Source organism: Zea mays, chromosome 3, assembly GCF_902167145.1.
Source record: "Zea mays cultivar B73 chromosome 3, Zm-B73-REFERENCE-NAM-5.0, whole genome shotgun sequence".
NCBI classification, from domain to species: Eukaryota; Viridiplantae; Streptophyta; class Magnoliopsida; order Poales; family Poaceae; genus Zea; species Zea mays.
Genome location: NC_050098.1, coordinates 26,312,485 through 26,384,573, shown reverse-complemented (window position 1 = coordinate 26,384,573; position 72,089 = coordinate 26,312,485). Strand labels below are relative to the sequence as shown.

General features: G+C 43.6%; 3 protein-coding genes, 1 long non-coding RNA gene and 1 pseudogene across 5 annotated transcripts in view; 3 read left to right on the top strand and 2 right to left on the bottom strand.

The window, feature by feature from the left end:
* Positions 1–20,800: 20,800 nt before the first annotated feature.
* LOC103649872 (Glycosyltransferase family 61 protein) lies at positions 20,801–24,382 on the top strand. Its single transcript, XM_020550139.3, has 4 exons — positions 20,801–21,639; positions 21,706–21,916; positions 22,128–22,415; positions 22,865–24,382. The coding sequence occupies exons 2-4, from the start codon at positions 21,739–21,741 to the stop codon at positions 24,109–24,111; spliced, it is 1,713 nt and encodes a 570-aa protein (XP_020405728.1). The 5' UTR covers positions 20,801–21,639; positions 21,706–21,738; the 3' UTR covers positions 24,112–24,382.
* LOC118476642 (uncharacterized) lies at positions 21,525–22,523 on the bottom strand. The gene is made up of 2 exons (XR_004857097.1): positions 22,096–22,523; positions 21,525–21,993 (listed from the first exon to the last, which is right to left on the bottom strand). It is a non-coding gene; the product is annotated as an uncharacterized lncRNA (long non-coding RNA).
* Positions 24,383–45,890: 21,508 nt separating the features above from the next.
* LOC118476788 (transmembrane protein 256 homolog) lies at positions 45,891–47,319 on the top strand. The gene is made up of 6 exons (XM_035966561.1): positions 45,891–46,045; positions 46,152–46,222; positions 46,555–46,670; positions 46,725–46,766; positions 46,911–47,021; positions 47,226–47,319. Exons 1-6 carry the CDS (start codon positions 45,994–45,996, stop codon positions 47,317–47,319), a joined length of 486 nt encoding a protein of 161 aa, XP_035822454.1. The 5' UTR covers positions 45,891–45,993.
* Positions 47,320–49,061: 1,742 nt separating this feature from the next.
* On the top strand, positions 49,062–50,191 carry LOC103648980 (probable glucuronosyltransferase Os03g0107900; annotated as a pseudogene). Its single transcript, XR_002268324.1, has one exon. The product of XR_002268324.1 is annotated as a probable glucuronosyltransferase Os03g0107900 (transcript).
* Positions 50,192–71,425: 21,234 nt separating this feature from the next.
* LOC100272910 (Glycosyltransferase family 61 protein) overlaps positions 71,426–72,089 on the bottom strand; it is a 2,433-nt gene continuing 1,769 nt past the window's right edge. Inside the window, exon 4 of the mRNA NM_001147362.1 lies at positions 71,426–72,089. This exon is cut by the window's right edge and continues 742 nt beyond it. Coding sequence (NP_001140834.1) covers positions 71,600–72,089 — 490 coding nt within the window. The 3' untranslated portion in view covers positions 71,426–71,599.

The window sequence follows — 72,089 nt, the reverse complement described above, 5'->3', positions numbered from 1 at the left end:
GAAGCCTGGGATCTAGAGGAAGCCATGCCCCAATGGTGGCCACGCGAGGCGTGGGTGGCTCTGGCGTCCTTCGATGACCAACTCATTCGATCTGGTGGCTTCGACGGTGTCTGATAGTCGCCTAGAGGGGGGGTGAATAGGGCGAAACTGAAATTTACAAATATAAACACAACTACAAGCCGGGTTAGCGTTAGTAATAAAGAAACGAGTCCGCGAGAGAGGGCGCAAAACAAATCCCAAGCAAGTAAGCAAGTGAGACACGGAGATTTGTTTTACCGAGGTTCGGTTCTTGCAAACCTACTCCCCGTTGAGGAGGCCACAAAGGCCGGGTCTCTTTCAACCCTTCCCTCTCTCAAACGGTCCCTCGGACCGAGTGAGCTTCTCTTCTCAAATCACTTGGGAATCAAACTTCCCGCAAGGGCCACCACACGATTGGTGCCTCTTGCCTCAATTACAAGTGAGTGTTTGATCACAAGAAAGAATGAAAGAGAGAAAGCAATCCAAGCGCAAGAGCTCAAATGAACACGGCAAATCACTCTCACTAGTCACTTAGGCTTTGTATGGAATTGGAGAGGATTTGATCTCTTTGGGTGTGTCTAGAATTGAATGCTAGAGCTCTTGTAGTAGTTGGGAAGTGGAAAACTTGGATCAATGAATGGTGGGGTGGTTGGGGTATTTATAGCCCCAACCACCAAAAGTGGCCGTTGGAAGGCTGTCTGTTCGATGGCGCACCGGACAGTCCGGTGCACACCGGACAGTCCGGTGCCCCCTGCCACGTCATCACTGCCGTTGGATTCTGACCGTTGGAGCTTCTGACTTGTGGGCCCGCCGTGGTGTCCGGTGCACACCGGACATGTACTGTTTGCTGTCCGGTGTGCCAGCATGGGCGATTCTGACTCCTGCGCGCGCTGCGCGCGCATTTATTGCACCGCAGAGAGCCGTTGGTGTGGAGATAGCCGTTGCTCTGGAGTCGCACCGGACAGTCCGGTGCACAGCGGACAGTCCGGTGAATTATAGTGGACGAGCCGTTGGCTTTTCCCGAAGCTGGCGAGTTCCTGAGGCCGACCTCCCTTGGCGCACCGGACACTGTCCGGTGTACACCGGACAGTCCGGTGAATTATAGCCGAGTCGACCCTGGGAATTCCCGAAGGTGGCGAGTTTGAGTCTGAGTCCCCCTGGTGCACCGGACATGTCCGGTGGCACACCGGACAGTCCGGTGCGCCAGACCAGGGGTGCCTTCGGTTGCCCCTTTGCTCCTTTATTGAATCCAAAACTTGGTCTTTTTATTGGCTGAGTGTGAACCTTTTACACCTGTATCATCTATACACTTGGGCAAACAAGTTAGTCCAAAGATTTGTGTTGGGCAATTCAACCACCAAAATTATATAGGAACTAGGTGTAAGCCTAATTCCCTTTCAATCTCCCCCTTTTTGGTGATTGATGCCAACACAAACCAAAGCAAATATAGAAGTGCATAATTGAACTAATTTGCATAATGTAAGTGTAAAGGTTGCTTGGAATTGAGCCAATATAAATACTTACAAGATATGCATGGATTGTTTCTTTCTAATATAACATTTTGGACCACGCTTGCACCACATGTTTTGTTTTTGCAAACTCTTTTGTAAATCTTTTTAAAAGTTCTTTTGCAAATGGTCAAAGGTAAATGAATAAGAGATTGCAAGGCATTTTCAAGATTTGAAATTTTCTCCCCCTGTTTCAAATACTTTTCCTTTGACTTAACAAAACTCCCCCTAAAGGAGATCCACCTCTTAGTGTTCAAGAGGGTTTTGATATATCATTTTGAAATACTACTTTCTCCCCTTTTTGAACACAATAGGAAAATCAATTGATAAATATTCAACACTAAGTTTTTGAAATCGGTGGTGGTGGTGCGGTCCTTTTGCTTTGGGCTCATTTCTCCCCCTTTTTGGCATGAATCGCCAAAAAAACGGAATCATTAGAGCCCTCTTAATGCTATCTTCCCCTTTGGTCATAAATAAATGAATTAAGATTATACCAAAGGCGAAGTCCGGTCCTTGATGCTCATTTCTCCCCAAGGAATAGAGAGTTGCTTGGAGTGATGGCGAAGTATGAGTTATGGAGTGGAAGCCTTTGTCTTCGCCGAATACTCTAATTCCCTTTCAATATACCTATGACTTGGTTTGAAATAGACTTGAAAACACATTAGTCATAGCATATAAAAGAGACATGATCAAAGGTATATAAAAGAGCAATGTGTGCAATTTTAACAAAAGAAGTTCCTAGAATCAATAATATTGAGCTCATGCCTAAGTTTGTTAAAAGATTGTTCATCAAGAGGCTTGGTAAAGATATCGGCTAATTGATCTTTAGTATTAATGTAAGAAATCTCGATATCCCCCTTTTGTTGGTGATCCCTCAAAAAGCACTAGTAGAGATCTTATCATCGATGATGTTTGTATTGCGTCACGGAATATGCAGGTATCGTCACAGATAAAGATTTGTGACGAATTTGTGACGATTCCGATTTGGTCATAGGGGTCGCGTCACATTTGTTGTGTTGTGACGGACTACCCATTTTCGTCATCGATGTGTATCCATTCTGTGACGAAATACGCGTTGTCATGGAAGTGATTTCATTCTATGACGATCAGGTTTGGTCATGGAGGAAGGAACTTTTCCGTCATAATCTGTCGTCTGCCCGGGCAAACTGACGGCGCCGTTAACGTTGTTTGCTTTCTGTGACGGTACGATATCGTCATAGATAGAGCCGTGTTTTTGTCATTAACAGCCGTTTGGAAGGGTCCCGATGGCGTATGACGTCAGCGCTGACGTGGCTAGTGACGTGGCAGCTGACGTTAGCGCTGACGTGGCTAGTGACGTGGCACCAGTTTGGTCACAGATGTGCAGAGAATAATTTTATTGGAAATTGCAAAAGATACTAATGAGCACACAATTCCATATACCGTAGATGAATAAAACTAGTATTCCAGTGAGCATACAAACTAAGTGGACAACACTGAACTCAGTTCACAGCATCACCACTTGACTTCACATTTCTTCCTGAGCTGGTCGAGTTCACCTTGAACAGCAGCTGTCGCTTCAGCTGCAAGTTGTTCCCGAAGCTCACTTTGATTTGATGATGATGACTTGGAGGATGCCGATGTTTTGATGCCAACACTCTTTAGGAATTGGTGTGAGCTGCTCTGGGACAACACCTTGGACACAAGGCGCACACTGGATGTTGGCATCTCACCTTCAGCAACAGGTTCAGCCCTCAAAGCCTCCATATGAGACTGAAATATCATGGACAGAAAACAGCTACATGTTAATGCTAATGAGCAACATCAAGATGCCAATTGTTAGTTATTGCAATAATTTGAGAAAGACTATAACACAAGGTGTTTATAATGAAATAATAACCAATGCTACACTAACAGAAACTGATTGCAGTTGGCATTTGCTTTGGAGAGGTAAAAATGCAGAGATTTAGGCACAAATGCTCTCTGATATCATGTTCCTTTCTAGAAGACTGTCAGTTGGTACTAGTATAATGCAATAGAATTTGCTCAGATCAAATTCGCTGTGAAAATTTAAAACGTTCAGAATAACTAGATCGACAATTAATATAAATTGTTTCCCCACAGGTAGATAATTCGAAATACATCCTACAAACAATAATTCAAGCTAATTTAATAGACTGTAATATAAAATTAGCAAAAAACACTACATGCATCAGACAGGAAATAGAGTGAATACAAATGACAGCAACCATTTAGAAGATACTACAAGGAGACATTAACCACATAATCAGATCTTCAAAGCTCAGATCACAGACACACAGGTTCATTATGTTCCAAAACTCTCATCCAGGCACAAAGCAGTTTTCAAATAACATAAAACCTCTATCACATAATCATTGGTAGCAAAAACTAAAGAGATGAGGAAAAGGCGGTACGACAACCATCAGATGACCGTGAAGAGCCTAGTCGATCTCTTGGATGACCGCTCATCCAGGCACAGAGCCGTTCACCTTCTCCTCAGCGGCGGCGGCGGTACACCTGCACCAGAGAGTACACCTGCACCAGCGGACATGGATGACCCAGCGGCGGCGGTACACCTGCACCACCTTCCCCTCACGGCCCTTGTAGGTGCCGCGCACGACCTGCACCTCGTCGTCCTTGCGAATCGGGATGGAGCTCCGTCGACAGCCCGCGCGGACATGAGAACGCAGCGGACGGAGGACGAGGCCGTGAAGTGCGCCTTGCGGCACTTCCGGCGGGAGCTCGTGACGCGAGGATTGTGCTTCATGGCGGCGGCGGGATGGACGCTCCTGCTTACCTGGGAGGCCACTTCGGTGGCGGCGGCTAGGGTTTTCTGTGTGGGAGAACGAGTGGAGGCGGCTGGTGGTAGAATGTAGCGCTCGGTAGAATGAGAGGCCGCACACGATCTGTTGGATGGAGGCGGCTGGTAGAATGGAGCGCACGATTTGGTGGTAGAATGGAGCGCTCGGTAGAATGAGCGCACGATCTGTTGGATGGAGGCCGCGCACGATCTGGTGATAGAATGGAGCGCTCGGTAGAATGAGTGGAGGCGGCTGGTGGTTGGGTTGGACTTTTTTTTTGTTTGCTATGGGACATGGGCTATATCGATTTAGGTGACGTTTGGGGACAGAGAAATAAAAATAGAATGAGAGAGTAGAAAGGTTCTGGTTATAGATTAGGAAACCAGACCTAATTCATTGTTTGTCAATAGTTAGTTAGAGTAACTCCAATAGTTTTTCTAAAAAAAACTTCATAAATTCAGGCTCAACCGTTGTTCTGTCCACGTCCGCCGTAGCTCTGCGCACGACGCCACTGCTTTGCCGCGGACCTAGGATTTTGGAGGGTATGCATCATAAAACTTAATAATTAACCGGAAATTTTGAACTAGATTACAATAGAGCCCAAACATATGAAATATGAAATTTGCAAGAAACAATGATTGAAAGATAATTACCATACTATTTGCATCTTGAAAGATAATTATTTAATTTGCATCTTGATGAATGGATGAATTATTAATCTATCAAAACTTATGGACTTACTCAATGCATCAATGGATCAGGCGACAAGATCGCTCGTTCGCTGCGACGCTACCCAGTTGCCGATCAAGCGGACGACCGACACCGGCGTCGTTGTGTGCCGTAACCTGAGGGCCGAGACTGAGATCGTCAATCGTAGAACGTAGAAGCGCAGATCGCAGAAGGCAGAAGCAGAACAGCCATGCAGATCGCAAAATGGCGGCTAGGAACATCTTAACAGAACGACAGATGGGAACAAGTACTACGCTAACGATTATGTTCTGATTAGGCCCAATTGACCAACTTATGCACTCTAACTTTCTTTATTTATAAGAACAAGCGAGTAGTCTAGTGGTAACACTGATTCGAAGCAAGGCGCAAGTCTCTGGTTCGAAGCTCCGCGGGAGCAAATTTTTTTGCCAAATAAATCTTAGCACATGCGTCGTCGGGCCGCGCGTCGCCACTTCCAGTTGGTGGCCCGAGGCCGCATCGCCAGGCGGGGGCTGTGTCCCACTTTACCAAAAAAATGCGACCCATGTAGGCCAAGGATCCCACGCCGTCAAGTACGGTACACGTAGGGTGTTTTTTTACTAAAACTCATTTGTGACCAATTTATTTCATCATTACGTCAGCCAAACATGGCAAATTAGCGATGACGATATCAAATCTAATCTGTGACGCAATTGTTGCGTCCAAAATTTGTGTCTATGACGTTCCTTTCATTTTCATCATTAATATTCAAGTGTAATCTTCGTCACTTGTAATTGTTGACGAAGATATAAATTTGGTCATAGAAATGTATCAATCTGTGACTGAAGTCACCAGCGTCACGAGAAAATCGTCACTGATGATCACATTCTTACTAGTGAAGTGATACCGAATGGCTATGTGTTTAGTGCGGCTATGCTCGACGGGATTGTCGGCCATTTTGATTGCACTCTCATTATCACATAGCAAAGGGACTTTGGTTAATTTGTAACCGTAGTCCCGCAGGGTTTGCCTCATCCAAAGCAATTGCGCGCAACAATGGCCTGCGGCAATATACTCAGCTTCGGCGGTGGAAAGAGCGACCGAATTTTGCTTCTTTGAAGCCCAAGACACCAAGGATCTTCCCAAGAACTGGCAGGTCCCCGATGTGCTCTTTCTATTGATTTTACACCCTGCCCAATCGGCATCCGAATAACCAATCAAATCAAAAGTGGATCCCCTAGGATACCAAAGCCCAAACTTAGGAGTATAAGCCAAATATCTCAAGATTCGTTTTACGGCCGTAAGGTGAGCTTCCTTAGGGTCGGCTTGGAATCTTGCACACATGCATACAGGAAGCATAATATCCGGTCGAGATGCACATAAATAGAGTAAAGAACCTATCATCGACCGATATACCTTTTGATCCACGGACTTACCTCCCGTGTCGAGGTCGAGATGCCCATTAGTTCCCATGGGTGTCTTGATGGGCTTGGCATCCTTCATCCCAAACTTGGTTAGAATGTCTTGAGTGTACTTCGTTTGGCTGATGAAGGTGCCCTCTTGGAGTTGTTTTACTTGGAATCCTAGAAAATACTTCAACTCCCCCATCATTGACATCTCGAACTTCTGTGTCATGATCCTACTAAACTCTTCACATGTAGACTCGTTAGTAGACCCAAATATAATATCATCAACATAAATTTGGCATACAAACAAATCATTCTCAAGTGTTTTAGTAAAGAGTGTAGGATCGGCTTTTCCGACTTTGAATCCATTTGCAATAAGGAAATCTCTAAGGCATTCATACCATGCTCTTGGGGCTTGCTTGAGCCCATAAAGCGCCTTAGAGAGCTTATAGACATGGTTAGGATACTCACTGTCTTCAAAGCTGGGAGGTTGCTCAACATAGACTTCTTCCTTGATTGGTCCATTGAGGAAGGCACTTTTCACGTCCATTTGATAAAGCTTAAAGCCATGGTAAGTAGCATAGGCTAATAATATACGAATTGACTCGAGCCTAGCTACGGGTGCATAGGTTTCACCGAAATCCAAACCTTCGACTTGGGAGTATCCTTTGGCCACAAGTCGAGCTTTGTTCCTTGTCACCACACCATGCTCATCTTGCTTGTTGCGGAAGACCCATTTGGTTCCTACAACATTTTGGTTAGGACGTGGAACTAAATGCCATACCTCATTCCTAGTGAAGTTGTTGAGCTCCTCTTGCATCGCCACAACCCAATCTGAATCTTGGAGTGCTTCCTCTACCCTGTGTGGCTCAATAGAGGAGACAAACGAGTAATGTTCACAAAAATGGGCAACACGAGATCGAGTAGTTACCCCCTTATGAATGTCGCCGAGGATGGTGTCGACGGGGTGATCTCGTTGTATTGCTTGGTGGACTCTTGGGTGTGGCGGTCTTTGTTCCTCTTCCTCCTTGTCTTCCTCATTTACATCCCCCCCTTGATCAATGCCATCATCTTGAGGTGGCTCATTTGCTTGATCTTCTACTTCATCAACTCGAGCTTCATCCTCATTTTGAGTCGGTGGAGATGCTTGCATTGAGGAGGAAGGTTGATCTTGTGTAGTTGGAGGCTCTTCGGATTCCTTAGGACACACATCCCCAATGGACATGTTCCTTAGCGCTATGTATGGAGCCTCTTCATCACCTATCTCATCAAGATCAACTTGCTCTACTTGAGAGCCGTTAGTTTCATCAAACACAACGTCACATGAGACTTCAACTAGTCCAGTGGACTTGTTAAAGACCCTATATGCCCTTGTGTTTGAGTCATAACCAAGTAAAAAACCTTCTACAGTTTTGGGAGCAAATTTAGATTTTCTACCTCTTTTAACAAGAATAAAGCATTTGCTACCAAAAACTCTAAAGTATGAAATGTTGGGCTTTTTACCGGTTAGGAGTTCATATGATGTCTTCTTAAGGATTCGGTGAAGATATAACCGGTTGATGGCGTAGCAGGCGGTGTTGACCGCTTCGGCCCAAAACCGGTCCGGTGTCTTGTACTCATCAAGCATGGTTCTTGCCATGTCCAATAGAGTTCGATTCTTCCTCTCCACTACACCATTTTGTTGTGGCGTGTAGGGAGAGGAGAACTCATGCTTGATGCCCTCCTCCTCAAGGAAGCCTTCAATTTTAGAGTTCTTGAACTCCGTTCCGTTGTCGCTTCTTATTTTCTTGATCCTTAAGGCGAACTCATTTTGAGCCCGTCTCAAGAATCCCTTTAAGGTTTCTTGGGTTTGAGATTTTTCCTGTAAAAAGAATACCCAAGTGAAGCGAGAATAATCATCCACAATAACTAGAAAATACTTACTCCCGCCGATGCTTATGTAAGCGATCGGGCCGAATAGATCCATATGGAGTAGCTCAAGCGGCCTGTCGGTCGTCATGATGTTCTTGTGTGGATGTTGGGTTCCAACTTGCTTTCCCGCCTGGCATGCGCTACAAATCCTGTCTTTCTCAAAATGAACATTTGTTAATCCTAAAATGTGTTCTCCCTTTAGAAGCTTGTGAAGATTCTTCATCCCAACATGGGCTAGTCGGCGGTGCCAGAGCCAACCCATGTTAGTCTTAGCAATTAAACAAGTGTCGAGTTCAGCTCTATCAAAATCTACCAAGTATAGCTGACCCTCTAACACTCCCTTAAATGCTATTGAATCATCACTTCTTCTAAAGACAGTGACACCTACATCAGTGAATAGACAGTTGTAGCCCATTTGACATAACTGGGACACGGAAAGCAAATTGTAATCTAAAGAATCTACTAGAAAAACATTGGAAATGGTATGATCAGGTGATATAGCAATTTTACCCAATCCTTTGACCAAACCTTGATTTCCATCCCCGAATGTGATAGCTCGTTGGGGATCTTGGTTTTTCTCATATGAGGAGAACATCTTCTTCTCCCCTGTCATGTGGTTTGTGCACCCGCTGTCGAGTATCCAACTTGAGCCCCCGGATGCATAAACCTATAAAACAAATTTAGTTCTTGACTTTAGGTACCCAAACTGTTTTGGGTCCTTTGGCATTAGAAACAAGAACTTTGGGTACCCAAACACAAGTCTTTGACCCCTTGTGTTTGCCCCCAACAAACTTGGCAACGACCTTGCCGGATTTATTAGTAAGCACATAAGAAGCATCAAAAGTTGTAAAAGAAATGGCATGATCATTTGATGCATTAGGAGTTTTCTTTCTAGGCAACTTGGCACGGGTTGGTTGCCTAGAGCTAGATGTCTCACCCTTATACATAAAAGCATGATTAGGGCCAGAGTGAGACTTCCTGGAATGAATTCTCCTAATTTTGTTCTTGGGATAACCGGCAGGGTACAAAATGTAACCCTCGTTATCCTGAGGCATGGGAGCCTTGCCCTTAACAAAGTTAGACAAATTTTTAGGAGGGGCATTAAGTTTGACATTGTCTTCCCTTTGGAAGCCAATGCCATCCTTGATGCCCGGGCGTCTCCCATTATAAAGCATGCTACGAGCAAATTTAAATTTCTCATTTTCTAAGTTGTGCTCGGTAATTTTAGCATCTAGTTTTGCTATATGATCATTTTGTTGTTTAATTAAAGTCATATGATCATGAATAGCATTAACATCAATATCTCTACATCTAGTACAAATAGTAACATGCTCAATGGTGGATGTAGAGGTTTTGCAAGAATTAAGTTCAACGATCTTAGCACGAAGTATATCATTCTTATCTCTAAGATCGGCAATTGTGACTTTGCAAACATCAAAATCTTTAGCCTTAGCAATCAAATTTTTATTCTCTAATCTAAGGCTGGCAAGAGAAATGTTTAATTCTTCAATCCTAGCAAGCAAATCATCATTATTATCTCTAGGATTGGGAATTGAAACATTACAACCATGAGAGTCAACCTTAGCATTTAAACTAGCATTTTCATTTCTAAGGTTGTCAATCATCTCACGGCAAGTGCTTAGCTCACTAGATAATTTTTCACATTTTTCTACTTCTAGAGCATAAGCCTTTTTAACCTTAACATGTTTCTTGTTTTCTTTAATTAGACAATCCTCTTGGGAGTCCAAAAGGTCATCCTTTTCATGAATAGCACTAATCAATTCATTTAATTTTTCTTTTTGCTCCATGTTAAGATTGGCAAAGAGAACACGCAAATTATCCTCTTCATCACTAGCATTATCGTCACTAGAAGATTCATATTTAGTGGAGGAGTTAGATTTAACCTTCTTCCGTTTGCCGTCCTTTGCCATGAGGCACTTGTGGCCGACGTTGGGGAAGAGGAGTCCCTTGGTGACGGCGATGTTGGCGGCGTCCTCGTCGTCGGAGGAGTCGCTTGAGCTTTCGTCGGAGTCCCACTCCCGACAAACATGGGCATCACCGCCCTTCTTCTTGTAGTACCTCTTCTTCTCCTTTCGCCTCCCCTTCTTGTCGTCGCCTCGGTCACTGTCACTAGATATAGGACATTTAGCAATAAAATGACCGGGCTTACCACACTTGTAGCAAACCTTCTTGGAGCGGGACTTGTAATCCTTCCCCCTCCTTTGTTTGAGGATTTGGCGGAAGCTCTTGATGACGAGCGCCATCTCCTCATTGTCAAGCTTGGAGGCGTCGATTGGTTGTCTACTTGGTGTAGACTCCTTCTTGTCCTCCGTCGCCTTGAATGCGACGGGTTGTGCCTCGGATGTAGATGGATCATCAAGCTCGTTGATCTTCCTCGAGCCTTCGATCATGCACTCAAAACTTACAAAATTCCCGATAACTTCCTCGGGGGTCATTTTAGTATATCTAGGATTACCACGAATTAATTGAACTTGAGTGGGGTTAAGGAATATGAGAGATCTTAGAATAACCTTAACCATTTCGTGGTCGTCCCACTTGACGCTCCCGAGGTTGCGCACCTGGTTCACCAAAGTCTTGAGCCGGTTGTACATGTGTTGTGGCTCTTCCCCTTTGCGAAGCCGGAACCGACCGAGCTCCCCCTCGATCGTTTCCCGCTTGGTGATCTTGGTGAGCTCATCTCCTTCGTGCGCGGTTTTGAGCACATCCCAAACTTCCTTGGCGTTCTTCAACCCTTGAACTTTGTTATACTCCTCTCTACTTAAAGAGGCGAGGAGTATTGTTGTCGCTTGAGAGTTGAAGTGCTCGATTTGGGCCACCTCATCCTCATCATAGTCTTCATCCCCCACGGATGGTACCTGTGCACCAAACTCAACAACATCCCATATACTTTTGTGGAGTGAGGTTAGATGAAATCGCATTAAATCACTCCACCTAGCATAATCTTCACCATCGAAAGTTGGTGGTTTGCCTAATGGGACGGAAAGTAAAGGTGCATTTTTAGAAATGCGAGGGTAATGTAGGGGAATCTTACTAAACTTCTTACGCTCTTGGCGTTTAGAAGTTACGGAGGGCGCATCGGAGTCGGAGGTCGATGTTGATGAAGTGTCGGTCTCGTAGTAGACCACTTTCCTCATCCTCTTGTGCTTGTCGCCTTTCTGATGCGGCTTGTGAGAAGAAGATTTTTCCTTCTTATCTTTGTGGTGAGAAGAGGAAGACTTTTTCTCCTTTCGTTTGGAGGAGTCCTTCTTCTTCTCCTTCCTCTTGGTGCGGGACTCTTCCGATGAAGTGCTCCCGTGGCTTGTAGTGGGCTTTTCGCCGGTCTCCATCTCCTTCTTGGCGTGATCTCCCGACATCACTTCGAGCGGTTAGGCTCTAATGAAGCACCGAGCTTTGATACCAATTGATAGTCGCCTAGAGGGGGGGTGAATAGGGCGAAACAGAAATTTACAAATATAAACACAACTACAAGCCGGGTTAGCGTTAGTAATAAAGAAACGAGTCCGCGAGAGAGGGCGCAAAACAAATCCCAAGCAAGTAAGCAAGTGAGACACGGAGATTTGTTTTACCGAGGTTCGGTTCTTGCAAACCTACTCCCCGTTGAGGAGGCCACAAAGGTCGGGTCTCTTTCAACCCTTCCCTCTCTCAAACGGTCCCTCGGACCGAGTGAGCTTCTCTTCTCAAATCACTTGGGAATCAAACTTCCCGCAAGGGCCACCACACGATTGGTGCCTCTTGCCTCAATTACAAGTGAGTGTTTGATCACAAGAAAGAATGAAAGAGAGAAAGCAATCCAAGCGCAAGAGCTCAAATGAACACGGCAAATCACTCTCACTAGTCACTTAGGCTTTGTATGGAATTGGAGAGGATTTGATCTCTTTGGGTGTGTCTAGAATTGAATGCTAGAGCTCTTGTAGTAGTTGGGAAGTGGAAAACTTGGATCAATGAATGGTGGGGTGGTTGGGGTATTTATAGCCCCAACCACCAAAAGTGGCCGTTGGAAGGCTGTCTGTTCGATGGCGCACCGGACAGTCCGGTGCACACCGGACAGTCCGGTGCCCCCTGCCACGTCATCACTGTCGTTGGATTCTGACCGTTGGAGCTTCTGACTTGTGGGCCCGCCGTGGTGTCCGGTGCACACCGGACATGTACTGTTTGCTGTCCGGTGTGCCGGCATGGGCGATTCTGACTCCTGCGCGCGCTGCGCGCGCATTTATTGCACCGTAGAGAGCCGTTGGTGTGGAGATAGCCGTTGCTCTGGAGTCGCACCGGACAGTCCGGTGCACAGCGGACAGTCCGGTGAATTATAGTGGACGAGCCGTTGGCTTTTCCCGAAGCTGGCGAGTTCCTGAGGCCGACCTCCCTTGGCACACCGGACACTGTCCGGTGTACACCGGACAGTCCGGTGAATTATAGCCGAGTCGACCCTGGGAATTCCCGAAGGTGGCGAGTTTGAGTCTGAGTCCCCCTGGTGCACCGGACATGTCCGGTGGCACACCGGACAGTCCGGTGCGCCAGACCAGGGGTGCCTTCGGTTGCCCCTTTGCTCCTTTATTGAATCCAAAACTTGGTCTTTTTATTGGCTGAGTGTGAACCTTTTACACCTGTATCATCTATACACTTGGGCAAACAAGTTAGTCCAAAGATTTGTGTTGGGCAATTCAACCACCAAAATTATATAGGAACTAGGTGTAAGCCTAATTCCCTTTCAGTGTCCTTTGATCTAGCGGCCTCAGGATCGTCCTCCGACGATGAACTATCTGATCCATGTTTATGTCATCGATGATTATGTTTTATGCCAGCTATTTACACTATTTATGCATTACAGTGATGATTTTTACAACGATGAATACGATTTTTATGTCTGCCATAAAACCATCTCTAATTTTTGCGGGGGCTGTTAATTGAACCGATATTAGGTATTTTTTATCAATTATGTTATACGGTGTATGTAATTATGCGACTTTGTATAGGAATTTATGCTTGGGTGAATCATGTCATCCTATTTTTTGCATGCGTACAGTGGAAACGAAAATACCATCTAAAATTTGCGTGCATGCAATGGAAACTACCTCGACCTGCCATATTTTTATATCTGCATAAAAATAGAAACAACATGCAATGGAAACTCTCACGATTTGTCATAATTTTTGGATCTCCATAGTTTTTGGATCTACCATAAAAATAGAATCGTGAATACAACGCACCAGAGTTATCAACCTCTCTCACATGACTCGGTATTTACGCACATAACTGAGGGGTTTTACGCTCAAAACTTAAGGTTTTTACATTCGAATTTGGAGATGCATCTACCGGTGTACGTGTACCACGTGCCATATTTCATATTGCAAAAATACCAAGACCGTGTAACATAACTAGTATCAGTATATATCATAAACTTATTGTAACATGCCTAGCTGCATGACTGTTAGAGCGATTCTATATTTGTGTAGGAAATATATCATTTAAAATAATATTTTATTGTTTCCCTGCATGTCAATCAATTTTCATTCATCCCACATTCATGTCATCCTAAATTTATGTGCATGTAGTAGAAAATAGATTTGTATCCAGTGTAACGAATTGCATAAATATCTATATCGTGTAGCATAATTAGTATCAGCAAATATCGTAAACTGGTTCTAACGATCCTAGTTACATGGTTGTTGGAGCCATCCAATTTTTGCGTGTATGGACAGGGTTTTTATGCTATCTCTATGAACTATTTATGATATTTATGTTGACTATTTACGCTATTCGCGCAAAAAAATAGAACCACAATTTATAGCTTACGTCCCGCGGGAGGTTGGTTGTTGGACCGGGGGAGTTGGACTAACGCATGTGGGAGAGGTTGGCCTGGTGCATAAGCGGGGGGGACGTACTCGACAGTCTAGCATGGGCTATAAGGGTGCGCTGGTGCGGTCCAGCCAGATCGAGGGTGATCGGGTCAGAACTTTCTCTGACATTTGGAAGCACAGAGCTCCCAATATATATATATATATATATATATATATATATATATATATATATATATATATATATATATATATATATATATATAACTAACATCCGGACGCATGCAGATTTTAGATTGGGAACGTCTGATACCTCATCGAACATAGTGCAGTATGCGATGCAACTAATGCTTCAGCAACTAGGCGCGCTTGCGATATTCGTTGGTCTCCAATTTTGCCATATATCCTAGCTAGCTGGAAGAAGACAAGCACACAGCATGCGGATTTCCCTGTTCTATTGGACCAACCAGGGGGGACAAATTCCGTGCCTCAGGATGCCTGGACACACACGCATCGCACATCAAGCGTGAATGCGGTCCTTTGCCTGTGGTCTGTCGACAGCGATGTTCTCTTCCTTTGTACAGGCATTGCATGATCGTCGTCAGATAGCGATGCGCCACTAACCTCCACTACTGTGTATTGTGTCGTTATACCCTTTGTATCGGAACTACCACTAGGGTCTAGGGTTGTATATATATGCTAGTGCGACTAAAATCTTCACATGCGATATCCAAACCAATCATTCTTTAGGCCTCGGAACAGACACTCTCAACTCACTCATTTCGGATTATCTTGCTGTCAGGGCCGTACCAGAGGGGGTGCAGAGGGTGCGGCCGCATCAGGCCCCCAAAAACATAGAGCCCCTTAGTCACTAGACGCTAGTACTTTTTACTGTTAAACATATCTATTCTAAACATAAATACGCAAAGAGCGATACACTATCGACCAGATTCGTTTATATTGTTAAACTAATGTCTCAATTGCTTATCGAATACTTCATCCGTTTCAAAATAGTATTTGTTTTAGCTCTTGATTTTTTATGTTTATATTCAACTATATAATGATGAATCCACTAAATAAACAAAACAAATTCTATTTTGATATAGAGAGAGTAATTATTTACTATACATATGATGATTGCATCGACTGAGAGAAGCTTTTTAAAATTGAAATATTTTTGTGAACTATTTATGGTCAACAATAACTCAATAGAGGTTAAATGGCTTGCCGATTATATATATCAAAAAAAAGTTGTTGGATGAGATTGATCTCAATAATATAAGTGATGACTTTGTATCACAAAATGTTAGAAGATATTTTTAATGATATCAGATAACAAGTAAGTGTTTTCGACTATATTTTACATTTGTTATTATCTTATAAACTTCAAAACAGTGTATAATAATTTTTATACGTCAAATATTCGATACTACATGTATAATTATATATATTTGTGTGTGGATGGGACCTCCATATCGAATTTCGCACTGGACCCTCGAAAAATCAAGAACGGCTCTGCTTGCTGTTTAGACTTCTATGTAGGCACAGTGGTGGGTGGACCCAGACAAAAAATTGAGTGGAGCCTAAAACCTGGATGGAGACCTAAATAAAAACCTACTTACAAATGGACTTTTATAGTTACAGTCAATAAGATAAAAACCTCACTAGAACAAGAAAATTGAGTGGGGCCGTGCCCCCACTCAGCCTAACATGGGTCCGCCCCTGCGTATACGCAGCATGCGTGTCCGTTGTTTGATCACAAATTTATGTAGCCGAAAGGTACATGTAGTTGGGCAGATGAGTATGTACAAACGGTACTACGACCTCTTATTTGTTTCTCATCTGTTCGCCAGCGTCTATCAAGGCCATTTATTCACGTAGCCAATTACTACTCTCCTTGTTCAAGGACTGTTCACCCGGTTCATCGTCGTTCTATTTATTCTTCCAGCACATGCAGGATAAAGGCTCTTCTTGTATCCAGCTGTGCGCTTATACTTCATAGCGTACGTGTAGTGTAGAGCACAGCCATGCCACACGCCCATACTCCCTCCCCAACCGAAGCTGCATGCAGCAGTGTTTCGATGGAACTCGAGCGTACGTCCGTTTCATTGTCATCGATCGTTTGGTGGCATAGCGGGATCAGCTGGTAGGGCTTAACGACTTTGCTGAACAATTAATAACTAGCAACGTGTACTTGATCGATCACGGACCGGAGGCAAACTGCAGTCCACCGGCAGGAATTTGGAGTGTTCTTGGCACGGGAACTTGTTCGATCGTTTGCTAGTGCTGGTATATTATATGCATATGGTATGTTCCATCGCGATTATATTGTTCTTTGAAATTTGTTTGCATCTATAATAACGTGCGTTGCGTGTGCATGACGCAATAATTCGTGTATTATTTCTACCTGCTGTATATTGTTACAATTTACAAACAAAGCCGTCGTTGACCTGATCTAGAGACACACACACAGCCTATATATGTACGGACTAAGGCCCTGTTTGTTTCGGATTATAATCTGGCCAGATTATATAATCCAGCGCAAATAATCTGGTGGGTAAACAAACACCTAGATTATAGGTCCAGATTATATAATCTAAAGCCCAGATTATGATAATCTCATAATCTACTCAAGAGTAACTTATTTCAGATTATTTTTGGTAAAATACCCACTACCCATGGTTATGTTAATAAAAATTACAATATTTGTCATCCTTCTTTCCTCTTTTACGCCTCTATCCGCAGCCCTCACGATCCGGCCGCCTCCTCCCCAATCCTACCCGCCGCCACTTCCCTCCACCAGCCGCGTCTCCCAGTAGTCCAGCGCCAGCGCCGAGATGTGGGACGCGTTGGGGCCGTCAACGAGCTCGTCCGTTCTCCTGCACCACACTGAACACGAGCGCGTACAGAGATGGAACACCCACGCCAGCGATCCATCATCAGTCTCATCCGTTCCCTCGTCAACCATCAAGCCATACAAATAGTATTTTTGTTCCCCTTTATCCTTATTAAACAAGGAAGAAAACCATCGTACCGGTGCAAAAACTATTCTAGTAGCTAGCTCACAAGTCGTTTAATAAACGCGGACTACGATTTCATACCATTCAGAAAAACGAAAGTCGTCTAATAGCTCACTAGTCTAGTAGCTAGCTCACAAGTTGTCTAATAGCCAGCACCATTGTTACCTTTATGTCTTAGAGAATAATAATCTGCATGTGTATAATCTAGACTACCAAACAGCTATATATTGGATTATATAATCTAGATTATAATCTGGATTATATAATCTATAAGCTGAAACAAACAGGCCCTTAGATATGCAATGTGTCAACAGTGATATATTTGTAGGTATCTCACTGTTGACACATCACCTACCACTAAAATGGTATATCATTAAATCCCGAAAAATATGAGCAATCTATGTCAAATCGAGAAGTTAAACTTGAATTGTTAAATTCCACTATAAGTAAACCAACTAGGTAAGTTGTGCTCAATTTTCTACAAGTTTTTTAATATAACTAACGAGAACCGCTTTGGTACTCCTTTAAAACAATACACACATCTTAAGGCAATTCATTTTATTAAATAAGTTTTTATTATATATTATTCGTTTGGTCCTGCATGGGCCTCAATCTTCCAAGCCTAGCTAGACTGGCTCAGCTCAAATCCATTCCACGATAATCTGTAGTATTTTAACCTTGGAGTCATCAAACCCACCAATTACCTCAAAAGCAACAAAGTCATAATGGAACTGATTTCTATAAGGAAACAAAAGTTCTTCATGTGCATAGATGTGATTATTCTCATCCTACTTACAAACCCTCGGAGACACTATTTATAGATGCCAGAGGTATAATAAGAGAATAGACTGCCCTCCCATCTACTCTATGATGGAGGTATTTTATCCTACGCAGAGGAAAAATCAGGAAGGGGAGTTACTCTCACTAAAGACAACTTAGTTAAACGTCGGTGGAAAGGTAGTATAAAATGCGGTTTTTGTAATCAAAATGAGACTAATCAACATATTTTATTTGATCGTTACCTTGCCAGAAATATTTGGAGAATTGCATACTTCGCTTTACATATAGAGAGATCCAACAATATTAATCATATAATTGTGAATTGGGCTGCTAACAAGGGAATAACGCGGAGGGAAAAACTCTTGATTGTAGTGGCGGCAATGTTTTGGTCTATTTGGTTTTGTCTCAATGATGTGACCTTTACTTTTCAGCCAATACCATCAATTTTGCAAGTTCTCTTCAGGGGAACATACCGGTTCAGAGTCTGGAGGTTGTTGCAGAAAAAAGAAGGTCACTAAGAGGTTCTTGTGGTATGTCAATCTCTTGTGATGGTAGCAATGGAGATCTTCGCAGGACATGGATGGAGGTCTAATGCCAGATTAGAGGACGCTTGATTCGAGGACATGTTCTTTCTAAAGATGTTATTTTTTATGTGTGTGTTTTTGCTAATTTTCGACATGTAAGACCGTATGTAGGAGACTACGAAAGGATGGAACATTTTTATGTTTTGCATTATCTAAAAAATGTGTGATAAGGTTTTTAGGCTGTGCGCAACGCAGCCCCCTCGGCATCCCCCTCCCCTTGCATGGCGGCTGTAGGGGGCACCTTACGGCTGCAGCGGTGCCCCCTACAGCGCCCCCTACGTGCCGGTCCCCTTCTCTCTCCCCCCAGATCTAGCGTGTCACTGTTCATCACCCTAAACACTGTGCTGTGGGTCCACGAGTAATTGTTAGTAGATAAAAAATTGATAGTTGATATAGAAAATGATATTTTATAGTTGTAGTGGGGTATAGGGGAGTATTTAGGGAGAACCGCTGCAGGAGATGAAAAAATAGGGGGGAAATTGGGGGGAAAAGATGATATAGGGGGAAAAATTTAGGGGTAACGGTTGCGGATAGCCTTATACGCCTCCAACAAATATCTTTAAACATGTAAACGATTGTAGAAAAATCGTAGAGATAAACTAGAACAAAATAAAGTATGTAAATATCGTGAAAAATATATATCTAGAAGCTTCTGTAAATTAGATGTAGCTCTAGAACATAGTTAAGAGCGTGTTTGTTTACCTACTAGATTATATAAGTTGGATTATGGTGAAATGGTAGGAAGGTAAAATATCAATTTGCAACCATAAATAAGTTGAAATAAGTTAGCATTGGATGGTTTATTTCAACTTATTAGTGATCCTAAAATGATATTTTACTATATTACTCTTTCAACGTAATCCAACTTATATAATATAGTAGGTGACCTAAATAAGCAGAGAGAGGGAAGAAATATTTTGGGTCTGCATCCAGCAAGAGCCTAGGTAGTCATAGGCCATGTGCTGCCTGCAAAGATAAAAAAACGGCCCACTCCATGCATCTGCGGTTCTTCTGGGCCAAGCCATTGAAACACTCATCATGTTTTAGTGGACCAAAAGCTAGAAGCATAGTTAGAGATGGCAACGGGTACAAACCCGCTGGGTTTTGCCATCCCAAACCCGTACCCGTGAAAAATGTCTATGCCCATTAAAAAACCCGTACCCATGACGGGTTTGAGATTTTGCCCAAACCCGTACTCATCGGGTTAGCGGGTACCCATGGGTTACCCGCGGGTTTCATCTCCAATATACTTGTTCTTCTCATAATCAATAAGTATCGTAATGATTAATGATATCATGATCCAAAATCTATGTAATGAACAACGATTTCATGATTTGGTATAAAAAATATTAGTAGAGAGAATGGAATACATATAATAAGTTGTATAATTAAGTGACCTTGCACTAAGTTATCCATCCACCACATATATAACACTAGTAAAAACTATAATAGCAAGCAAACAACACTCTCACCGACTACTAACACATTCACCAATTGATAAAAATTATGAAGTAAATAAGGAATAACAAGTTTGTTGTTAGTTTATAAAATAAAATGACAATATGCATTAGGTTTGGTCGGGTTTAAAAAACCCACGGGTTCACGGGTTTGGGTACTATAGGAACAAACCCGTACCCATAAACCCGCTGGGTATAGATTTATGCCCATTAACAAATCAATGAGTATGAAAATTGACCCAAACCTGTACCCTAATGGGGTAAAAACCCATCGGGTTTCGGGTTTCGGGTACCCATTGCCATCTCTTCTGCATAGTGCTAGACCAAGCTGTTGCACAGAGCTACCATCGGTTCTGTTGGACCAAGCAAAGTGGCGAGTAGCTGCTGCTGCTCAAACTGGTTCTGACGCTGCAGAAGCAAAACATAGAATCCACGGCACGAACCTACGCTTGGAAGCAAAGCAACGGAAGAGGGACCACAACACAGACGAGCACGTCGTCCACTGTGCTACTTTGCACCTTCTACGTTCCGCTCCCTGTTCCATTTTCTTTCTCTCTCTCTCTCTCTCTCTCTATATACAATTGGATTGATCAAACTCCATAAATTAATCTCTACGTACCTGAGCAGCCGTGTGGTCCGTCCAACTATGGTACATTCTGCTGCTTCAAATTACACGAGTGTATGGCAGACTACGTACACAGATCTCGAGTTCTCGATCGACCAATTTATTAATTTGTATGCCGGCCTCGCCTCCGATCGAGTACAGTACACACTGGTCGAGTTCGCCGCCGGCTGCGTGTTTATTTGCTTGTAATCCGCTCATGGCGGCCACCGTACCGGCCGGTCTCGCTCCTCACCTTCTCTTTCCTTCCTTGCTGACACCGTTATAGTTTGCAACATCCGTCAGCATGTGCAGGTGCGACTGCGGCTGGTGGCCGAACAGGACACGTTGGCTCGCCGCATAGCATGGCTCTCCGGCCCGAGAAGCCCGGACACAGCCACCGCGCGCAGCCAGGCAAACAGCGAGGTTTTGGGGGGCGGCTTCTTGGCCAGGACGAGCGCTACGGTTGCCGTCATTTCCCTCGGACCGGCCGGCCTGGACGCACGTACGTTTCGGAGCCTAATTCGGACTCGTGTTTTGACCCGTCGTGGGCCTGTCATCTCCCGAGACCAGGACGAGTCGGAGCCTAATTCAGGGACGTTACAGTTAAGGACTCGCTAAAACGTGCGGGCCGGGGCGAGAAAGCAATCCGAATTCTTATCGTCTGCAGCTCTAGCTAGTGCGCGCCGGCCTCCGTCTCTGCTAGCTCGTGAGTCATGCCTCTCGTGGTCATGGGCTCATGGCTACTAATAACACGTTTGGTCAGTATACAATACGGTACAATGCATGTAGTGTAGTAGGTTGGCAGTGTTAGGCTGGCGATGGTGTAAAGGTACGGTGAAACGCCCCTCATATAGCTTGACCTGCTCGATCGCTCGCTTTTCTCCACGCTACGGCTCATGATGCGCATGGGATGGGACTATGGGAGAGCAAAAGAGTTTATAATCCGCTCTCCTCTGGTCTCCATTTTATATATGTCTTAGGTGGTGGTGGTGGAGGCAAGAGCTACGAGAGTTGGCCCAGCAGCGAGTGATCACTTGAGGAGCTCAACAAGTGAGTACATCGAGGAAGAATGATCCGCCTCTAGTTCTTGGGATCCACCTCTCTCTCTTGTCTTAGGCTCGGAGACCTTCCGAAGACGAGAAGCTAGATATGGCTGCGCTGGCCCGCGGCGCGGCCATGAAAGGCGGCGGCGACAAGAATAAGAAGGTGGCGGCAGGTGGCAGGTTGCTGTCCGTCGTCGCCGTCGGCTGCTTCCTCCTCTTCGTCGTCGTCGTCTTCACGCTCTCCTCCCGACGCTACGCCACCCTCGTCCTCGACGCTCGTGATCGTGAGTGCGCTTCTGCCTTCTCGATCTGCTTCCGATCTGAGCGACCCACGTACTGTCGTGCGCGCGTGCGTGTGTACCTGCACCGTTATGCTATACATATATGATTTTGTGGGCATCATATCCTCGTGCATGCATCGGCTCTCAATCGATCAATGAACTGATGATCACGAGCCACTTACACCCACTGATTTGTACGCACTTGTTCTTTCAGGCCGAGGTGACTTCCACCCGTCGCAGCTGCAGGGGGGCAGCCACGGCGGCGGCGGCGGCGAGGGTGACCTCAAGCATCTGCTTGTTGCTCAGCGGAGCAACGACGACGACGACAAGGCGGTCACGGAAGCGGAGCTGGAGGAATCAGGGATCAGAGGAAAGATCAGCATCAACGTCGTCGGGGCCGGGGGGCAAGCGGAGATGGAGGAGGCGGCGCCAGAGAGCAGCGCCGCCGCCGCCGCCGCCGCCGACGCGACATCTAACTCCGACGACGACCGAGCAAGGCCAGGTAGTAGTAGTACGCCTTTCCAAAAGCTGCGTAACGAAGCTAGTCCATAAATGCACGGCTTGCGCTCTAAAAGCTTGACCTGCAAGTCTGCAACTCCTTAAAGCCGCCGAGGATGCGGACCCGGACCGAGACAAATTAACCGCGGACCGCAGCCGCCGGAACAACCGTGCAAGCGACGTCTCCTCAGCACCAACACCCAGGTTTCTGCTGGCTGGCCATCACTTCAAGTCATGCACGCAAAATTCTAGAGTTCACAGTATACTTTTCTAATCCCGATACATATTGTATTAACGGCATGCTTGTAGCCTAAAAAATAGATACAATAATCGCCATGAAATATATTTTTTATTTAGGTCAATCTAAATCTATTTTTTTTCTTTCAAGACGGCATGTAGTAGTAGTAGTGTACGTACTCCGCAGTAATTTTGTACTTGCGTCTTCATCAACAGGAGACATCATGACACGTGCAGCTGCAGCAGCCTCCGTGAAGCAGCAGCGGCAACCGCTGTGCGACCTTTCGGGCTCACGAGCTGACGTGTGTGACCTCACCGGCGACATCCGCTTGAATGCCACTGCCTCCGAATTCATCGTGGTGGACCCAGCGGCCGCGGACGACGGGCCAACAACGGCGTACGAGATCAGGCCGTACGCACGGAAGGGCGACGCCACGAGCATGGGCCGCGTCACCGCGGTCACCGTGCGCGTGCGGGCGACGGCCGACGCGGCGCCGCGCTGCACGGTGACGCACGCCGAGCCGGCGGTCGCGTTCTCCGTCGGCGGGTACACGGGCAACCTCTTCCACGACTTCACCGACGTGATCGTGCCGCTGTACGGCACGGCGCAGCGCTACCGCGGCGACGTCCGCCTCGTGGTCACCGACGCGGGCTCGTCGTCGTCGTGGTGGCTGGCCAAGTACGACGCGGTGCTGCGCGGGCTGTCGCGCCACCCGCCGCTCCACCTGCACCTCGCCAAGGCCGCGGGCGAGGTGCACTGCTTCGGCCACGTCGTGCTCGGCCTGCGCGCGCGCCGGGAGCTCATGGTCGAGCCGGACCCGGACCCGGACCGCGGCCGCCCGGACGGGGTCGGGATGGCCGACTTCGCGCGGTTCCTCCGGCGCGCGCTCTCGCTGCCCCGGGACGCGCCCACACGCCCCGCCGCCGCCAGCAGCGACGACAGGAGGAAGCCCCGCCTGCTGGTCGTCTCCCGCCGCGGCACCCGGCGGCTGCTGAACGCGGACGCCGTCGCGCGCGTGGCGGAGGAGGTGGGCTTCGAGGCCGTCGTGAGCGAGCTGGAGGTGAGCCGCGACGCCGCGGGCGTGGGCCGGCTCATCAACTCGTTCGACGCGCTGGTGGGCGTGCACGGCGCGGGCCTCACCAACATGGTGTTCCTGCCGCCGGGGGCCACGGTGGTGCAGATCGTGCCGTGGGGTGGCCTGCAGTGGATCGCCCGGATGGACTTCGGCGATCCGGCGGATGCCATGGGGCTCAGGTACATCCAGTACGAGATCGCCGTGCACGAGAGCTCGCTCGCAGACAAGTACCCGAGAGATCACGAGATCTTCACCAACCCGACCGCGTTGCACAAGAAGGGCTTCAAGTTCTTGAGGCACACCTTCTTGATCGGACAGGATATCACACTCGACGTCGATCGCTTCAGGGTGGTGCTACTCCAGGCGCTCCGGAACCTCACCGAGTAATAGCTATCGCGGCTGAAGGACGCCACCGGCCATGGCAGGACCTAGGGCTAAGTTGGGCTCGCTGGTCTATTTTGTTTTTTTGGGCCGGGCTAAGCTAAAGATGTTTCCGTTCTCTACTGTTTATTCTCTTTCTTTTTTTCTTTCATTTATATATTGCATTTCATATTGTACTAGAAAACTACGATAATACATTTATATAGTCTTGTCTATACCAATATATAGGCGTATTTGCTAGTATACTTAATATTATTAAAGTACAGCGTTGTGATCCTTTACTATCTCCTCTGCTCCATCCTTTTTTTTCCGTCCTCGGTCCATCATCTCTCGTTCTCACTCTTCTCACTTTCGGATTGTCCACACATTCTTGCATCCTCTCGGTCTGTTCCTTCCCAGCACCCACCTTTTGTATCCTGCTTCAATACAGCACTGGTTATAGTTTGGAGCTACAAAACTTTTAGGCCTTTTTTGGTTATTTCCATTGCATGTAGATTTTATGGGGTTGCAAGAAAAATTAGAAAGTATTCTGACTTTTGAGAGATTTAACATTGCTCAATCCCGTGCAATTCACAGGAAATGCGATTAAAATAAACAGATCCTTATTGTTGCCGTGACACTCATGCCGACTAGGATTGTTCTTGTGTGTGTCGCTACTTGGTACGCTTGGTGTGCGCGCGAGTGTGCCGCTGTTTTTCACCTTAAGACTATCTGATTTAACCAAAATATATTTACTACTAGTTAGAGCATCTCCAACAACATGACCTATAAAAATGCCCTATAATTTAAAAATGAGTATATTTTATAGAATTTAGGGCACCAACAAAACACTCCGCTCCAACAATAAAGCCTCAAATCTAGATTATAGGGCATCACTATGGTGTAGTATATTAGAGGCACTTGAGAGAGTGCTCTATAGTTTTTTGACTAAATTTTATGAAATGAGACACTGTTGGAGTAGTTTTTCTTATGTACAGCCCCATATTTCAATTTGAGGGCACTCTCTCAAGTGCCTCTAAGAGCATCTCCAAAAGCTCCCCAGAAGTCTCCCCTAAATCTATTTTTTTGGGAAAAACACAAAAACATGTCTCCAACAGTTCCCCTAAAGCGCCCCCAACTTTTTCATAACCCTTAAAACTCCCTCATTTGTAGCTACAAATGAGGGGTTTTTTTGGGCTCCCCAGAAACAAACTGCTGCTTTAAGGGATATGTTGGAGAAATGATTAAAATTTACCCCCACTTATTATTTAGATGTCCCTTAAAACTGATTTTGAGGAGTCGTTTTATGGAGAGCTTGAAAGGGAAATGTGCCTTTGGGCCATTTCTAAGTATTTTGGTGATTGAGTGCCAACACAAGTGCTTAAATGTGAATCTATGCCCACAGATGAACAAAGTGCAAATCACAAGTAAAGGTATGTTTCTAAGCCTGAGTACATTGGTTTTGAGTACTAATATATTTGTCTAAGTGTTAGAAACAGAGAGAAGAAGAAAAGGAGAATGTTGGCTGTGTACAGCCAACAGGCTGTTTCGGTCTAGGGCACCGGACTGTCCGGTGGTGCACCGGACAGTGTCCGGTGCGCCAGGCTGTCTCGACCTGAAGACGCCGCTCTCGGGAATTTGCCGACGGCGTACGGCTAAAATTCACCGGACTGTCCGGTGTGCACCGGACTGTCCGGTGAGCCAACGGTCGGCAGAGCCAACGGTCGGCCGCGGAATCTGCGCGCGACACGTGGTCTGGCCAACGGTCGGAAGGAGGCACCGGACTGTCCGGTGTGCACCGGACTGTCCGGTGCGCCAGATCTACAACGGTCGGCAACGGTCGGCTGCGCCGTTTAAGGAAAGAAATCGGGCACCGGACAGTGTCCGGTGTGCACCGGACTGTCCGGTGCGCCCGACGACAGAAGGCAAGGATGGCCTTCCAGATTTGTTCTCAACGGCTCCTAGCTGCTTTGGGGCTATAAAAGGGACCCCTAGGCGCATGGAGGAGAACACCAAGCATTCCTACAACACTCCTAAGCACCAAGACATCGATCTCACGCATTCGTTTCATTGTGATAGCATATAGAGCTCTTGTGGAGTCGTGAACTCTTTGAGTTGTGTTGCGAGCTCTTATTGCTGCTTGTGTGCGTGTTGTTGCTCTGATCTTTTGAAGTCTTGTGTGCGTTGCTAATTCCCACCCCTTGCTCTGTGTTTCTTTGTGAACTTCAATTGTAAGGGCGAGAGGCTCCAAGTTGTGGAGATTCCTCGCAAGCGGGATTGAGAAAAAGCAAGCAAAACACCGTGGTATTCAAGTGGGTCTTTGGACCGCTTGAGAGGGGTTGATTGCAACCCTCGTCCGTTGGGACGCCACAACGTGGAGTAGGCAAGCGTTGGTCTTGGCCGAACCACGGGATAATCCACTGTGTCATCTCTGTGATTGATCTCTTGTGGTATTGCGGTGTTGAGACTCCTTTATAGCCACTTGGCAACTATTGTGCTAACACTTAACAAGTTTTTGTGGCTATAAGTTTAAGTTTTACAGGATCACCTATTCACCCCCCCTCTAGGTGCTCTCAATTGGTATCGGAGCCGTTCTCTTCAAGAAAGGGACTAACCGCCCGAAGAGATGGATCCTAAGGGGAAGGGAATCGTGATCAACGACAAGGAGAAGGAGTCCTTCGTCAACGAGCCAAAGGATGACAAGTCCAACGACTCGGGCTCGGGTCATAGACGAAAAGATGGGAAGAAGAAGAAGACAAGACGCATCAAGGAGATTGTCTACTACGACAGCGACGAATCTTCCTCTTCCCAAAAGGACGACGACAATGACTACAGGAAGACGGTCAATTCGAACTTTTCATTTGATTATTCTCGTATTCCACATAATTCGAATTCGCATTTGCTTTCCATTCCTCTTGGCAAACCTCCACACTTCGATGGGGAGGACTACGGATTTTGGAGTCACAAAATGCGTAGTCACTTATTCTCTCTTCATCCAAGCATATGGGAGATTGTAGAGAATGGAATGAAATTTGATAGCTCGGATAGTCCTATGCTTATAAATGAACAAATCCATAGAAATGCACAAGCTACTACTGTTCTTTTAGCATCCTTGTGCAGGGAAGAATACAATAAGGTGAGCGGCTTGGACAATGCCAAGCAGATATGGGACACCCTCAAGATCTCTCACGAGGGCAACGACGTCACCATGCTCACCAAGATGGAGTTGGTGGAGGGCGAACTTGGCAGATTCGCTATGATAAGGGGGAGGAGCCAACCCAAACATACAACCGGCTCAAAACCCTTGTCAACAAGATAAGGAGCTATGGAAGCACGCGATGGACGGACCACGACGTCGTCCGCCTAATGCTAAGGTCCTTTACCGTTCTTGATCCTCATTTGGTGAATAATATTCGTGAGAATCCCAGGTACACCAAAATGTCGCCCGAAGAAGTTCTTGGGAAGTTCGTAAGCGGGCGAATGATGATTAAGGAGGCAAGATACGTGGACGACGCGTTGAACGGTCCTATTCATGAGCCTCAACCCATTGCTCTCAAGGCAACAAGGAGCAAGGAGGCGCTACCAAGCAAGGTGGCGCAAGTTGAGGCGGCCGGGCTAAATAATGAGGAGATGGCCCTCATCATTAAACGCTTCAAGACGGCGCTTAAAGGTCGCAAGGGACAGCCAAGCAAGACCAAGACAAAGGAGAAGCGCTCATGCTTCAAATGTGGTAAGATTGGTCATTTCATTGCTAACTGTCCCGATAATGAAAGTGACCAGGAAAAAGGGGACAAGAGGGAAAAGAAGAAGCATTACAAGAAGGCCAAGGGCGAGGCACATATCGGAAAGGAGTGGGATTCGGATTGCTCCTCCTCCGACTCCGACAATGAAGGACTCGCCGCCACCGCCTTCAACAAGTCATCTCTCTTCCCCAACGAGCATCACACTTGTCTCATGGCAAGAGAGAAGAAGGTGAGTACTCGAGACTCCACTTATGCTTCTTCTAGTGATGATGAGTCTAGCGATGAGGAAATAGATTACTCTAGCTTGTTCAAGGGATTGGATAGAAATAAGATTGATAAAATCAATGAATTGATTGATGCCTTGAATGAGAAGGATAAACTCTTAGAGAAACAAGAGGATTTATTGTATGAAGAGCATGATAAATTTGTAGAAGCTCAAAGATCTCATGCTTTAGAAGTTAAAAGAAATGAAGTGCTTTCTAGTGAACTATCTTCTTGTCATGAAACCATTGCTACTTTGAAGAATGTTAATGATGACTTAAAAGCTAAACTAGAAGTAACTAGTAAATCTAATTCTTGTGTAGAACATGTTGAGATTTGCACTAGGTGTAAATATTTCGATGTTAATGCTTGTAGTGATCATTTAGTTTCAATTTCTAAATTAACTGAGGAATTGGCTAGTCTTAATGCCCAACTTAAGACTAGCAAAAGTGATTTTGAGAAACTAAAATTTGCTAGGGATGCCTACACGGTTGGTAGACACCCCTCAATTAAGGATGGACTTGGCTTCAAGAGAGAAGCCAAGAACTTAACAAGCCATAAGGCTCCCATTCCCGCTAAGGAGAAAGGGAAGGCCCCTATGGCTACTAGTGCTAAAAAGAACCATGCCTTTTTGTATCATGATAGGAAACAAACTAGAAATGCTTATAGGAGTTATAATGCTTATGATGATTTTGACTCTCATGCCATGTTTGCTTCTAGTTCTTCCTATATGCATGGTAGAAATATGTCTAGGAGAAATGCTACTCATCATGTGCCTAGAAAGAACTTTATTCATGCTCCTAGGAAAGTAGTAAATGAACCTTCTACAATTTATTGTGCTTTAAATGCTTCCTTTGCTATTTGTAGAAAGGATAAGAAAATAGTTGCTAGGAAGTTAGGGGCAAAATGCAAGGGAGACAAAACTTGCATTTGGGTCCCTAAGGATATTTGCACTAACCTTGTAGGACCCAACATGAGTTGGGTACCTAAAACCCAAGCCTAAATTTGCCTTGCAGGTTTATGCATCCGGGGGTTCAAGCTGGATTATTGATAGCGGATGCACAAACCATATGACGGGGGAGTAGAAGATGTTCACCTCCTACGTCAAGAATAAGGATTCCCAAGATTCAATCATATTCGGTGATGGGAATCAAGGCAAGGTAAAAGGGTTAGGTAAAATTGCAATTTCTAATGAGCACTCTATCTCTAATGTGTTTTTAGTAGAGTCTCTAGGATATAATTTGCTATCTGTTAGTCAATTATGCAATATGGGATATAACTGTCTATTTACAAATGTAGATGTTTCTGTCTTTAGAAGAAGTGATGGTTCACTAGCTTTTAAGGGTGTATTAGACGGCAAACTTTATTTAGTTGATTTTGCAAAAGAAGAGGCTGGTCTAGATGCATGCTTAATAGCTAAGACTAGCATGGACTGGCTGTGGCATCGCCGCTTAGCACATGTGGGGATGAAGAACCTTCACAAGCTTCTAAAGGGAGAGCACGTGATAGGTTTGACTAACGTTCAATTCGAAAAAGATAGACCTTGTGCAGCTTGTCAAGCAGGTAAACAAGTGGGAGGAGCGCATCACAGCAAGAATGTGATGACAACTTCAAGACCCCTGGAGCTGCTGCATATGGACCTCTTCGGACCCGTCGCCTATCTGAGCATAGGAGGGAGTAAGTATGGTCTAGTTATTGTTGATGACTTTTCCCGCTTCACTTGGGTGTTCTTTTTGCAGGATAAGTCTGAAACCCAAGGGACCCTCAAGCGCTTCCTCAGGAGAGCTCAAAATGAGTTTGAGCTCAAGGTAAAGAAGATAAGGAGCGACAACGGGTCCGAGTTCAAGAACCTTCAAGTGGAAGAGTTCCTTGAAGAAGAAGGGATCAAGCACGAGTTCTCCGCTCCCTACACACCACAGCAAAATGGTGTGGTAGAGAGGAAGAACAGGACGCTCATCGATATGGCGAGGACGATGCTAGGAGAGTTCAAGACCCCCGAGTGCTTTTGGACGGAAGCCGTGAACACGGCTTGCCACGCCATCAACAGGGTCTACCTTCATCGCCTCCTCAAGAAGACATCGTATGAGCTACTAACCGGTAACAAACCCAATGTATCTTACTTTCGTGTATTTGGGAGCAAGTGCTACATTCTAGTGAAGAAGGGTAGAAATTCTAAGTTTGCTCCCAAGGCAGTAGAATGGTTTTTGTTAGGTTATGACTCAAATACAAAGGCGTATAGAGTCTTCAACAAATCATCGGGTTTGGTTGAAGTCTCTAGCGACGTTGTATTTGATGAGACTAATGGCTCTCCAAGAGAGCAAGTTGTTGATTGTGATGATGTAGATGAAGAAGATGTTCCGACGGCCGCTATACGAACCATGGCGATTGGAGAAGTTCGGCCACAGGAACAAGTTGAACGAGATCAACCTTCTTCCTCAACTATGGTACATTCCCCAACTCAAGACGATGAACAGGTTCATCAACAGGAGGCGTGTGATCAAGGGGGAGCACAAGATGATCATGTGATGGAGGAAGAAGCGCAACCGACTCCTCCAACCCAAGTTCGAGCGATGATTCAAAGGGATCATCCCGTCGACCAAATTCTGGGTGATATTAGCAAGGGAGTAACTACTCGGTCTAGATTAGTTAATTTTTGTGAACATTACTCCTTTGTCTCTTCTATTGAGCCTTTCAGGGTAGAAGAGGCCTTGCTAGATCCGGACTGGGTGTTGGCCATGCAAGAGGAGCTCAATAACTTCAAGCGCAATGAAGTTTGGACGCTGGTGCCTCGTCCCAAGCAAAATGTTGTGGGAACCAAGTGGGTGTTCCGCAACAAACAAGACGAGCACGGAGTGGTGACAAGGAACAAGGCTCGACTTGTGGCAAAAGGTTATGCCCAAGTCGCAGGTTTGGACTTTGAGGAGACTTTTGCTCCTGTGGCTAGGCTAGAATCAATTCGTATCTTGCTAGCATATGCCGCTCATCATTCCTTCAGGTTGTTCCAAATGGATGTGAAGAGCGCTTTCCTCAACGGGCCAATAAAGGAGGAGGTGTACGTAGAGCAACCCCCTGGCTTCGAGGATGAACGGTACCCCGACCACGTGTGTAAACTCTCTAAGGCGCTCTATGGACTTAAGCAAGCCCCAAGAGCATGGTATGAATGCCTTAGAGATTTCTTAATTGCTAATGCTTTCAAGGTTGGGAAAGCCGATCCAACTCTTTTCACTAAGACATGTGATGGTGATTTGTTTGTGTGCCAAATTTATGTCGATGACATAATATTTGGTTCTACTAATAAAAAGTCTTGTGAAGAGTTTAGCAGGGTGATGACGCAGAAATTCGAGATGTCGATGATGGGCGAGTTGAACTACTTCCTTGGGTTCCAAGTGAAGCAACTCAAGGACGGCACTTTCATCTCCCAAACGAAGTACATGCAAGACTTGCTGAAGCGGTTTGGGATGAAGGATGCCAAGCCCGCAAAGACTCCGATGGGAACCGACGGACACACCGACCTCAACAAAGGAGGTAAGTCCGTTGATCAAAAGGCATACCGGTCAATGATAGGGTCATTACTTTACTTATGTGCTAGTAGACCGGATATTATGCTTAGTGTATGCATGTGTGCTAGATTTCAATCCGATCCTAAGGAGTGTCACTTAGTGGCAGTGAAGCGAATCCTCAGATATTTAGTTGCTACGCCTTGCTTCGGGCTCTGGTATCCAAAGGGGTCTACCTTTGACTTGATTGGATATTCAGACTCCGACTATGCTGGATGTAAGGTCGATAGGAAGAGTACATCGGGGACGTGCCAATTCTTAGGAAGGTCCCTGGTGTCGTGGAAATCTAAGAAACAAACCTCCGTTGCCCTATCCACCGCTGAGGCCGAGTATGTTGCCGCAGGACAGTGTTGCGCGCAACTACTTTGGATGAGGCAAACCCTCAGGGACTTTGGCTACAATCTGAGCAAAGTCCCACTCCTATGTGATAATGAGAGTGCTATCCGCATGGCGGAAAATCCTGTTGAGCACAGCCGCACAAAGCACATAGACATCCGGCATCACTTTTTGAGAGACCACCAGCAAAGGGGAGATATCGAAGTGTTTCATGTTAGCACCGAGAATCAGCTAGCCGATATCTTTACCAAGCCTCTAGATGAGAAGACCTTTTGCAGGCTGCGGAGTGAGCTAAATGTCTTAGATTCGCGGAACTTGGATTGAATTGTAGTATACATGTGTTTATGCCTTTGATCATGTTCATTCTGCATTTTGTTGCTTATTGTGGTGCTCAAGTTGTACAAACACTCCCTGGACCTCACAAGTCCGTTGCGAAGTGATGCACATGTTTAGGGGGAGATGTGTTACAACTTGACCCTTTGAAACTAACCATATGCTTGAGTTTGCTTGAATTAGTCTCAAAGGAGAATTGAAAGGGAAAAGGTGGACTTGGACCATGAAAGACTTCCACTGCACTCCGATGAGAGGGTAACTTATTCCAAGTCCATCTCATGAACTCTTATTGCCATTTGCTCTTAAGTGAAGATTTTGGTGAGGCAATGGGGTTAAAAGGGCCAAAGATTGATTCCGTTTTGGTGCTTGATGCCAAAGGGGGAGAAAATAAAGGCCAAAGTGAAAAATGGATCAGCTGCCACTTGAGAGATTTGATAATAGTAGAGTAGAGCTTTTGACTTGTCAAAACTCTTTCATTGTCTCTTTTGTCAATAGTTGGCTTCTTGTGGGGAGAAGTATTGATTATGGGAAATAGGGGGAGTTTTTGAAATCTTTGATCAATCTCTTTTGAAATGACTCTCTTTATGCTTCAACATGTGTGTTTGACTTGGAGATAGAGATTTGAGTTTGATTTGCAAAAACAAACCAAGTGGTGGCAAAGGATGATCCATATATGCCAAAAATAAATCAAAATAGATTTGAGTTCTATTTGAAGTGATTTTGCACTTGTTCTAGTTGCTTTATGTTGTGTTGGCATAAATCACCAAAAAGGGGGAGATTGAAAGGGAAATGTGCCTTTGGGCCATTTCTAAGTATTTTGGTGATTGAGTGCCAACACAAGTGCTTAAATGTGAATCTATGCCCACGGATGAACAAAGTGCAAATCACAAGTAAAGGTATGTTTCTAAGCCTGAGTACATTGGTTTTGAGTACTAATATATTTGTCTAAGTGTTAGAAACAGAGAGAAGAAGAAAAGGAGAATGTTGGCTGTGTACAGCCAACAGGCTGTTTCGGTCTGGGGCACCGGACTGTCCGGTGGTGCACCGGACAGTGTCCGGTGCGCCAGGCTGTCTCGACCTGAAGACGCCGCTCTCGGGAATTTGCCGACGGCGTACGGCTAAAATTCACCGGACTGTCCGGTGTGCACCGGACTGTCCGGTGAGCCAACGGTCGGCAGAGCCAACGGTCGGCCGCGGAATCTGCGCGCGACACGTGGTCTGGCCAACGGTCGGAAGGAGGCACCGGACTGTCCGGTGTGCACCGGACTGTCCGGTGCGCCAGATCTACAACGGTCGGCAACGGTCGGCTGCGCCGTTTAAGGAAAGAAATCGGGCACCGGACAGTGTCCGGTGTGCACCGGACTGTCCGGTGCGCCCGACGACAGAAGGCAAGGATGGCCTTCCAGATTTGTTCTCAACGGCTCCTAGCTGCTTTGGGGCTATAAAAGGGACCCCTAGGCGCATGGAGGAGAACACCAAGCATTCCTACAACACTCCTAAGCACCAAGACATCGATCTCACGCATTCGTTTCATTGTGATAGCATATAGAGCTCTTGTGGAGTCGTGAACTCTTTGAGTTGTGTTGCGAGCTCTTATTGCTGCTTGTGTGCGTGTTGTTGCTCTGATCTTTTGAAGTCTTGTGTGCGTTGCTAATTCCCACCCCTTGCTCTGTGTTTCTTTGTGAACTTCAATTGTAAGGGCGAGAGGCTCCAAGTTGTGGAGATTCCTCGCAAGCGGGATTGAGAAAAAGCAAGCAAAACACCGTGGTATTCAAGTGGGTCTTTGGACCGCTTGAGAGGGGTTGATTGCAACCCTCGTCCGTTGGGACGCCACAACGTGGAGTAGGCAAGCGTTGGTCTTGGCCGAACCACGGGATAATCCACTGTGTCATCTCTGTGATTGATCTCTTGTGGTATTGCGGTGTTGAGACTCCTTTATAGCCACTTGGCAACTATTGTGCTAACACTTAACAAGTTTTTGTGGCTATAAGTTTAAGTTTTATAGGATCACCTATTCACCCCCCCTCTAGGTGCTCTCAGAGCTCTTGGAGATGCTCTAATATACTACACCATAGTGATGCCCTATAATCTAGATTTGAGGCTTTATTGTTGGAGCGGAGTGTTTTGTTGGTGCCCTAAATTCTATAAAATATACTCATTTTTAAATTATAGGGCATTTTTATAGGTCATGTTGTTGGAGATGCTCTAAATACACGTACATGAGACTGTAGGAATGCTGCACAGCTGCTACAGTCCTAAACCAGCAGCCAATTGTGCCTCTCCTTCCTACTATTCTAACGCGCAGGATCTAAGGTGCCGTTTGATTCACCAAATGTAACATAAATGGTAATATTAACGATTCACACTCGAATACCGGTGGTAACAAATTCGAATAAGGCGGTATCCATTTGTAGTGTGATATCGATTACGGTTGAACTTAAAAAAACATGATTTAACTTTATGGGTAACCCATTACGTTACCAATATGTGAACCAAACGTCACCTAAAGTGATTTAATAAAACGGTAACTTAACAACATTCCTACTATTCTATTAGATGTTGCGCCTCTTTCATTCCTCTCCTCTCGTACATCGGTACATGAGACTAGAGCCAACCGTGCTCTGTGTTACTGCTGTTACAAGAGTATGCTGTGTTATTCAGTGTTTTGTTTAAACTACAGTTTTTATGGCTGATACCAAACGGCTGCAGCTGCATGGCGCAATGATCTAATTAAATACAATGGTGTGTTGCTCAGCATTGGTCGAGTAGCTGCAGAGTGCTGACTAGTGTTGTGCTGGGAATAAGGGTCTGGTTTTTTTAGATCAACACGAGCACGACAAAAAATAGGAGTCCAAAGTACAACCAGGCATGAAAAAATATAGGCCTTAAAACTCGGCGATGTGGTTCCGGCAGAAATTCGAGGCAGCACATGGCGTCATCGCGAAGGGTGCGTCAAAAGGCGAAGCAACTTCGTGTGACCGTCAAATGCATATTCTATGAGTTGGTCCATTTCACCCCGGTTAAGTGGATGATCTCTATGTATCTAGGGATAGTTTAGACTAGTGAAATAACCCCCTATAAATAGGTCGGAGAGTTGTTGGTGGCAGACATCTCTTTTGGCTATTTTATTTGACACTTGTTAGAAAACCTTAGTTTCCAGTTCCTAGGCTGTTCAGTTGTTAGCCTAGAGACCCAAAAGTGTTTTTGTGAACTCCACATCTGTGTACTCGCGATTTTGAGAGAAAGGGTGGCTGTAGCCACCCGTGGTCCAACGCTTGTTCAGATCGTATTTTGTTGATCCCGCTACGATTTTTATTTGGTTTCTCCTCTCAATCCATCTCTTCTCTCTAGTTGATTTTTTGTGAGAAACTTCGAGTTCTTGAGTTGTGGGCTGATTTGGGGATTGTATTGGGGTAAGATACAGTATTTGGACCACTACAATCATCCGTTTAAGTGGTTTGCATGGTCAAGATCTCATCTGAACTCGTTTTGAAAACCCCAACAAAACCCCCCACTAAACCCATGTCTAATCTATATTTTCTGATCTGCAATTGAGTTACAAATCTGTTTGAGTTCAAACTTTGTGGACACCTTGGAACCTTATTTGTAAAGATGTGTGCGAAATTTCAGCTTAAACGGAGTCGGTTCGGATCAGTTTCACACTCAAAAACTGATTTTCGAAGGCCTGAGAACAACATGAGTTAGCAACTCATTTTTGCTTTTTTTGGATTGTTTGATGTCCGTTGCGACCTGTTTGTTTTGTTAGAACCATGTTTGTCGTAGAAACTTTTCAATACCTTTTTGTGTACTATTTAGAGTTTTGGAGGTCTGGGTGTGACTTGGGTTTCAAGACGAAGTTATCTGAGAGCAAAAATTCTACAGGCTCCCATTCACCCTCCTCTCTAGCTGCCTATTCGATTCTTCAATTAGTTTACTTAGAGACTGTTTGGTTTGAGGAATAAAGTGATCTATCTTCTTCTCACTCCTCACTTTTTTATTTGGTTTGTGTAATAGAATGGGTTGATCCATCACTACCCCATTCCTCATAAGATAATAATTAGTATATATATGAGGAGTGGGTTGATTCCACCAAAATTGATAGAATGAACTTATGATGCATCACTTCATGAAGCATAGAGTGACTCCACAAACCAAACACACCATCGCTAGCTTGAGTAGCTGGGTGTGGCTTCCCCCAATGTTTTATCTCCAGCATACAGAGCATACGACTTTACAAGTAGACTGGTAGAATGTGAGCTTCAATTGGACGGACTCCGTGGTCTTATAGATTGTACTAATTATGAAGTAGATTTTAAAATAAATCTTAGGTAACGTGCTGTGCATCCCACTGCAACGCTACAGTTTGTTGGTATGCCAATTTGAGTCGCTGTGAATTATCATATGCTCGCTGACGTCGCTAGGGGCTAGGCTGACAGTACACGGCGGTTCCATTGCTTGCTTGCCGTCGTTGTTGTTGGATTGCAGCCTTGGGCTTCCAATAATAGAGAAAGCCCAGGATAGTCAATATGTTCATTGGATTGAACCAGACCTAGTCAACATTTCTCATTCACGGCGCCGTTATACCCTTTTCGCCGTCAGCCCAGCCACGTCTCTCCCGTTTCCCGGTTTCCAAAACCGTCTTCGCGCAATCAACAGAGACAAACCCGCGCCGATAGGAAGGAAACCCCAGCGGCCGCGGCGTCTTTCCTTGCGTCCGAGGCGACTTGCCAGGCGATTTCTGCCGCTCCAATCCAGCTGAGCTCCTTCAATCTCCGAGCATTGGAGCCCGATTCAAGAGCCAATGCTTTCCCGAGAAATTCCAGGTAATCCAACTTGAAATACATCGAGGTTTCCGTCGATTTTTGAAGCATTTTTTGTCGATTGAAGTGGGTTTGATTGTAACCCTTATTTTTTTAGTTGTGTGTGATTTGTATCCGATTATACATTTCTCTAATCGGCTCATTGCATCTCTCTTTTGTTCAGGAGCCCCGATCTTAGAGCATCTACATTTCTTCTAGATCCACTGTATCGCTCGGCATTCATAGACCTAGACAAAGGCTGTGGATCAGATATTTATCCATGAGTTTGCTGAGAGTACCTTTACACAATATTAGTAACACATATATGCTTATTGGATTTGATATATATGCATATCGTCAATACTGTTTATGCACATTTGTACAAATGTTTATGAATATTGGTTAAGATATTATGCATAATTGTATTGTTCTATCTACTTGAATCATTAGTTTACACACCTGTTTTATTATATATAAAATATAATTATTGGATTTGATATATATGCATATCGTCAATACTATTTATGCTCATTTGTACAAATGTTTATGAACATTGGTCAAGATATTAAGCATAATTGCATTGTTCTATCTACTTGAATCATTAATTTACACACCTGTTTTATTATATATAAATACATACAGATACTGTTATTTATGCAATAGTTATTTAAATATTCATGTTTGCATATCAGCTAAATGTGTATATTACTATGAACCAGTTATTAAAATATGTTGTATAGTTAGTTGATGCAAAATAGACATTTATTTTATCATGCTCCAGTTACAATTATATGAAATATTAAATTAATCTTTATCTTTGTATATAACCATGGTTCATTAAATGTTGTCATATAAATGAAAAAAGTAGTTTAAGTTATGTAATTCCATTTAGTATTGTGTAGTATGCATTGTAGATAGTTATAGTAAAAATTAGATTTTTTTGGCATATATTCATGCATAAATCATTGTATTTAAAAACATTTTTTAGCAGATTTATTCAGTGTTTAACCATGAGATCTGTTGATCGCCCTCCAACTAATCCAAAAAGACTAACCATTGAGTCAAGTCAGGAGGTTTTTTCCGTTGACATTTCCAGACGAACTCGATCTAGCAGCTCAGCACATCAAGATGATAATCCACATAACCACCAGCAGACTGAACCACAACCAGCACCAGTTCATCGTTTTCGCAGAAAGCCACTAGCTTGTCATGTAAAAAGAAATCTTCCTTCAGCTCCATCCACATTGTCCGATGATGATTTTATGGATGCTCCATCTTTGAAGCGCTAATTGAGATCAGCCTCACCTTCCCCTTCAGAAAAAAACCGTGCAAAGAAGATAAAAGTCCCTTCCCCATAAGTTCCGAGTGTGAAAAGCAGTTCAAAGTTTGATATAGATATCAAGTCAAATATCATTACAAAAACAAGCTCTCCTAAACAGAAGACTCCTAGAAAATCTCAGGTACTATGTATATATTTCTGTTTATTTATGTGTTAATTTTGGTGCATAATCAATTTTGTATTTCCCCCACGTTACATTTATGTATATTATTATTTTTGGTATGTTGTTTATTTTTGTTAGTGTTTTAGACTAGTTATTTACAAGCTTCTAATAAATATCACTTGTATGTATATATAGTATCCTTAGTTACAACAATATATATACATTGTGTATTAATGCATATTCATTTATGCTTTCAGAAATTGAATATCCGCTGCATTCCTTATGATGTTATTGTCTCAACTTGGATAATGAGCGATCGACAGCGCGATGTAGTCGCTAGGTTGGGATTTTCCAGTATATTTGATTTGCGAACTGATACCTTAGAGAGCAGATCTCTCATCAGGTGGTTGATGGATAAATTGGATCCACATGACATGACCATACGCTCAGGGGCTGGCAAGGAACTGAAGATAACAAAAGAGACGGTTCGTCTTATTTTGGGTTTGCCATGTGTTGGAGGGGGCAGGGAGTTTACTGATTGATATGGTGAAGTGGATGCTGCTGCAAAACTGAGACGTGATCTCAAAATTTGTAAAGAAGAATTTGATGTTGTCAAGCTTCAGGACAAGATAGTGCTTGGCAATGATGATGATTTATCAATCAGATGCTTTTTTCTGATTCTATTCAATCGACTTCTTTTTTCCATCTGCTTCATGGGGCATTACAAACAATGAGGTACTAATGACTTCAAACATGGCCCGGATGGCTGATATTGACTGGTGTCAACTAGTTTACACAGATTTGTGTGATGTTGCCACACGTTGGCACAAAAGGAACAAAACAAACATTACAACAACAATATATGGATGTTCACTCATTGTTCTAGTAAGTAATTCTTTGTTTACTGTGCATATATATTATATGCAAATATTTGTTTTGTACTAATTATATATTTTTTGTATTCTTTTTTCAGATTTACTATCTTGATCATCACCTTGCATCTCCTGATAACAAATATGGTACTCCCCGCATTAAGTTTTTTTTGATAATGAGACCATAAGAGATTTGGCTAGGGGTGACAGACGTCCCCCCGTAAAACTGGTGAACCATTCGGTAATGCAGAGGTTAGACATAAACATTTTTTGTCCTGTTATGCAGATATTACAATTTTAATTACTGCTAACAGTTGTAATTGGGCTTTATACAGTTTCATAGCTGTTCAGAAACATGTTATGTCATTGCACCAGAACGGCCCGTTTCTGACGTTTTCAACATATATGTGCCACGTATCAAGCATTTGATTGGCAACAAGCTGAAATGTTTGCCCTCCCAGCATCGACCAATGTTTGAATCAATGTTTGATGCTCATGACAAGGAGGTGGATAAGTACTGTGATTCTCTTCAGCTGAGCCATCAGATGATTGTTTCGAAGCAGATTGAACTATCTAAAACCTTTGGTGGAATGATCGATGAAGTTCTGAGGGCTGCAATGCAGCGCGATACACAGCAAGAAGGTTTTAATATTTATGTTTATTTTTTTAAAATTAATCAAGCTCACGGATAATTAAAACTAAAATTATATTTAGGTATACGATTTCAAATACTTCATTTTATGCAACATAGTATATATAACTTATGCATTAATTTATACTAATACATCACCAACACCTTTCAGTTGATTTTATTTTGAAAACTCTCATTTATTTTATGCATCCTGATAGTATATTGATGTAGTTTGTGATGATATGTATGTTTAACCATTTTTTATAATGCTACATTTATAATTCTGGTACATTTCAGCAACAACTAATTTATTATTATATTGTCCAAATGTAGATATCCCCCACTACCTCAATGCCTTCAACAAATGCTCCAGTATCCACTCCACCTGTTCCAACCCCTGATAATCAGCAACACGATCAGGAAATACATGTTCCTACTGATGATATAAAAGTATCAGAACAGGTAAGTTTTTTCATACAAACTTTATATATAAATCATATATTAAATATAGCATACAAGTTATCGTTTACTCCAATTTCATATGTTTCCATTACAGATTGTCAGTGGAAACGTTTGTGAAAAAATCAGTTATGGATGTCCCAATATTTGACAAGACTCCAAAATCAAATGTTTGTTTTACTTTATTCACAGTTATTATACTTTCAATTACAACTTATGAAAGTAACAATAATATATATGCATGTTTTTATTTACTTTATTCACTAGGCTCCCACAACCGACAAGCTTGCTGTTTCTGAATTAACACTACACATAAATACTGTCAGTATTTATACCTTCATCATATTATGTTAATATTAGTTATAACCTATGTTTGATTACGTATATATTAATAATTTTATTGTTTTTTTAGGAAGGACAAAATACTGTTAAACATGATACTCCTGTATCTGGTGCACCACAGTTTGACAAAACCCCATTGACAGAAGTAAGTCATGTCGTGTCATCTTCTTATATTTTTTTATATACATACACTACAATACATAATTATTTATGCCATTGATTACTAACAAATATATATTAGGCAACTACTGAACTTGTTGCAAGGGATATTTCCTCTGAATCTGGAGTTGCTGAACCTCCCCACGTATCACGCGAAGAATGTGCTCGCAAACTATTTAAGTTCATTTTTCAGGACAACTAGATCCGAGCATGTATGTATTCGTTATTCAAACTTTAATTAAGTATAATTAGATGATTTGTAATTAAAGTTTCATTTTTTCCCAGGTCTATCATTGATTTTGGAGGATTTGGAGGTTCTGTCCTGGATGTTGTCCAATCGTTTGGTCCTAATAAATGCCTTAAGAACCTTTTCATGTAGGGATTTATCGACTGTATTCGTGATGATGATTTATTATACAATCCAGATACCATAATCAACACTCTAATACTGAATGTCAATGTTGGGGTATTTTTTTTCTCTACAACTTTGTATCGTATTTCAACCCTTAATGTATAAATATATAATACTAATCAATATATTTTTTGTTCAGACCGTTTTGAATATCGAGGAGTTCGAACAACACAGTACAAATCCCCAGCCCTTCTCAACGTCAGTTTTTAAAGAACAACTAGAACCGACGCTTCCTCCAGATGAAGTTCTGAACCAAATTAAATTGGTGAGCCCCAATCAGTATTATTTGTAAGAATATTTTAATATTCTTTTGGTCATAAGTTATATTTTACGTTATCTTTAATTTTCCATACACCTATTATTATTCATTCATAAACTTATACATATATGTTAACAGATCATGGTTCCTATGCTACGTCGTAGTCACTGGACCCTTTATGCAATCAACTTTCAACTTCATCGAATAGACATTTTAGATTCAAATCCTTATGGGACATTGCTTGGAGGCACTACCTGGAAACAAATCCACAATGATCAATTGTTGATAAATGGAACAAAAATACCTTGGCCCAAATTAATAATGAGAAGACTTAGCATTGTGTTACATGAAGCTCGACCAGATTCAAGTTTACCAAAGTTTAGCAACTACAAGATTGGGCTTCTTCCCAATTGTCCAACCATGTTACCAGGGTCAAATGATTGTGGTTTTTTTGTCGCAAACTTCCTCGGATGCTACGATTTTGATGATGGCGACTTATCAGAATTTGTTGTACCGGTATGTTACTAAATTAGTGTTTTGATCATGCATATATTACTCCTTCATACATCTTCTTAGCATTAATTCAACTATTATGACTATTTCAGGATGAACCATTGGACCAACGTGCTTTTGTTCTGCATTACCTAACCTTTCATCGCAACAACAGGGTTTTCCCCTTCCCTGCAGAACTGATGCCTTTCAAGTATGTTCTAAGGAAACAGCGTTGTTTGAAAGCCAAGACTTAGATATCATAGCTAAACATGATTCTCTCTGGGATCCCCAAACTGTTTATGTTACTTCTTAAGTCACTTATGTCAAGTGTTGCTCATGTGTATGATACTCCCCATGACACTTATGTTCGTTGTGTCCAGTGTTTATGCTACTTCGTATCAGATTGTGAGATGGTTAATTGTTTCCGTCCAATGTTTGGCGTATTTCTATTATCATATTATCCTTAATATTCAAGTTTTATGCAACAAATATACTTCCTTATTTTATATACATTAGGTTCCTTTTACATATTTACCATGCTAATTATGCTAATTGTGTCCAGTGCCTATGCTACAACCTTTCTGGTGTAGATGTAGTGTGAAACCCGAATTATGGACTCCCAATTGTTTAGTTATGTTAAGTGTATTGAGTTTACATACCATTTGTGTCCAGATCGACCGATTGTTAAACTTTCAATGCCAATTTTTGGTATATATTTAGTTTCATAATTTGTGTAATGGTCTAGTTTTACGCAACATATTATAGTATTATATCAACACATTATATAACCCAGTCATGCAAACTATTAATTTCCAAAAACTAAAACATAGGTCATTGTGCTATTACAAATTTATACTACATCGATCACTCTTTAGTCACACATCAAATTATTCACCCAATTCCATATGCTCAGCGGCTTATTCATTTTCTACTTCTTCATCAATACGATGTTTTTTAGCAGTCGATGTTTCATTCCACTGTGGAGCAATTGTTTTATTGTTTAGTCTTGATCTGGCCGGTCGTCCTCTCTTTCGATTAACCAGTTTTGCTAGTCTTGCCCTGTTCTCTTCCACAGACAGACACGTTCTGCTGTTATGTCCATCTGCTATTCCACACAATTGGCATCTCCTATTCTTCTTTTTTTCTCCTTTGGCACCTAGTTTCATAATCCTATCTTCTACATTTTTTATTGTCCGTCCTTTTGGTCTTGCACGATCCGGCATACTCAGATTTATAACATCCACATTAAAATTCAACCTCTATATCTATACTACTTATTAAGACTCTAAGGGGTAGGCTGCCCCATTCCTGGTTCTGCCATTCCCATTCCCATGTCTCTTGTAGCCTCTTCTCTATTCCCATTCCCATGTCTCTTGTAGACTCTTCTCTGTTTCCCATTCCCACACATCTGTGCCGCGTTTCCCATTCCCACACCTGTGTATTGAGTTTGACAGGTGGTCGTCCCACACACGTGGCATTTCCCAGACACGTTCTGACAGGTGGGTCCCCATTTCCCATTCCCAAACCTGGTCCCACACACGTGGCATTTCGCAGACACGTTCTGACAGGTGGGTCCCAATTTCCCATTCCCAAACCTGTACTCCGCGTATATGACCAAATTTTACCAAAAAAGTAATTTGTGTGGGATCACAGCCATGACCAACCAAGACTACACAACTTGTATACGCACTACAACTTATAAACAGGTGTATACATAGTTTAGTGGCCGATGTGGTACTAAGTTTAACTCGCAAATACGAAGCACAGGCCCATCTGCTTGTTATGGCCCAGACCAAGGCCCAGTATCGTAGCAACCGCTCTCTCCCGGGTCAGGGCCTCAGCTGACTCCCCCTCCGGCCCTCCCCCAATCCCCACCCCCGCTCGTCGTCTCCCCCGTCCGTCTCCACGACCTCCTCCAGCTCTCCCTGCTACCGCGTGACGAAACCGCCCATACAACAACCGCGTTGCCGCTACAACCTCACTCTGCATAGCGTGAACTACGACTCCATCAAGCCGACCAAGGACGAGGAGGAAGAGCGCGAGATCGAGCCTGGGCGGCACGGACATCACGTGGCCCGGGTGCGCGACGGCGAGGGACCTGCTCTGCTCCAACCGGGTCATCGCGTACTCCTAGACATGTCCCTCAGGCCGCGGTGAGCGGATCCAGTCCTACCTTCCTCGGATTTGGTGTCCTCTCACCCGGAAGGGGGCGAGTGCTGCACGGCCCACCGATGCACGGCATGTGGAGCCCCATAGACTTGGACCTGGCGGAGCTGCTCCTAGAGGGCTTCGTCAAGAGGACGAGCGACAGGGAGCTGGTGCGGCCACCGGCAGCGACGCCACAGAAGGAGGTCCTCGTGCACATGGCCATGGGTGGTTTCGTCATGCACTACGGGTAGAACTCCATCCTGAAGAACCTATGGTTCGGGGTGCCCATGGTATCGTTGCCGCTATACATGGAGCAGCACCTGAACACATTCGCGCTGGTGGCTGGCATGGGCGTCGCTATGGCAATGGACGTGGACAGGAGGAAGGGACACTTTATGGGCCACTTGATTCTGCTGCATCGATGAAAATGTGGGTTATTTCCTTTGATCACAATCAAGCTGTTGCTAATCTCAACACTGAAGATGGTTACTCAATTCAGGGAAGCTTTCCGAAGACAATACTCTAGGTTGTGATTCTGCTCTTTATGATCGGTTTCATAGCAGGTGGCTTCATTTTGGGGGCTCCTCACAATGCAATTTTGCTGATATTTGTTGTGGTCATATTTTGTTTTGTTGATGCACTTCTGATCTGGAATGCTTGCTAGGGTAGCAGAGGCGCAGTTGGGTTTGCTAATCGCTATTTTGATGCTGATTCCAGGACTGCCAAAGATGGACAGTATGTAAAGGTTACAGGGGTATGTATAATGCCAACGAAATTGTTTGATCTATTCTTATCTTTTTACTTGAATCGGTTCACTTGTGGTGCTCTTTATTCATCCTATATGTTTATTTTAATTCACTATTGGTAAATAACACTGCCCTGACATGTTGATTATTAAAGTTTTCATTTGACTCAACATGAGCAACGTGTTCTGCATCAGTCCTCTTAAAATCCTTTCATGTTTTCTCTGTCACATAGTTTACCTTTTATTCTTTTCAGGAGCGCAAAATTTGTCCAGGATCGAGCATACAAGTGATTCTACTGTGTGATGTTGTTTATTCATTATTTTATCTAGCCACCCAGAGTTTATGCATCTCTACAAAGTGTCTCATGTCTCGTGCAATTGATGAACTAATACTCCACAATCTTTTGTATTGGGTAATTTAGGATCTTGTACAATTTAGTTGGTTGTTTGTTTACTCAGCTGACCACACATCAGTTTATGCAACAAAAATAGGTTTGGGAAATGTGTTAGTGCCCCAGCTGCACTATTTTTGTTTGTTTATGCTAAATCAATTAGGGCCTTTTGCTTTACAATTCTCCTCTTTACGATCCAACATTAGTTGGTTCAGCCTCGGGGTTCCTTAAATATTATATTTTCGTTCAGGTTCGATTAGGTTGGCATGATTCGAAGTCGAGTTGAAGCATGGGGCCAATGCTGGTAACGCTCTTCTGAGCTTATTATCATCTTTAACTTCATGATGATGGGGTACTCAACATTTTGTTCCATGACAGGTCTTGTGAATGCTCTGAAGTTGATCCAGCCCATCACCAAGCGCCCCAACGTTGTGAGTACCAGTGCTGCCCGCTTCAATATTTTTGCTGTTGTGATACCCCCCGGTTAATTTACAAGGAGGTTGAAGCGAACTAGAGAGAAGAGGAAGATGTTGGTGGTGACGGATCCGATGCTGTGGCACAAGGTCGCCGCCGTCTCCGGTAACCCACCTTTTTTCTTCACTCTTTTCGTCCTCTCCCCCGCCCCTTCTTCCTGGAATCCTCTTTCCTTAATCAGACCACCGAGATGAGTGGTTGATTTGAGCAGGGGTTGCCGCTTTGGGGCTCGGCACCTACGGCGCGCACATGTTCCGCCCCAAGAACCCCACGTACAAAGAGGTAGATGACGTTCTCCATCATGCTACTGACTTTTGTAGCTGTACTGTACATGTGGTCTAGACTCCAGATTAGAGAGCGAAAAGAAAAGGAGTGATTCAAAATTACCGGAGTTTCTTTAGTTTGTGCTCAAACGGTCAAATGAAATCTTGATACCTATCCTAAGACGATTCTAATATGTGCATTAGTTTTTGGCAGAGTAGGAGTCTCTGTGCTTAGAGCGAGCACACTGTCACTTCTGATAACATTGTAATCCTGTTTTTCTACAGCCTCCGATTCGTTCTCCCAATTTAGCGATTTGTTTTTTTATAATTTGTTGTGAATGGTTTTGGCAGGTTTGGCACACAGCATCCCTGTACCATCTCGTCCACACCGCGGTGCTGCTCGGGACGCCCATCACCAAGCGCCCCGACGTTGTACCAGTGCTGCATGCTTCAATATTTTTGCTGTTGTGATACCTCCCGGTTAATTTACATGGACTCTCCGATTCTTGACGTGTTTGCAGTGGAGGGCTCCTCACTGCTGGAATCGTGCTCTTCTCTGGAACGTAAGCATTTGTCCCCCCTAACCAAAACGTAAATTATCAGAAGACATTGAATTAGAAAAATGAATTTGTTCTTCTGACATCTTTCATTTACATTGGAATTGTGTCATAAAATCTTTATTGATAGAGGATGTACAATTTTGTTAGGTGCTACACCGTGGCTTATCTTGAAGACAGGAAGTTTTCTTCACCGGCACCATTGGGGGGCTTTGCGTTTATTGCTGCTTGGGCTAGCCTCCTGTGTGTGTACTATGTCTGGTATTGACGTGCTGCAGTTTTCTTTGTCATGATCACCGTCTATGGCATCGGAAACCTCCCTTATACGGGTAAAGGATCCAGTTTTTTCTTGACTTTTGATCCCTAGATCTATGATACATCCACTATCCAGCTACATGCCTGCAATGCACACTTGGACATAGACGGTACAGCCATGATTTGTGCCAATGTTGCATTGAATTGCAGGTATGATATTTTGGTTGAGAACCTCATGCGCACAAGGGGATCATGCATGTCATCCGGAAGAAGGAAGATCCTAGAAGATATGTCTCTAATCTAACAAGATTATCTGCCCTTATGTTCGTCACTGTCAATGAAGTTGTTCTTTCACTCTATATTATAGAATTAGGGCCTCTTTGGATACAAGGACTAATTTTCCTTCAATCAACCCGTGATTACCACCTTCACGGCTCACAAGCCCTAGATGTCCTCCTAACGCGTCGTCCCATGTGTGCTTGGAGGAATTATGCCACAGGAAAGGGGGAAGCCAGTTTGGTTTCTTACTTAGCATATTAATTATAGCTGCAGTACTACAATTGTTGGGGATAGGGAATCATATTTTTTGATGCATTTATAGTTTGATACTTGATACAAAACTTTTACTTGAAACTGCACATGTGTTCTCTATTCATTATCTGAATGATTTTGTTCTGTTGGTGTTTCTTTGTCATCAATTTAACCTGTCTTGAACTTATTATATAATTCAGGGTGCACTGAATGTTGTGATGGGTAATGTGCTGAGATAGGTGATTTGTTCCTGCAGAGTACACATGTTTTATTTCCTCACATTTTTTCTTGCATCTGCAGTTTTCTTTGTCTTTATAATATGTCAAGTAGGAATACTTGTCGTTGATACTATAATATAACTTTTGGTTAGGTCAGAAAGATTACGTTCACTGTGTCAACAACTGTTGGCAAAAAACTAATGGCTGGATCTATAAGTACTGTGAAAAAGGTATGGTGAAAAGCACCAGTGAGTTATTTATTTTTTGTTATTTTTTCTTTGCATCAACGGAAGGTTCACACCAATTACTTTCAGCCTGAACTAAAACAACAATTTAGTTCTATATTGGTTGTAGGCGAATAATTCATGAGATATTAAGTTAATGATAATTCATGAGATATCAAGTATGCCTGTTGATATGAGTTTATTTATTATTGCAAACTTAGTATGCCTTTATTTAGATATGTACAACTTAGCATCCTGCCTGTAGATCGACGCATCGAACAGGCGGAGGAGGAGGGCGAGGGGCTCGGAGCTAGACCTGAAAGTTTGGGCCGTGCTGTTTTGGGCCGCTCAGGCATGGCCCAAGAAAACGGGCTTAAAGCACGGCCCGACACGAAGTATATTGGGTCGTGACAGCACGACACGAATATAGGGCTGGGTCGGGCTTTGATTTTCAGCCCATCGTGCCGCCCGGCCCGGCATGAGTGACTGGGCCCGGCACGACGTGCTTTAGTGTCGTGCCGGGCTTAAATTTTAAGTGTTTGGCCCAGCACGGCCCGACCCAAAAATATTAAGGGCCATATCGGCCCGAAGACTTACAGCCCAAGGCACGATGGGCTCGTGTCGTGCTGGCCCGGCCCGGCCCAAGTTTCAGGTCTACTCGGAGCTCTATGGTGGTGGTGGCTTCAATTTCTAGGGGCCTGAAGCAGACGGAGAGGAGAGGAGAGAACAAGAGACGGAGGAGGGGAAGCGAGGCAAGGAAAAAGGGGAAGAAATGTTTTTTGGCTTGCTATGTATTCCACCACCACTTTCTCTCTCTCGGTCCCACGCTGCAACACACGGGCACCTACCTATTTGTACATAAGTTATCGTAGTATTCTATATTTCCATTGCAACGCACGGGCACCCACCTATTTGTACATAAGTTGTCATAGTATTCTATGTTTCCGTTGCAACGCACGGGCACCCACCTATGGATTGATTACGGGGTCATTGCTAGGCTAGGCTATGCTTCATTTCACTTAGTAGTTAACTGTTTGTACAATGCATCTACTTATGAATAACAAGATCTTGAAACTAAACCGAACATGACTTCAATAACTTCTCCTTATAACAGGAAGGTGAGGACTGAACTTCTACAACATTATGGCCGCAATCGCAAGTTCTACCTCAAGAGAAAGCGGTTCGACAACTACCGATCAGAGATGGCCCGGTCGTTGTTCTGCCTCTGCCCGCTGGGATGGGCACCTTGGAGTCCTCGGCTCGTGGAATCAGTCCTGCTAGGCTGCATTCCGGTTATAATTGCTGATAACATACGTCTGTCGTTCCCTCCAGTCCTCCAGTGGCAGGAGATCTCACTGCAGGTGGCTGAGAAGGACAGCCAGTCTTGAGATGGTGCTTGACCATGTTGTGGCAACCAATTTGACCGTGATACAGAAGAATTTGTGGGATCCAGTGAAGCAGAGGGCTCTGGTTTTCAATCGTCCGATGGAAGCAGGCGCTGCTACATGGCAAGTTTTGAGGGAGCTTGAGGTTTTGCTGGACCAGTCTCGGAGGAGATCTGTTGGATCCTATTCCTGGAGGAGGTGAAGCACACAGAAGGTCATCTGTTGCAGCTGTGTACCCATGGTTTGCACTCTGCAGTTCACAGCATGCCGCCCTGGCTGACAACATCAACATTGAGTCGAGACCTGAGCCTGAGATCCACCTCTGACATGGTTTTTTCTCACCAGAAATTCAGAATGACGATCTCAAACCAGAGCTCTACTTCTGACATGGATTTTCTAATCTAGAAATTCTGAATATTGATCTCAAGCAAGAGTTCCCAACCTTCAGTTAGGTCAATGGGAATATGGGCTGTTAGCTCAACCTTCGTTGGCTTGTTGTCTGGTTAGTGCCTAACTGGAGATCCCAATCTCAGTTGACAAGTTGACCAGGTCTGTATAACGTATAGGCATACCGTTCACACATTTATTTATTCTTTTAAGAACTAGGATGAGTTTGCTTTTCTTGCCATAGAAAGAACATAGATCTTACTGCAATTTAGAGGTTGCAGCATATTTTTTGTATTTATTTTTTTGGTTGCACACTTGTATAGTTGTCGGGCTGTTGTGTATGCTACTTAAATTCTTCTGTAAATAGAATGGTGTCAAAGAATGAGTTGATTTTAAGATAACGAGAAGCACTCTAGCCTATTAAAAGAACAGCGAAACATGACTGAGATCTATTCTACAGTCGTTATCTCAACCATACTTCCTCCGTACCAAAAGAATGACCCTGTAGATGTGTTGGGTTAGTTTTATATAAAATATTAGCAATACTTATATCACTAAGTAAATTTATTATAAAAATAAATTCCGATATCTAATATTCTTTTATATATAATTGGTCGAAGTTGAAAAATATTTGACTTTCTCAAAAAGCAAGTGAGAATGACTTTCGTTGTAGGTTTGTGGGACGGGGTATGCAAGTATCAACCGTTCATATTCATGGCATGCATTACTTAAACGGTTCTCTAAACATAAAAGACAATAAATAGACTAAGAACAAGGTTATTAAAATGATAAAACGTTAAAACATTTAAATAACATAGGAAAAATATTAATATATCATAATTTCAGACAATAACATAAAGTTAAATACTAAAACAGAGAGGTTAGTGGATTTACCAAAACTTCACCCATGAGTCGCATTGGACCCTAAAAATAACTAATAGACTGGGCCTAAAAGTAGCTAATGGTGTTTATAGTTTAAAACATAAAAAACATTAAATGCGGTTTCAATCTCTAATTAGAGTTTTGCATTTAAACGTAGTTTTAGTAACACTTACTACGATGGAGCGTCTCCAAATTAAATCTCTTAGTAAATATATATTATATCTAAAGATAGCTCAAGAGATGAGTATTAATCGAGGTTATACACACTCGAGTTAAGAGATTGAGATGGACTCTTCGCGAAAAGATCGTCTTCTGATTTAGACATTAAGACACGAGATATTAAACAAAAATGTATATGCCTCGAGACACCTTAAGAAATACTAGGTGAGTACCCGTGCGTTGCAACGGAACCGTATAATAACACGATAACTTATGTACACATGAAACCAGTAGTACTTACACATTAGCTTTTTTCAGATTTTGAATTTCCGCTTCTTTAGCTTTGATTTGAAGATCTTTCTTTGTTCTGTCCTTTTTCAGCGCAGTGCATTAATTTTTCTGCAAACAAGATTACAGAGAATCATCACCTGTTGATCATACTGAGTTATCTAAAAACAATCCCCACTAACCAGTAAAAAAAGAGTTGGTCAGCAGCACCAGTTTTAGTAGTAGTAGATCAGACCTCATCTCAATTTAGATTCAAACAAGATTGGTAAAAATGTACAGTTCTAAGGATCCACAAAAATACAGAATACTGCCACGAATGATAACACAAGGTACGCACCAACTCATTCCTTTCCTTGGAGACACGGTCCAGTTCTATCTGCAGCTGTGAAGACCAAGAGCATTAGGAACAAAAGGCAAAAAAAAACGCTCCACCCCGAACACGAAAAAAGCCTGATGACCTTCGTAGACCATTTGGAAAATTTGGCCCTGTTAAAGACATATATCTGTCGAAGGATTACTACACTCGGTAAGGTACCTTGACTTAATTATTGAATGGGTGTTTGCCCGTGGACACCTATGTGCAACTTAGTGATCTCTCCCTGAACTTTATAGTACACTAAAGGTGAAAGGCTCTATGTGACTATCTTGTCACTGTTATGCTGAACCATATATATTTCAGATTATTTTTGTTAACACCCTCGTGTGTACTCTAGGATATCTGAACGTGTACTATGTATTGGGTATTCCAAAATCTCTGATGAGTGAAGTGGGTTGCGAACCAATGAACCTTGATGTTGGACGTGCTGACCAGTGCGCAGGTGCCTATGTGGTGTGATAGTTGTTTCGTTCGGTTAGCAGAAACTGATAGGAGTTATAGCTCAGTTGGTTGTAGAAGTCTGGTAGCCTTGCTATTATCAAGATGATATCATATAATTGTCCATGTTTTACACAATGTTTAGAAGAACCCATAATAATGAGCAGATGACAGTTTCCCTATCCTTGATGTTTTGACTATAGGAACATATAGAGCAGATGACAGTTTCGTGAGAACGTGTGTCATACTAAGCCAGCTGCGAGCTCGAGTGAGAATACAGGCATTGCTTAGGACCACTACGCTGAATTTCTATAGTCAAAACATATACAGGCATTCTATATTAACAAAAATATAGTTAAACAATTAATGTTTTTGCATGTTAATGCATTTTTATCATATTGATTCCGTAGCAACGCACGGGCATATACCTAGTAATAAAATAAGTTATTAATTAGTATACACATATTTACATAAAGTATCTTTCTACCAATCAGCAAAATCAGTTCTCAATGCTCACCTTTTTAGCTTCTGAGGATGCATCAATCTGTTCCATTCGGTCATGTGCTACGTGACACGGAGAACTTGTATCACCAACCTCAGGTGGAATTCTCATGTTGTCCACCTATATAGCACAACCCAAATACATCATCATTTCCATGCAGCATAAACATCTATTTTCATTATATACAAATGAACAATAATTTTTTAATATGTACCTGGTTACCAGCTGTTATTAATGTTAACGCATGTTCACATCCAGTCATGGTGTTATGCTCATCCTACAAAATAAAAATTTTGTTAGTACATTGATTTTATATATTCATTATATACAATACTTTATGCAAGATTATATATTTATCTTTTACATACCATTTTATGGCATGTAATTGAATTGTCATCTTCCATTCCATGGCCAGCATTATTATTATTTACTTCTCCTTCCTGGTACAAATAATATGTTACTATGCATACTATATGTTACAAATAGTATAACATTTAAAAAATTGGAATCTTATTACCTGGTTTTCCTCATCATCACTAACATCACATGACTCATTACATCCAATGTCTGGCTCCAATCGGCATAGAAAGCCATCGAGCTCATCCAACACATCCATTGCCTTGTCGTACCCTGCTTTTGACATACACGCCTGGCGAACAACTTTCATTGTTTTCGTTAGCAACATTTTATGTCTGTATGATTTAGTAACTCCATCCTTTCCCCTGAAGCTCTTATCAATTCTTTCAAACGGTACATCTTTTCTTGATGAGACAGTGTACCTTTGCAATATATACTTTGAAGGTATCTTTTCAACTTATAGATGCATGAAGGCTCTTAAAAGATGAACACACAATAGACCTTAAAACATGAAAACCAACAATTATTTTTTTAATGATATACATTAATTTGTACTACAATCAACAAATTATTTAGTATGCAAATTTATTCTTTTAATCAACACAATATGTACAAACCTGTATGTTCCCACTGTTTGCACTCGCACGTATACTCCCCAGCTTCTATGTCCGCTGTTATTTTGAATTGATATTGTCCCCACACAATTTTATTAGACCTTTTTGTATGTTGTACGATCCAATCTTTATCACAACCGTCTGTGTCATTTAATATTTTGTATGCAGTGGTGTATTTCATTGATTCCTCAATCTATTCATAACAGCTCTGGTGTATGCCCTAGAGACTCTCACTTCGAACCTATACAATGTATCTGTTGTCCTTGGTCCCTATAAGACGTTATTATCATAATTAAACAACATATTTACATAAACATGTATGCCATACATTATTGATAACAAGCACGACATACCTTGCTCATCAATGCCTCCTTTGATTCTTTCATTTTCCTGCTATGCGACATTTTCATCATTTATTTAGCGAACTCATGCAGAGGGGTGTTCACATCTACATGTGATTGCTTCACTAATCTGTTCATGGTCTCACTTCGTTGTGTAGATATCATTACCCCACAGAAGTCATTTTTAGAAAATGCTGGTAACCATTCCTTCCTTATTTCATATAATTTGCGTAGAGTCATATCTTCATGAAGATTGAACTCCTCTAGCATCATTTCCCAGGCACATTCAAACTCATGAGGAGTTAATGGATGATGTATAATAGATTGGAATGTTGTTTTAAAATCCTTATCAGCAAACCTTGCATATAATTCATTTAAGAATGGCATAAATCTGTTCTGGACATGCCATAAACACAGTCTATGAACTGTTTTTGGAAATACAGTTCTTAGAGCAATTGGCATTGCAGGATCTTGATCTGCAATTGCTCACAAACTATTATTTTACTTTCACAATAAATTATTTGACTTTTTTGCATAACAAATTGACACACCACATACCTGTTAGCATAACTCTCGGACCCTCGCATCCCATACATGTTTTGAATGAATTGAATGCCCATTCAAAAGTCTGAACTGTTTCATCTCCCAACAAAACAAATCCAAACACTGTACACTGCAGATGGCTGTTAGCTCCAACAAACATGCCCAATGGTTTATCATATATATTTGTCTTGTGTGTTGTATCAAATGTCACAGCATCACCATAATCTGCATATTCCCCCTGCATACTTGCGTGTGTAGCATCCCAAAAATTCAAATCTTAAAAATTTCTCAAACTCGCTCTAAATTCAAAATGAATTTCAAATTTCATTTCAAAATGTTTGTTTGCGAGTTGATATCAGCAAATAAAATATAGTGGTCTATATTCTCTCCAAAATCCTCCTCCAAATATCCTACAAATATTTCCCCAGTGATCCCCCTCAAATTCTTTCCAGAAATACTGTCCAGATATTTCCCCAGTGATCCCCCTCAAATTCTTTCCAGAAATACTGTCCAGATATTTCTCCAGTGATCCCCCTCAAATTCTTTCCAGAAATACTGTCCAAATATTCCACCGATATATCTCCAAGTATTTTCTTCCTAAGAAATACCTTCAGAATCATTTTTCAAGTCCCTACAAATATTTTCTTCATAACTTTTCTCATGCTCATACGTATACGTATGCCTCCGGTGTCATACGGTGAGCTCTACAAGCTAATCTCACTTATACAAGACAAATACATGCTAATCTCCCACTAATCCTCTCATCCTCCCACTAATCCTCTCATCCCTCCCCCTAATCCCCCCACCATGGCTATAAATAGAGGGGCAAGGGCCTCCTCTCATCCCACCCCAAGCCATTTCATGGCAACTCTCCCCCCCACACACACACCCACTCCATGTTCCACACAAGCACACACTAGCACAAGGATCGTTCGATCGTTCTTCGATCGTTCGTCCCCTGTTCTTAGTTTGTTCGTTCGTTCGTCCGATCGTTCATGGTTCGTTCGTCCGTTCGTCCGATCGTTCGATCGTTCGTCCGTTCGTTCGTCCAAATAATCTTTTTCCTACCGTTATGCTGCCGAAATTCCGATCGTTCGTTCGTTCGATCAATCGATCGTTCATCGTTCGTTCATAGTTCCTATTCATCGTTCATCGTTCGTTCATAGTCCCTATTCATCGTTCTTCCAGATAATCTTTGTCCTGCCGTTATGCTGCCGAAATTCCGATCGTTCGTTCGTCCGATCACTCGATCGTTCGTCCGTTCGTTCATCCAAATAATCTTTGTCCTGCCGTTATGCTGCCGAAATTCCGATCGTTCGTTCGTTCGATCATTCGATCGTTCATCGTTCGTTCATAGTTCCTATTCATCGTTACTATTCACTGACACTATTCACCATCGTTACTATTCAGTGTTACTATTCATCATCGTTACTATTCATCATCGTTACTACTCATCGATGATATCTAGTAACTTTTTCGTCGTCACTATTCATCGTTACTATTCATCGATTAGCCGATCACCCCAAATTTCAACTACTCATACATCATGTTGTCCAGTCCACCTAAGACCAGCCAGACCCATATTCCAGTCATACGAACTCCGGTGACTGTGATTTTCCTTCCAGTAGGGAACTTCCCATCTGGTCACCCATCCCAGGTTTCTCCAAGTTGAGCACGCTTAACTTTAAGATTCCTTCGAACCAGGCTTCCAAACTCACATTCCAATAATCCTCGTTTCTAAATTCTTATCAAACTATTCCCTATCCAACCATGTCATCCCTTAAGCATGGTCCATATTCCAGAAAACTCCCAAAATACTCTTGTCCCATATTCTGCCTATAACTCTCCTGTTCATACTAAGTCAGACGATTCATTCGTCACTATTCTCACCAACAGTGAACTTCACTGTACTACACCACATACACCCAGCTATAAATACACCCAGCTACCCTCTCCCTCTCCACACACACTCAACACCCTCAGCCAAGGCAAACACCCCACCCACTCAGTTACTCTGCTCTGCCGGCTACACACATAGTGTCGCTTCGCCTCCAGTCCACCCTCCTGGTAAGCACCTCCGCTCCACCACTAGTAGTATCTCAACACCGCATGCCACATATTCTACTCAAGACTCTACCCATCCATGTATCACTATTCTGACCACTATACTAAATATTTGTTGCTATACTTGTTGGTTTGTATGTTTGCTTGTTCATGTTGCATAGTTATCGGAGCGTTCGTGCCGTCTCGTGGAGGCCAGATCCGCAAGTCTACGCTAGGCGGTGGAGCCAGAAGCCAGTTCCACGAGCTCCCCTTCCCCCTTCGCCGAATAAGCACGACAAGCTCACTGGATCCCTTTGATGCATAAATTACCTATGATTTTTCAACCACAACCCTCAGCCGGTTATTTTATGCATGATATGATTTTGAGACAAGTTATTATGGCCACCCAGCCGCTTGCCGCAATCAATCCCTGATATATATGTTCCAAATGATTTGAGAACAGGTGTGAGTTTTCAAAAGAAAATGCTTTTTCAAAATGTGTGTGATGAAGGGTTTTCACCCTTATCGCCTTGTGAGTGGGATAATCAGGGACTCCCTGGTTTAGGGGAGGGCCTAAGGTGTTGGCTCAGCTGGTTTAGGCGTGAGCAGAAGGATTGTCTTCTCATATAAGGACCGGTTTGTCATCTTCACTACCTGTACTCTTTAATAGTACAACCACTCGAGACTGTGTGGGCAGTCACTCAATCTGAACTCGTACGGTCCAACCCCAGGGTTATGAAGGCTGGGGAGCGCCGGGAGGATAAGGAGGGGGAAAGTTTTGTCCGGTTTGGACATGGTGGTGGCCTGACTCCTTCCGGATAACCGTTAAGGTTAGGACGTGCGGGGAAAGAAAGAGAGTCGGATTCGGGTCTCATTGGCCATGGGATCGCAGAGCCGAACTAGTGGGTAAAGTGTACACCTCTGCGCAGAGTTTGAAAACCTATTCGAATATTCTGTGTCCACAGGAATGGACGAGTCTGCTATGGTATGGCAATTAATGTTTTGTTTTCCAAAAAAGGGTGCGTTTGAGAAAAGTGTTTTTAAAAGGTTCGGCGATTGAGCCGTGAGCTATGGTGGACGGGAAGTCGAGTAGCTGTTTTTGAAAATGAAAACCAGTGGGAAACTGCTGAGATACCTGGATGGTTTAGTCCAGGGGATTTTGTTATAATACTGAAAAACTTCCTGCTCCTTTTGGAGAGGATGCGCTTTGCAAAAATACAAAATGTTTTTCAAAACAACTCTGCATAAAATATTGTTGTTTCTGCAAAATATCCTGAGCTCCACATATTCCATGCATTATATCTGATTTCCCCATTCCGCGGGTGAAGGTGGGCTGCTGAGTATGTTTGTACTCACCCTTGCTTATTTGTTGTTTTTCAGAAAAAGGAGATCGAGTAAGAGTTACGACTGTTCCCAACCTTGCCTGTGGCTGTTGGACCGCTGAATTGCTTCACTGCGTATATCGGGCTGCTTCAGCCCCACTCTGATGATATGTCCCGAGTTGTGGACCAACTCTTAAAGTTGATCGCCACCTTTATAGGTTTGTCTCGTTTAAGCAGATCTGGAACCATCTGATGTATAAATGTGTTTACTAGCCTCCTGGGACTAGTAATTGTATCACATTTGATTCCCAGAGGATCGGGACGCTTCAGGTGGTATCAGAGCTGTTAGGTTGGCCACAGGACGTAACCCTTAGCCTGATCAAAAGTTTTTGAGTCAAAACTATTTTCTTAAAAAAAATTCTTGCTCTCATCCCTTCATTTCAAAAATGCTTTCCCCTTTCCTTCTCTCAGAAGTCAGATAGAGGTCCGTTGCCAAACCAGCTTGTGCCAGAATGAAGATGGTTTCCCCAAGTTGCTGAGAACATGCACAGTTCGCCTCGGAATCAGGAGCCAGCCAGAGTATGATGGTCGTGAATTCGTCGAGCATGGCACAGAGAAGTGTGTCGTGACTGTATACATTGGATCCAGTCCGCACCATGTGGAATGGAGTGTCACTGCTGCTGGGCACAGATTCAAAGACACCTGCCAAGTCGTCGCTCGCAAGGCAATGAGGGCCCTGTGTCAGATCTATGAAAAAGAAGTGGCCGACACCCCGCTCAGATTCTTTCCGCCCTTTCAGAGAGATCGTCCAGTTTGGATGGCCAGGATGCGTGCATTGGAAAGAAAGCAGATGCTTGAGGATGACCCCACCGTCGTGTACCTCACTGCATACCTGCTCACCCTTGATGCACAGTATGATTTCTTGGCTCGGCACCACCGTCAGATGATTGCCCGAGCAGAAGATGCAGAGAAGCGCAACCATCAGCTGCATGTGGATCTCACCACAGCTCAAGCCCGTGTAACTGCCTTGGAGAGTCGTGAAGTCATTGCTGTTAAAGCCCTGAAGCAAGCCAAGGATGAGCACGTCCAGAAGTTGATGGAGGCCTACTTGGTAAACCATAACCAACGTAGAGCCCTGCGGATCCAAGAGCCCGCTTCATCCAACCCTGTTCAACCCATCAGAGCTGAAGACCCCCAGATTCTTGAAGGCCACCCGGACTCTATCAGAGGAGAGAAGATTTGGGAACCACCGGAAGGAGCCATAGTCTTGGAAGGAATTCCAGTCTCCCCTAAGGCTATGGATAAGCAAGAGCACCCCGAGTCCTCCCAAGATCCCCCGCCGGAGTTGTGTGAGCCCCTCACCATGAAGAAGATTCCAGCGCCCTCTGAGGAGCTACAAGAGACAGTCCCGCTTGAAGAAGAGTTCGACCCCGTGCTGCCATCTCAGTCGCTGCCAGAAGAAGTCATCAACATCATCTCCCTCTTAACCCATCCAGGAGATGTCTCAGATTGAAGTTGTGTGCCAGCCTTGCCAAAAGAGAAGCTGCCTGGTCTGAAGTTAGTTATGCCCAGTCCTCTGCATGCATTGGGTAGTGAAGTTTTTCTTCACTTTGGCTAGAGCCCTACATGTATGAGAGGTAATCGTGTAGACTCGTGTTTTGAAAAACTCTAATTGTGTTGCCCCCTAGGGCATTTCAAAATGAATTTCGCTTGGTGTTTTCCTCCCTTTTGAGTGCATATGTGATGCTTTAACGTTAGTGCTCATAAGTTGCATTTAGCATAGTTCTCAATTCAGGAGCCAAGCAATAGTAGTTATGCTTAGCCTCGAATCTGAGTAGTCCGTGCTTTGGAAAAACTCTATTCTTCCCTTATTCAAAACATTCGATTTGTTTGTGCTTATCATTGCTGAGCTTGTGTGTTTTATTTTTTTTAAGAAAGGTTTTCTCTAAAAACATAGATCACAAATTAGATCTAATCCTCACCTTATGCTTCCATTCTCATCTTAACCCATCTCAAGAGAAAAGTGCCATACCCAAGAAGATACCGGGAAGCTTACACTTGAAGCATGGAATAAGCTACAGAAGGAACCAGTCCAACCGCTCAGTCAAAAGGACCGACCGTGAGAATCAAAGAACTGCCGCTGAGTCAAAGTAAACAGGAAAAGAGGACAGAAGGAGTTATTACCATACAGAGAGGCAAAGATTCTTGGAACCAGAAACCACAAACATCAGGGTCATTGAGCCCACCACTCACCCGTGCCCCCCGCACGCGTGCCCGCCTCCATGCGCACCCCCACCGCCACCCACACCCCCTTTTGCAGCGCACCCACCGCCATCGTCGCCGGCAACATGCCCCCCTCCCCATGTCGCACCTGCTGCCTCGTGTCACCTGCTCCATCACTACCACTCCACACCTCCCCCGAGCACCCCCGCTCGCCTATAACCCCCCCCACCAGCTCCCTCATCTCGCTCAAAGCAAAGCACACTCCAGATAAACCCCCTGCCAAATAGCAAGCAACTCCATTTTCCACTCCCTCGCCCCTAAGATCACAATGCTCGGTGATTCTTAGGTTGAAGACTGTTGCACATGGTTCATAGTCTTTGGTTTCCTCCAGTGTATGATAGTAATACTCTTTGATAGAATCCTCGAGTGGGAAGAGCAAAGCGAAAGAAAGAGGCAGTGAAAAGTGAAAAGAGAAAAGAAGATAGTGAAGAGAAGATGAGAAGAAGGTTCTCCCAAAATCAACCCTGTGTCAGTCATTTCTCCGCAGCCTGCTCAAGCAGCAACAGCAGAAGAAGGTCCCGTAACACCCTTGTTATGAGGTACTTCAAGGAGTTCAAATCCCCAAGATTCAAGAGTTCTAACCTCATTCTTTTTAAGTGGGGTAGTGTTCCGGTAAGGTTCCTGCTATGGAGAAAAAGAAGAAGGCCTGTAGCAAGCTTGTGGAGGACCCGATCGTCCAAGCATATAAGTTTCTGGATGAGAAGTGATCACCCAAGTTTTGTTGATGAAGCACCAGAAGACCAATCAAGGAAGGAATCCATGTGGGAGTTCACAAGAGAAAGGTTTGCGTGTTAGCATCGATGCTTCTTCAATAAGCTAGCTGCCAAGCAAAAGCTAGAAGCCTGAAGATGATCTTTGAGTAGCCAGAATCAGCGTTTGCAATCAGCAACCGGATGCTCCTGAAAGGCCAGATTTTGTTGAAGTTCCATCTCCTCGAAGAGTCTGCAAAGTGAAGATATGTAGCTGAAGTAAAGCTATACCCATAACCCTTCTAAGCCGAATCTCGAGGACGAGATTCATTTTAAGTGGGGTAGATTTGTAGCATCCAAAAAATTCAAATCTTAAAAATTTCTCAAACTCGCTCTAAATTCAAAATGAATTTCAAATTTCATTTCAAAATGTTTGTTTGCGAGTTGATATCAGCAAATAAAATATAGTGGTCTATATTCTCTCCAAAATCCTCCTCCAAATATCCTACAAATATTTCGCCAGTGATCCCCCTCAAATTCTTTCCAGAAATACTGTCCAGATATTTCCCCAGTGACCCCCCTCAAATTCTTTCCAGAAATACTGTCCAGATATTTCTCCAGTGATCCCCCTCAAATTCTTTCCAGAAATACTGTCCAAATATTCCACCGATATATCTCCAAGTATTTTCTTCCTAAGAAATACCTTCAGAATCATTTTTCAAGTCCCTACAAATATTTTCTTCATAACTTTTCTCATGCTCATACGTATACGTATGCCTCCGGTGTCATACGGTGAGCTCTACAAGCTAATCTCACTTATACAAGACAAATACATGCTAATCTCCCACTAATCCTCTCATCCTCCCACTAATCCTCTCATCCCTCCCCCTAATCCCCCCACCATGGCTATAAATAGAGGGGCAAGGGCCTCCTCTCATCCCACCCCAAGCCATTTCATGGCAACTGTCCCCCCCCCACACACACCCACTCCATGTTCCACACAAGCACACACTAGCACAAGGATCGTTCGATCGTTCTTCGATCGTTCGTCCCCTGTTCTTAGTTTGTTCGTTCGTTCGTCCGATCGTTCGATCGTTCGTTCGTCCGATCACTCGATCGTTCGTCCGTTCGTTCATCCAAATAATCTTTGTCATGTCGTTATGCTGCCGAAATTCCGATTGTTCGTTCGTTCGATCATTCGATCGTTCATCGTTCGTTCATAGTTCCTATTCATCGTTTATCGTTCGTTCATGGTCCCTATTCATCGTTCTTCCAGATAATCTTTGGCCTGCCATTATGCTGCCGAAATTTCGATCATTCGATCGTTCATCCGTTCGTTCATAGTTCCTATTCATCGTTCATCGTTCGTTCATAGTTCCTATTCATCGTCCATCGTTCGTTCATACGACTATTCATCATCACTATTCACCGTTACTATTCACCATCGTTACTATTCAGTGTTACTATTCTTCATCGTTACTATTCATCATCGTTACTACTCATCGATGATATCTAGTAACTTTTTCGTCGTCACTATTCATCGTTACTATTCATCGATTTGCCGATCACCCCAAATTTCAACTACTCATACATCATGTTGTCCAGTCCACCTAAGACCAGCCAGACCCATATTCCAGTCATATGAACTCCGGTGACTGTGATTTTCCTTCCAGTAGGGAACTTCCCATCTGGTCACCCATCCCAGGTTTCTCCAAGTTGAGCACGCTTAACTTTAAGATTCCTTCGAACCAGGCTTCCAAACTCAGATTCCAATAATCCTCGTTTCTAAATTCTTATCAAACTATTCCCTATCCAACCATGTCATCCCTTAAGCATGGTCCATATTCCAGAAAACTCCCAAAATACTCTTGTCCCATATTCTGTCTATAACTCTCCTGTTCATACTAAGTCAGACGATTCATTCGTCACTATTCTCACCAACAGTGAACTTCACTGTGCTACACCACATACACCCAGCTATAAATACACCCAGCTACCCTCTCCCTCTCCACACACACTCAACACCCTCAGCCAAGGCAAACACCCCACCCACTCAGTTACTCTGCTCTGCCGGCTACACGCATAGTGTCGCTTCGCCTCCAGTCCACCCTCCTGGTAAGCACCTCCGCTCCACAACTAGTAGTATCTCAACACCACATGACACATATTCTATTCAAGACTCTACCCATCCATGTATCATTATTCTGACCACTATACTAAATATTTGTTGCTATACTTGTTGGTTTGTATGTTTGCTTGTTCATGTTGCATAGTTATTGGAGCGTTCGTGCCGTCTCGTGGAGGCCAGATCCGCGAGTCTACGCTAGGCGGTGGAGCCAGAAGCCAGTTCCGCGAGCTCCCCTTCCCCCTTCGCCGAATAAGCACGGCAAGCTCACTGGATCCCTTTGATGCATAAATTACCTATGATTTTTCAACCACAACCCTCAGCCTGTTATTTTATGCATGATATGATTTTGAGACAAGTTATTATGGCCACCCAGCCGCTTGCCGCAATCAATCCCTGATATATATGTTCCAAATGATTTGAGAACAGGTGTGAGTTTTCAAAAGAAAATGCTTTTCAAAATGTGTGTGATGAAGGGTTTTCACCCTTATCGCCTTGTGAGTGAGATAATCAGGGACTCCCTGGTTTAGGGGAGGGCCTAAGGTGTTGGCTCAGCTGGTTTAGGCGTGAGCAGAAGGATTGTCCTCTCATATAAGGACCGGTTTGTCATCTTCACTACCTGTACTCTTTAATAGTACAACCACTCGAGACTGTGTGGGCAGTCACTCAATCTAAACTCGTACGGTCCAACCCCAGGGTTATGAAGGCTGGGGAGCACCGGGAGGATAAGGAGGGGGGAAGTTTTGTCCGGTTTGGACATGGTGGTGGCATGACTCCTTCCGGATAACCGTTAAGGTTAGGACGTGCGGGGAAAGAAAGAGAGTCTGATTCGGGTCTCATTGGCCATGGGATCGCAGAGCCGAACTAGTGGGTAAAGTGTACACCTCTGCGTAGAGTTTGAAAACCTATTCGAATAGTTTGTGTCCACAGAAATGGACGAGTCTGGTATGGTATGGCATTTAATGTTTTGTTTTCCAAAAAAGGGTGCGTTTGAGAAAAGTGGTTTTTAAAAGGTTCGGGGGTTGAGCCGTGAGCTATGGTGGACGGGAAGTCCAGTAGATGTTTTTAAAAATGAAAACCAGTGGGAAACTGCTGAGATACCTGGATGGTTTAGTCCAGGGGATTTTGTTATAATACTGAAAAACTTCCTGCTCCTTTTGGAGAGGATGCGCTTTGCAAAAATACAAAATGTTTTTCAAAACAACTCTGCATAAAATATTGCTGTTTCTGCAAAATATCCTGAGCTCCACATATTCCATGCATTATATCTGATTTCCCCATTCCGCGGGTGAAGGTGGGCTGCTGAGTACGTTTGTACTCACCCTTGCTTATTTGTTGTTTTTCAGAAAAAGGAGATCGGGTAAGAGTTACGCCTGTTCCCAACCTTGCCTGTGGCTGTTGGACCGCTGAATTGCTTCACTGCGTATATCGGGGTGCTTCAGCCCCACTCTGATGATATGTCCCGAGTTGTGGACCAACTCTTAAAGTTGATCGCCACCTTTATAGGTTTGTCTCGTTTAAGCAGATCTGGAATCATCTGATGTATAAATGTGTTTACTAGCCTCCTGGGACTAGTAATTGTATCACATTTGAGTCCCAGAGGATCGGGATGCTTCATGTGTGACCAAAAATTACTCACTATTTTCCCATCATTGTCTAGCTGAAAATCACAAAAAATTGTGGATTCTGTTTCTTGCATTCCATAAAGAAAGCCAAAAGTTTGGCTATATCATTTGTGCAGTTTTCTTGTCTCCTTGCTGCCCTCCTACATTTGTATGCCCAAAAAATAATTATACAAACATTTACTATAGTAATATTTATGGCACTTAATATATACACAGGAAACATAAAAATATTGCTTACATGTTTTCAGATCTTGAGTAGTTATCGATACGTTCTCTGGCCCATCATGCATGTCTGATATAAAATCAACTATGCAATGTTGCGGCACTCGGCTATCATGCATTGCGTCAACAAAATTTATGAACTCAGCATCCCTACTTTTGTTGCAACGTAAATGTTGTTTCTCTGCTTTGTCAGTTATGAACTCATGGTTATGCTCCAAGTTAACCAGTTCAAATTTTGCAGCTACAACCATTTTTTTCATCATCATATATTTTTTTAATTTTATTCCAGCCTTACATTGCGTACGCCCCGAAGTCCTATTCCTCATCCTAGGTGTATCATTTGATTTTGGTGCACTTTTACCTTCACGTGAACAATTTATCCACTTACTGAATGTCTTCTCTCTGTATTTCTTCAGTGGAAATCCAACTTCATATGCATACCATTTATAGAATTTATATGCATCATCAACATCCTTGAAAGTCATCCCTACCGTTGGCACTATATTTGGATCAATGTTTTTTCTGCAAATTCATTGACATTGTTGTTTGTACCACAAAATATGATCATAACAATATAATCAATCAAGAATCAAATACAACAATTGGACTTACATGTGAATGCATTATTTAAGGCGTATCTATCTCCCTGGAGCTAATATTGGACATCGGAGGTCGAACCCTTTGTTCTCCTTCTTCCCCTATGCTCATCTCGTCGATTACAGGACCCAGTAGAGCAGGAGGTGGTGTAACCAGTAAGTTACCATCAACTACTCCCTCTGTCTCTGGATCATGACGAACGCCATCTCCTACCATCGCCGACGATTGTCCAGAGCCGGCCATCTCCACCGCCAACTAGTTATGCAGTCTTGGGGTGTTTTTTCAAATGAAAGGAAATCACGGATACTATACTAAACAAGTAACTGCATCCACGTTTCCAGGGTATTTCCATTATTTCCGAAACTGTACCGATATTATAGCGATGTACATGTAATACAAATATCCCTAACACACTACTTACGCACAATGACACAATATTTTATGCAAACGGTATATACTATATATGCAACATTTATAGCGTATCTATTTTATGTCATATCTTTCAACATCTTATTCGACATTATCTTTAACTGCCGCCATTATACCCCATGCAAGATCCATAAATTCCGTGCCCACGTAACAGAGTAAGCACGTTTGCATGTGGAATCTAATCCCTATAATTCCGCGCCACTTCCATATGTTTACCACCTAGCCATTAAACCAAACGTGTAACGGCGCCGTCTGTCCTGCATGTCGTCTGTCTCGACTACATTAAACACATGCGCGCTTGGTTCAGCGGTCCAGACCCCGTAACCGACCTAGGCTCTCTTTAATATCCGAAGCCCAGGGCTCCCGTTATACCTGCCCTATATATATATACATACTACTTATTAAGGCGGTAAGGGATAGGCTGCCATTCCGTGTTCTGCCATTCCCATTCCCCCTCCCCGCAAAGCCTATTCCCATTCTCGGCTGTCATTCTGTGTTCTGTCATTGTCATTCCCATTCCCCCCTCCTCCGTGTTCTGTCATCGTCACTGTCTTTCTCATTCCTCCTCCACGCAAAGCGCATCCCACGTCTAGGTAAAATTAAATTAAAAACACAAATGTGGCCCCAATGGGATTCGAACCTGCGACCCCTCAAGCAAATGTGCTCGTAGCTACCACTACACCACATGTGTGTTTACGTCAATATTTGTTACAGTTAAAATATCTATTACATCTCTCCCAAAGCTCACGTGCTACCCTTGCACAATGTGTAGTAGTAGATAATTATCAACGAGATTCCTGAATTATATTTTTGGATGGAGGGAGTAGTATTTAAAGAAGAGTCTTGCATGCAATTTCTTTTTGTTTGAATAATGTTTTCAACTTAAATTTCTTTTTTATGTGTTTGTCATTTATTCTCCGTAATATTTTTTCTATGGATCTAACTTGTGAGTCATTTTCATAAACCAACGCCAAAGATGAATCCATATTTCTTACTTGAAAACTCCGAACAAACACCATTAGCAGGAAACGCTCGCGTTGGCGTCGCTCATCGACGACGAGAAGAAGCTTGACGACTGTTAGTTCGACCTCTGGAAGCAGTACTATGTGGCCGCATGCGTCGCTGTGTTCGGCAAGCTCCAGCGCAGCCGATGCTTGGACGCGGTCCAGAGCGGCTGCACCGCGCTGTCCATCTTCAAACAGAGAGACCTCATGGTCGTCGCCAACGCTGGTGACTCTCGGGTTGTTCTGCGCACCGCATCCGACAACGGTGCCGTCACGCCGTCCAGCTCATTATCCACCTGAAGCTCAACCTGCCATGTAAGTCAGTACTGATCGGCCATGAATTCTTGTGCGCTGGGACGACAGTCGTTGCTGACGTTGTGTGAGTGTATTCGAACAAGATGTATGTAGAGGAGTAGCACATCCGGTGATGCAACGGCTAGGTGTACTACCTCGCTGATGAGCCCAGGGTGCACTTCGTTTGGCAGCCCAGCCAAGAGTCATCGGTACTCGCCATGTCGTGCGCGTTCGATGACTACTATATCAAGAACTATGGCATCATATTGGCAACAGAGGTGACGCAGAGGAGTACTGACAGCAATGACCACTCGCCATCGTCGGGGTAGCTTTTGTGCCGACCTGCCTTTAATTCTCTTCGCAAACATATACACTTGCCTTTTTTGTTTAAGCAAGTGTGTATGATGGTGCGTACCTGATGACTGACAATGTACGAGGGAACTTCTACCGGCAGGTGTGACACATGCTCTTCAATGATGAGACCATGCAAATCGTGGCATATATCGAAGTCTGCGTGATACTGATGGTTGCAAAATAGTAGTGAAACAGCTAAATTAAAATAACAAAATTTATGTATGGCTTGGATTACAAATGGATTATGAAACATTTTATTATAAAAATGTAAGACATATTTTGTATATAAGTTATTATATTATTATATGTTCCCGTTGTAACGCACGGGCACTTAGCTTATATATATATATATATATATATATATATATATATATATATATATATATATATATATATATATATATATATATATATATATATATATAGGGCAGGTATAACGGGAGCTCTGTGCTTCCAATAGTTAAAGGAAGCCCAAGTCGATCATCCCTGCAACCTGGTTCAACCCAGCGCACCGACTGGACCAGCTGTCCGTTGCACCACCCGCGCCCACGTCTGTGCGCGCAAAAAAGGAATGCATGCATGAGTCAAACACGTCCCCTTGCATGCGCATAAATTTAGGAAAGATATGTGTGGCGGTTTCTATTTTTAAATGCTTTATTTCCTTCATAAATTTAGGATCGCTGCAACAGCCATGCAACTAAACTCGTAAGGACCATTTTATGATATATACTGCTACTAAATATGCTACCCTATGTAGATAATTATGCAATTTGGTATACTGCGTAAAAATCTGTTACCAGCTGCATGCACACAAATTTATGATGAAAATAATATGCAATAAAAAGAAATGAATTGCAACTAAACATATTAGATCTAGTTTATGATATATATTGGTACAAATTATACTACATGGTGTAGCTATTTATACAATTCATTACACTGCGTAAAAAATCTGGCATGTTGTTCACTGGTGGACGCATCTCCGGGTTGGAGCGTAATAACCTTAAGTTTTGAGCATAAAATCGTTCAATTATAAGCGTAAATACCGAGCCAACGTGAGAGGTTGATATCTGTAGTAGGTTGTTATTATGATCCTATTTTTATGGAAGATCCAAAAAAACATGGCAGCCGCATGCATGCGGTTATACAGATCCAAAAATTATGGCAAAAGACATGCATGAGTCAATCACGTTCCCTTGCAAGCGTGTAAATTTAGGAAAGATATGTGTGACGTTTCTATTTTAAATGCTTTATTTCCTCCATAAATTTAGGATCGCTGCAACAGCCATGCAGCTAGACTCGTAATGAATATTTTATGATATATACTGATACTAAATATGCCACACTGTGTAGATAATTATACAATTCGGTATACTGTGTAAAAATCTGTTACCACCTGCATGCACACGAATTTATGATGGAAATAATATGCAATGAAAGGAAATGATTGCATGCATAGAAACAAAAAAATCATATTTAATGTTTTATTTTCTTCGTAAATATAGGATCCCTCCAACAGCCATGCAGCTAAACACATTAGAACTAGTTTATGATATATACTAATACAAATTATACTACACGGTATAGGTATTTATGCAATTCGTTACACTGCGTAAAAAATCTGGCATGTTGTTCACTGATGGACGCATCTCTGGGTGGAGCGTAAAAACCTTAAGTTTTGAGCATAAAATCCTTCAATAAGCGTAAATACCGAGTCAATGTGAGAGGTTGATAGCTCTATTAGGTTGTTATTACTGTCCTATTTTTATGATAGATCCGAAAACATGGCAGCCGCATACATGCAGTTTCTATTTTTATACAGATCCAAAAATTATGGCAAAAATGGTGGGAGTTTCCATTGTATGCGCGCAAATTACGAACAGCATAAATCAAAGAATTGTCTTTCCAATGTGCATGCAGTAAACTGATATACGAACTCTGTGTTTAAGCATAAAATCATACAATTTTTGGCGTAAATAATACATGTGGTAGGCATAAAACACAATAATCGAAAAGAAAACTGCGCCGGATCGGAGGATGTCACACGCGATCATCGCTGCACGCATCTCGGGCCTTCCGTGACACCGCTCGCTCGAACATCGGGCCTCATGCGTCGCCGTCGCTACTCGCACGTCGACGGGCGTCGCTTGCTCGCCGGCCGTGGAAGTGCTGCCTCCTCGGGACCTCGGGGACACCGCCGCTTGCCCGCACAAGGGCCCCACTGTCGCTCGCTCTCTGGATCGGGGAGCCGCCGCCACCGACCTGGGAACCGCCGCCACTACTCCGATCGAGGAACCTCCGCCACCGCGCGTTGAGGTCATTGAGTTGCGGCCACCGGCTAGGGGTCCACCGCCTCGCACGCTCTAAGGCAACCGCCGTCGTCGCACGCGGCGTCGCTAATAAATCGGGGTGGAGCGTATAAAACTGAAGCTAGCACTTCGGGTCCTATTTTATAGACGTCCGGATGTGGTCCGGCTCGGTCGAATTGCACCGTCTGAGCTGGGCTTCCTCTATCTAGTATCTACCATCTTCGTCAACGCTGGCGACTGATACCCACTTCTTACCTATCGGTCAAACTGTTTGGCCCATCTTCGTTTGTCTCCTGGGCTTCATTGCTATCTATACTGGGCTCTTTTTTCTTCGCAGAAACTTTCTTTTGGGCACATCCAGTCTCTGCTTCTTTAAACACATAATACTCACACGTCACACCACACGCGAGGGCAAATGGCTGAATGCAATGCGAAGTTTTCCACGACCCAATCAAATAGAGCAAGCATGTGAATCTTTGATTTATCCTTTATCCTTTATAAAAACACCAAAAATGGAAAAGAATTGAGAAATATAATTAAGAAGATTTTAAACTCGCTTCGAGCTTTTTTTTTTCTAGCCCCACATACGACTTTACAGGTAGGGATGAAAACAGTTTCGGAATTTTTCGGTATTCCGGAAATCGATTTCGAAATTTTTCGATCGGATTCATCGGTAACGGTATTTTTCGAAAACGGAATCGGTTTTCGGAATTTTCTATCGGTACCGGTATCGAAATCGGCGTGGTGTTTTACCGACCGTTTCCTTTGGTTACCGGTTTTTGTCGGAAATTACCAGATTTGTGTTTCGGAATTTTCCGGAATTGTGTCTCGAAATTTTTCGAAATTTTCCAGCATGTGATTTTTCGCATCGCCTGTACGTCTCTAGATAAGGATTACTTATTTTTTGTATTTTTTAGACGCCTTAAGATTTTTTTGGGATAGATGGTGTTGGAAGGCAGTTGAGATTAACGATTTGGTCTTTTCCACACACTAGGTTTTAGTGTTTTCCTGTGAGGTTGTGATCCACACTAGGTTTTAGTGTTTTCCTGTGAGGTTGTGATCCTTGTGAACTTGTTATATCATGAATTGTGAACTTGTGGTCTTTGTGATCTTTTGTCAACTTTGTTGTATTATGAAGTTTGATATGTTTACCGATCGTATTTTAGATTTCGACCGTTACCGGTGTATTTTCCGCACCAAACTTTCGTTTCCGATGTTTCCGAAATACCGATATCGTTTCCGTTTCCGGAGTTACCGTTTTCGTTTTTGTTTCCGATAAAAAAAACGGTAATGGTTTTAGTGTTTACCGACCGTTTCCGACTCTTTTCATCCCTATTTACAGGTAGTACGTGAGCTTCACTTGGACCGACTCCGTCGTCTAATAGATTGTACTAAATTATAAAGTAGATTTAAAAATAAAACTTAGGTAACATGCATCACACTGCAGCGCTACAGTTTGGTTGCTATGGGCGTTCGCTGTGGATTATCATGTGCCCGCTACCAGGGGCTAGGCTGTCCAGTACACGTCGGTTCCATTGCTTGCTTGCACGTATCTGCCGCCTAGCTTGCATCGAGTCGCCGTTGTTGTTGTCCCTTGATTGCCGATCACCTATCTATATACCTAACTAACGTAATCTATCTACCATCTTCGTCAACGCTGGCGACTGACAACCACCCCTCACCTACCGGCCCAACGATTTGGTCCATCTTCGTTTGTCTACTGGGCTTCATTGCTATCTGTACTGGGCTCCTTTTTAGCCTTTTCTTTTCGGCATCTGCTTGTTGATGTTGAAACACAATGTTCACACTCCACGCACGCGAGGGCAAATGGCTGAATGCAGTGCGAAGTGTTCGACGACGCAATCAAATGGAGTAAGCATGTCAATCTTTGGTTTGTCTTTTTTTTTTACTTTATAAAAGAACACCAAAAAATGGAAAAGAATTGAGAAATATATATAATTAAGGAGGTATAGGGAGGGAAGAAAACTCTAAAAGTCATTTGGAAAAAAACTGTACTTTCATCTGCTGCTCTCTACGACGCTGCTACTCCCTGAGGAGCTGCATGGCCTTGCGGAGCACGGGCTCGAACCGCTGGAGGTCGAGCCGGACGTCCTGCTTGCCGAGGTAGTACTCGGCCACCTTCCCCCACCCACTCCGGTGGATGGACTCCGGGTCCTTGACGGCCGGGTGGTCGCGCCCCAGCGTGTCCACCAGGGTGGTCTCCTCGACGCCGGCGGAGTAGGCGATGTACTTGAGCCCCATGTCCACGGCGGGGATGCCGAAGTCCACCTCCCCGATGTGCTCCATCTTGCCGTACGGGTTGATCTGGATGAACACGGCGCCCGTGGGGAGGAACAGCGAGTTGGTGAGCCCGGCGCCGTGCACGCCCACCAGCACGTCCACGGCGTTCACCTCCTTGGCGAACTCCCCGACGTCGACGTTGAAGGGCGGGTCCCCGATGACGACCTCGAACCCGACGCGCCGCGCCAGAGCCACCACGGCGTCCAAGTTCACCAGCTTCCGCGGGTGGCGG

Excerpts from the sequence above, each read along its gene's own strand:
- LOC103649872 (XM_020550139.3), top strand. The coding sequence starts at position 21,739 with ATGGCTGCGCTGGCCCGCGGCGCGGCCATGAAAGGCGGCGGCGACAAG. Across the intron at positions 21,917-22,127 it reads CGTCCTCGACGCTCGTGATC|GCCGAGGTGACTTCCACCCG; the intron begins GTGAGTGCGCTT and ends TTGTTCTTTCAG. Across the intron at positions 22,416-22,864 it reads CGACGACCGAGCAAGGCCAG|GAGACATCATGACACGTGCA; the intron begins GTAGTAGTAGTA and ends CTTCATCAACAG.
- LOC118476788 (XM_035966561.1), top strand. The coding sequence starts at position 45,994 with ATGTTGGTGGTGACGGATCCGATGCTGTGGCACAAGGTCGCCGCCGTC. Across the intron at positions 46,046-46,151 it reads CAAGGTCGCCGCCGTCTCCG|GGGTTGCCGCTTTGGGGCTC; the intron begins GTAACCCACCTT and ends TGATTTGAGCAG. Across the intron at positions 47,022-47,225 it reads CTGTGTGTGTACTATGTCTG|GTATGATATTTTGGTTGAGA; the intron begins GTATTGACGTGC and ends ATTGAATTGCAG.